Source organism: Pelobates fuscus, chromosome 3 (assembly GCF_036172605.1).
Source record: "Pelobates fuscus isolate aPelFus1 chromosome 3, aPelFus1.pri, whole genome shotgun sequence".
Classification (NCBI taxonomy): Eukaryota; Metazoa; Chordata; class Amphibia; order Anura; family Pelobatidae; genus Pelobates; species Pelobates fuscus.
In genome coordinates, this window is record NC_086319.1 from 138918386 (window position 1) to 138990474 (window position 72089).

Consider the following 72089-nt stretch of genomic DNA (forward strand, 5'->3'; position numbering starts at 1 on the left):
CTCTGCCAGTGCACAGTGCCACTCATACCTGGTGTCACAATAGCTTGCATTTAAAAACAAAAACAAATTTTTCACTGTTATAGATTGAATAGCAGTTAGTTGTCTTGAAGCGTGTGTGTAAGGCCTACAGCATCTACTCTGCCAACCTCTGCCAGTGCACAGTGCACCTCATATCTGGTGTCACAATAGCGTGCATTTAAAAACAAAAATTATTTTTTCCACTGTTATAGATTGAATAGCAGTTAGTTGTCTTCAAGCGGGTGTGTCAGGCCTACAGCGTCTACTCTGCCAACCTCTGCAAGTGCACAGTGCCACTCATATCTGGTGTCACAATAGCGTGCATTTAAAAATAAAAAAAGGTTTTGACTGTAATCTAATAGCAGTCAGTGTCCTTCATAAGTGTGTGTCAGGCCTACAGTGTGTACTCTGCCAACCTCTGCCAGTGCACAGTGCCACTCATATCTGGTGTCACAATAGCTTGCATTTAAAAACAAAAAAAAACGTTTTTGACTGTAATCTAATAGCAGTCAGTGTCCTTCAAGCGGGTGTCAGGCCTACAGCGTGTACTCTGCCAACCTCTGCCAGTGCACAGTGCCACTCATATCTGGTGTCACAATAGCTTGCATTTAAAAACCCAAAAACTTTTTTCACTGTTACAGATTGAATAGCAGTTAGTTGTCTGCAAGCGGGTGTCAGGCCTACAGCGTGTACTCTGCCAACCTCTACCAGTGCACAGTGCCACTCATATCTGGTGTCACAATAGCTTGCATTTAAAAACAAAAAACATTTTTGACTGTAATATAATAGCAGTCAGTGTCCTTCAAGCGGGTGTCAGGCCTACAGCGTGTACTCTGCCAACCTCTGCCAGTGCACAGTGCCACTCATATCTGGTGTCACAATAGTGTTCATTTAAAAACAAAAAAAGTTTTTGACTGTTATAGATTGAAAAGCAGTTAGTTGTCTTCAAGCGTGTGTGTCAGGCCTACAGCGTGTACTCTGCCAACCTCTGCCAGTGCACAGTGCCACTCATATCTGGTCTCACAATAGCGTGCATTTAAAAACAAAAAACTTTTTTCACTGTTATAGATTGAAAAGCAGTTAGTTGTCTTCAAGCGGGTGTGTCAGGCCTACAGCGTCTACTCTGCCAACCTCTGCCAGTGCACAGTGCCACTCATATCTGGTGTCACAATAGCGTGTATTTAAAAACCCCAAAACTTTTTTCACTGTTATAGATTGAATAGCAGTTAGTTGTCTTCAAGCCGGTGTGTCAGGCCTACAGCGTGTACTCTGCCAACCTCTGCCAGTGCACAGTGCCACTCATAACTGGTTTAACAATAGCTTGCATTTAAAAACAAAAAACATTTTTGACTGTAATATAATAGCAGTCAGTGTCCTTCAAGCGGGTGTCAGGCCTACAGCGTGTACTCTGCCAACCTCTGCCAGTGCACAGTGCCACTCATATCTGGTGTCACAATAGTGTGCATTTAAAAACAAAAAAAGTTTTTGACTGTAATATAATAGCAGTCAGTGTCCTTCATAAGTGTGTGTCAGGCCTACAGCGTGTACTCTGCCAACCTCTGCCAGTGCACAGTGCCACTCTTATCTGGTGTCGCAATAGATTACATTTAAAAACCAAAAAACTTTTTTCACTGTTATAGATTGAATAGCAGTTAGTTGTCTGCAAGCGGGTGTCAGGCCTACAGCGTGCAGTCTGCCAACATCTGCCAGTGCAAAGTGCCACTCATATCTGGTGTCACAATAGCGTGCATTTAAAAAAACCCAAACTTTTTTCACTGTTATAGATTGAATAGCAGTTAGTTGTCTTCAAGCCGGTGTGTCAGGCCTACAGCGTTTACTCTGCCAACCTTTGCCAGTGCACATTGTTACTCATATCTGGTGTCACAATAGCGTGCATTTAAAAACCCAAAAACTTTTTTCACTGCTATAGATTGAATAGCAGTTAGTTGTCTTCAAGCGGGTGTGTCAGGACTACAGCGTGTACTCTGCCAACCTCTGCCACTGCACAGTGCCACTCATATCTGGTCTCACAGTAGCTTGCACACATAGTACCACTAATCCAAAAAAAAATGACAGGCAGAGGCAGGCCACCCCGCAGGGGTCGTCGTGGTCGTGGTGCTGTGATTCCCTTTTGCCCTAGAATAATGCCCAGTTTTCAGAGGCCACGTACCCTGAACTTGAAAAGTTCTGAGGACATAGTTGACTGGCTAACACAGGACACCCAATCTTCTACAGCTTCCGCTCGGAACCTTGACGAACCATCCTCCTTCAGCTTAGCTTCGGGCACCTCTCAAGATACCACTCACCCGCCTGCCGCCACCACCAACAATAGCACCACAGCCGCTTCACTTTATCTGTCAGAGGAGTTATTTACACATCCGTTTGAAGAAATTAGTGATGCGCAACCATTATTGCCAGAGGGTGCCAGAGAGTTAACAGGGATATGTCTCAGTCAGGCAGCATTACACACATGGACGTACAGTGTGATGATGATGATGTTGTACCCGCTGCTGCTTCCTTTGCTGAGTTGTCAGATACAAGTGAAGCGGTTGATGATGACGTTACGTCCATGGATGTCACGTGGCTGCCCGCTCGTCAAGAAGAAGAACAGGGCGAAAGTTCAGATGGGGAAACAGAGAGGAGGAGGAGACGAGTTGGAAGCAGGGGCAGGTCGTCGCAAGGAGCTAGTGGCACAGTCAGACAGCATGCAGTGGCACCCGGGGTCAGGCCGACAGCACGCCAATCAACGCATGCTGTGTCCACCACCAGAATGCCGTCATTGCAGAGCTCAGCAGTGTGAAATTTTTTTGTGTGTCTGCCTCTGACAACAGCGATGCCATTTGCAACCTGTGCCAAAAGAAGTCGTGGGAAGTCCAACACCCACCTAAGTACAACTGCTTTGTGTAGGCACATGATCGCACATCACAAACGCCTATGGGATCAACACATGAGTACAAGCAGCACACAAACTCAAAGCCGCCATCCTCCTCCTGGTCCAGCATCTTCAGCCACATCAACCACTGCTGTCCTCCTTGCCCCCTCTGAACCATCCACCACTCCGTCTCTCGCCTTGAGCAGTTCCCGCTCATCTGCCCACAGTCAGGTGTCTGTCAAGGACATGTTTGAGTGTAAGAAGCCAATGTCAGAAAGTCACCCCCTTGCCCGGCGTCTGACAGCTGGCTTGTCTGAACTATTAGCCCGCCAGCATTTACCATACAAGCTGGTGGAGTCTGAGGTGTTCAAAAAATTTGTAGCTATTGGGACACCGCAGTGGAAGGTACCCGGATGAAATTTATTTTCACAAAAGGCAATCCCCAATCTGTACTCGATTGTGCAAAAGGAGGTAATGGCATGTCTGGCACACAGTATTGGGGCAAGGGTCCATCTGACCACTGATGCCATGTCTGCAAAGCATGGTCAGGGCAGGTATATCACCTACACTGTGCATTGGGTAAACCTGCTGACGGCTGCCAAGCATGGAATGCGCGGCTCTGCAGAGGAGTTGGTGACACCGCCACGACTTGCAGGCAGGCCTGCTGCTACCTCCTCTACTCCTCCTACTCCATCCTCTTCCATAACCTCCTCGGCTGAGTCCTCTTCTGCTGCTGCGTCTTGCTCCACATCAACGGCACCCCCCAGCTCCCCAGGTACTATTCCACATCCTGGATACGGCAGTGTCGGGCCGTCTTGGGTTTGACTTGCTTGAAAGCAGAGAGTCACACCGGACAAGCACTCCTATCCGCCCTGAACGCACAGGTGGAAAAGTGGCTGACTCCGCAGCAACTGGAGATTGGCAAAGTGGTTTGTGACAATGGAACAAATTTGTTTGCAGCATTGAAGTTGGGCAAGTTGACACATGTGCCGTGCATGGCACATGCGTGTAATCTGATCGTACAACGCTTTGTGCATAAGTACACATGCTTACAGGACGTCCTGAAGCAGGCCAGGAAGGTGTGTGGCCATTTCAGGCATTCCTACACGACCATGGCGCACTTTGCAGATATCCAGCGGCAAAACAACATGCCAGTGAGGCGCTTGATTTGCGACAGCCCGACACGTTGGAATTCAACACTCCTAATGTTCGACCGCCTGCTCCAACAAGAAAAAGCCATTGATGAATATTTGTACGAGCGGGGTGCTAGGACAGCCTCTGGGGAGCTGGGAATTTTTTTGCCACGTTACTGGATGCTCATGCGCAATGCCTGTAGGCTCATGCGTCCTTTTGAGGAGGTGACAAACCTAGTCAGTCGCACCGAAGGCACCATCAGCGACATCATACCATTTGTTTTCTTCCTGGAGCGTGCCCTGCAAAGAGTGCTGGATCAGGCCGTAGATGAGCGTGAAGAGGAAGAGGAAGAGTTGTGGTCACCATCACCAGCAGAAACAGCCTTATCAGCATCGCTTGCTGGACCTGCGGCAACGCTGGAAGAGGATTGTGAGGAAGAGGAGTCAGAGGAGGAATGTGGCTTTGAGGAGGAGGAGGAAGACCAACCACAACAGGCATCCCAGGGTGCTCGTTGTCACCTATCTGGTACCCATGGTGTTGTACGTGGCTGGGGGGAAGAACATACCTTCATTGAGATCACTGAGGAGGAGAAACGGGAAATGAGTAGCTCGGCATCCAACCTTGTGCAAATGGGGTCTTTCATGCTGTCGTGCCTGTTGAGGGACCCTCGTTTAAAAAAAGGCTGAAGGAGAACGACCTGTACTGGGTGTCCATGCTACAAGAGCCCTGGTATAAGCAGAAAGTGGCTGAAATGTTACCAAATTACAACAAGTCGGAAAGTATGCAGCATTTGCAAAGTAAATTAAAAAGGTATGCTTTACACAGCGTATAAGGGTGATGTCACAGCACAACGGGAATCTAACAGGGGAAGAGGTGAAAGTAATACTCCTTCTCCCACGACCACGCCGGCAAGGACAGGGCGCTTTACAGACGTGTTGTTGATGGAGGACATGCAGAGCTTTTTAAGTCCTACGCATCGCCACAGTCCTTCGGGATCCACCCTCAGAGAACGACTCGACCTACGGGTAGCAGACTACCTCACCTTAACTGCAGATATCGACACTCTGAGGAGCGATGAACCCCTTCACTACTGGGTGTGCAGGCTTGACCTGTGGCCTGAGCTATCCCAATTTGCGATAGAACTTCTGGCCTGCCCCGCTTCAAGTGTCCTGTCAGAAAGGACAGGAGGTATTGTCACTGAGAAGAGAAGTCACCTAGGTCAAAAAAGTCTAGATTACCTCACCTTTATTAAGATGAATGAGGGATGGATCCCGAAGGGACTGACAGTGGGCGATACATTCGACTAAAAAAGGCCTGGTTAGATGAGCAGCCTTTGTCTAAAAATGGTCCACATGCTGCTGTATTTTAGCTCTGAATGCCGCTTGACTTGCGTGCCACCAACTAGGGTTCAAGACGCAATATTTTATGGCACTTTCTGCCTGTGAAACAAACATCAATTTTTCTGGCCGCTGCTACAGCAGCGGCTGCAACAATACCTAATTTTTTCAGGCATGTGTACATGCCTAATTTTTCGGGCCTCTGGTGCTGCACTGTGGCTTCAAAAACCAAACCAAAAAAAAGGCACATAACAGGGAATAAACTGATAGTAATAGTACTACTTAACACACCACTCCTATCTGGTGGCACATTAGATTGCATGCGCAGTGCCCCAAATTTGAAGTAGGAGGACCGACCAAGCATCTTTTTCCATCTCCCGGTTCCTAAAATCGATGCCATATACACGTCCCCTGATAGGGCGCCAGCTCGTTATTCTCTTGGGCGCCAGCTCGTTATTCTCTTTTTCACTTTACTAGGGACACTTTACTGCACTATGGGCCCTTAGACCCACTCTTTGTCTTGCACAGTGTTACTCCTAGCCAGCATCTGTGATGGGAAATCAGGCAGTCATCTAAACGTTAAGATTGAGCTTTAGCTTAGAACACCCTTGAAGGTGTTTAAGGAGATTAGGGCTAGTTTAGAGGATTCTTCTTAGACCTCTCTGAGTCTTTATAGCCCTTCTACCTATCCAGCATTTCTGGAAACTAGCTAAGAGAAAGGGTGGCTGTGTGTCTATGATACATTTAACTTTGTATCACCTTATTGACACTTTTTATGACAGCATCACTCCGGTCTCCATACTCTCTGCCTATACCCATCTATTTAGAGGGAATTTCCTTGCCCCTGGCAATATTATATAATAGGTAATAGTATTACCATTATTACACAATTAGCCACTATAGGGGAATGAGTATAGTATCCCTTTGTTATTTATAAATGATACAATAAAGACTTTTGTCCATTACTCAATTTACTTTAACAAAGGGTACTAACCATGGTATTAGGAAGCATTACTCTGCTTTCCCTTTCTCCCTCTATTATACACCTATGCTCACTAGGATTTGTAGGTATCACTTTATTATAGTTGTCTAACCTTTTCCTATGCCAGTTTTAGATCTCCTTCTTGGGAGATTTTTTCTTTTTTCAGTTTATTAGCATCCCTGGGTACAAGCCCTCGGTGGGGCTGGCACCACCACCTGACCACATTTCCTTGTTACTTTCACTCATTCCATGCTTCCATGTGGGTCAGCCACCAGTTCAGTTCCTTCCCTGGATTCCACGTCCAGGGTGACTTGGGATTCGTAAGAGTGGCCACTTCGTAAGCAGGTCGCTTTCAGGCGCTGCAATGCTCGGTAGTGGAGCGGGCCTGGAAAAATCGCCTGGATGGAGGCCGCCAACAGGCCAATGACGTGCCAGTTGGCGTAGGGATATGTTTGGCCGATGCATAAGTCTCCTTATCTCTTTCTTGATGTTGGACATCTTTTCCGCCGGGACGCATAGGATCTGTAGAACGTAGTCGACTCGGAATCCTAAGAATTCCATTTGTTGTGAGGGAATTAGAACCGATTTCTTCCAGTTCACTAGGAAGCCCAGGTTCTGAATAAGATGTAGGGTCCACTTTAAATGAACTAGCAGTAGGGACCGTGTCCTGGAGAGCAAGAGGATGTTGTCCAAGTAAATGATAAGGCGGACTCCATGTAGTCTGAGAAAGGCCACCACTGGTTTGAGTATCTTTGTGAAGCACCAGGGGGCGGAGGACAGACCGAAGGGAAGGCATGTGAACCGCCACTTCTTTGTTCCCCAACGGAACTGGAGTATATCTCTGTGTATTGCCGCTAACGGGACTGTCAGGTATGCGTCCTGCAAGTCTAGTTTGTCTCTGAGGCAATGTATGCCCTCCATCTTGAAGTGCTGGTATTGGACAAAGGCATTTAGGGGTCGTAGGTTTATAACCGGGTGAACCCCGCCTCCCTTTTTTGGCACTAAAAACAGGTTGCTCACGAAACCTGGAGTATCTAGAGCGATTTCCTCTATGGCCTTCTTGGTCTGTAATTCTCTGATCTCCGCAGAGATGAGGTTGAGGTGTGAGTTTGGCATGTGGATTGCCCTCGGGGGAGTGCCCTGAATGGGAAAGGCCATCAGTTCTAGGTGATAACCCTCTACCGTCTGTAACACCCAACTGTCGGACGTGATCATAGCCCAAGCCTGATTGAACAGGGCCAGTTTGCCCCCCCACATTTATATGGGAAAAATGGGGAAAAAGGGTACTCACCATAAGGGCGTTTTCCCGTGGGTGTTCCTCGACTGCCGCGGGTATGCCAAGGCCGTCCTCGTGAAGGGAAGAACGGGGTGTAGGACTGCTCCTGATTCGGCCTCTGGGGGTTGAAGGAGCCTCTTCCCGGTCTGTAAAAACCCCAGGGGTTGCGGCCGGGTAGACGGCTCCTACTTCTACTGGCCCCGCCAAAAACCTTTGGGCTAAACACCCGTTTGATGGAAGATTGGAAGACCGTAAAGGTCTTGACGTAGGAGCCCAGGTCCTTCACGAAGGACTCTCCAAAAAGTAAGCCTTTCGCAGAGGCATCGGGTTCATTGGGGGCCATGCTCGCAAGCTTGGGCTCTATCTTTAGCAGGATGGCCTTCCTGCGCTCGGTAGACATTGCCGTGTTGGCGTTGCCAATCATGCATACTAGGTGTTGGAGCCATCCTAACGCCACCTCAAAATCCAGTTGTGTCTCGCCCGACTGAGCTGTTTCAAGCAATTCGTACAGCTTGGTGACCGGGCCCAGAGTGTCGAGGAACTTGTCCTGACAGTTGCGTAGTGAGTAATCTAGGCCCTTCTTGGGCTTCCAACCAGTCTTGGTCAGAAACTGCACAATTTACGGGTCAACTTCAGGGTTTTTTGCCACTGCATCAGGTATGATAGGTCGGGGGCACTCCCCTCTCAGTTTGTTACGACCCTCTTGTGAGAGGGATTTGCAGACTCTGAGAGCCAGGTATTGAGCGATGTGCTCAGCGGGCTCCCATTCAGCGGAGCAAGGGTGCCTGAGATTGTCTGAATTAAACGCAAGGGTATCCTTTGCGTCACGGGTTGACTCTGCCCCAGGAGTCCCCGACTGTACTTTGTCCTGAGCCGGTCTAGATGGGAATTGTGTTCCCGGGAGATCCTCATCTCCTGAGGTCTCCTCCCCGTAGGGATCTGAGTACTGGTCATCTGACCCTTCCTCCCCATCTTCGTCTGAATCAGACAGTAAATCATGGGCCCATGCCAGTTTGCACTCTCTGGCCGCCGTATGCCGGCCAGTAGCTCTATTGCGCGGTTGTTGCGCGCCATCACAGACAGCCTGAGACGTGTCAATCAAACTAGGCTTTACCTGGGTGTGGGGGTGGGGGGTCATGAGCGTGTTTGCGCTTGCCTAGCGCCTTGCGTCCTGAGGTAGTCCCTTCAGGAGTATGAGACTGTACTAACCCAGATTGAGCAGGGAGGGCTTGCCTAAGGGCCTGGGAGATGGACTGTGAAATACTGGAGGACATAGACCCCATGGCAGAGGAGATGGCCTTACTGATGGAATTGGACATAGTGGCGTCCAGGAGGTTTTGGAAATCCTCTGAGCCTATGAGGCTAGGGTCAGCCTGGGGATCAGAGCTTGTGGTGCCCCTAGGGGGGGTAGGGTGGTCAGTTAAATCCCCACTAGCAGACTGCATGATAGCAGAAACGGAGTAGGCAACAGGTATGAAAGAAGTAAATAAAGAAGGTGCTGGATTGCTTAATCCAAGCACAGGACAGAGTAGCAGACAAAATACCCGGGTCCTGTGTGGGTGGCCGGAGCAGTGTCGAGTGCAGCCTCCACAGAACCGAAACCGCAGTACAAGGTGACCTAAAATGGCCGCCGGCACGTGCGGCGACAGAAAAACCAAAAAGATAGCCGCCGCGAGTGATTCGCGCATGCGCGGAGCACGCGCGCGGCGAAAATGGAAACAAAAGTAACCACCAGGCTGTAGAGCCGGCGGGGCCTTGGGGGGGGGGGGGCGAAAAACAGTCCAGGAGGGGTGGGGGGAACACGGGATGGACCCGGTCGGTATAAGGAGGGAGCCAAGGCAACCCAGTAACGGAGGGGAATATAAACAGCCCGGGGCCCACTGCAGGGCCCAGGAACATACAGAATAGAAACACAGTATAAAGGACAAATCTACAAATGTAGGAAAAGAACAGCAACAAACCCTTATTAGCAAAAGGGTATAGAAACTGTAATTCCAAGTGACAAAATCTAGAACAAGCAAGAGAGTAAAATGTACTTAGCTGGTCTGAGGGAACAGCGAAGAAAGAGGAAGAGGAAGAGAGTGCTATACTGAAAGGGGGTGGTTCCTATTAGTAGCACTGTTGAATATGTATATATGTTAATGATATGCAAATTGTCTCTTTAACATTCATTTATCTCTTCGCTGCTGAGGAAAAATTAAAGAAAGAGAAGCATAATAGGAGCCTCTGTGTCTTTAATAAAATTCAATAACCATTTGTACATTAATTCAGTAACCCCCCATGTAGGTACAAAACCTGCAAATAGCCTTCACCAGATTTTACAGTTCTTTCAGTTTTATCCTTTTTGGTACTAATAACCTTTCTTTTATTCATCATCCTTCCTTCAGGCGAATTGTCATGAAGGGTTAACACTGGGATAATATTACCTAGATAACAAATTCCCACCCAATTACATGGAAGTTTTTTTTACCGCCCAACTACCACATAAATAGTATAACCCAAATGGAAGATTGTAGCGGAGGGCAATATTAAAATCCCCGATATCCGCTGGTTCCACAGGTACATCCACAGTCAGTGCTGAAAAGTAAGGCAAGTTCCCCAATCCTCCCAATAACCGGACGAAACACAGTCTGGGAGTCAACTAACTGGCTTTATTCACAGCTGGCATATTTATACAGTTCCCCATGCAAGGGGTTTCCAGACAGTAAATCCAGGGGATTTCTCCCATCATGCAATATAAGTTTCCCAACAGGCTGTGCTGCACGAGAAGGATACTCCCACTAAAATGGACGATTAAGTGGATTATCCCCTCGTGCAGCAGAACTGACAATTTATATTAAAATACGGTTTTCACATTCCATTCGGTAGATTGGTATGACCGAACGTTCGGCAGATAGCTGGGACCTGAGCGCATCTTTTGGAAGAATACCGCTCAGCTCCCAGCTGAACTGACCGAACGCCGCATAAAATACATTTAACCATCGAGTTCGGTTTAAAACTACCGAACACCGATGGGGAACACAATGTGCTAAGAGCGAAACTCCCGAACGCTCGGGAAGTCCAGCGGTGTTCGTCTCATCGAGTAGCCGTTTTTAGTACCAGGCGCTCGACGACCGAACACCGCTGGAGAGACAAAGGATCCAAGATGGCCGACCGCCGCATGGTCGGTAGTCGAACGACGGCCACCTAGGAGAGCCTTTAATTACCGATTGCAACAATGTTGCAATCGGTTAACGAGCGCCACACGACTCCTAAGTGTGTGGTCCACCTGGGGAGCCCGTGTTCGGTTGGCGAACGGCCCGGATGGCCGCAATTCGTCAAACGAAGAGTTTGCATGCTGGTAGCTTAGGGCTGCCAGCATGCGAACGGTGCTATACAATACGCATATAATACAGAAGATACAGTCCCCCCCCCTGCATCCTATGGACAACCTTTACATATCATAGTCCAGAAGTGGCTAGGTTTGCCACAAAGATGGATATCAATAACACCAGAATCTGAGCAATCAAAAATAGGTTGATTAATATAGGGCAGTAGCATAAAAAGAAGGGAGGTTAAAGTTTGAGTATTTAAGTAGGCCCATCTCAAAATAGTGACATTTACATGTTCATTCTGATCATAATTATTATCCATGATTTCTGCCTCAGAAGTCAAATTTACCCATACATGCAGGGCCGGTGCAAGGATTTTTGGGTACATAGGCGAAGATGCATTTTTCCGCCCCCCCCCTTCTAAAATTCACATCTTCACCTATGTGCCTCCTAAACAGCCCCTCCCTCTTCCCTGTCCCTTAGTGTTCCTCTCCCCTCCCCCCTCTTTTCTGCCTCCTACCTGTCTTGTAGCGTTCCGGAGCAGATCCTCTACAGGAGCTTCAGTTTTCTGTACCTGGCTGGACTGACAGGAAGTGCTCTCTCAGTGAGCAATTCCTGTCAGTCTGGCCGAGTACAGGAAACAGAAGCTCCTGTACTGAGCTCCGCTCCGCCACGCTACACTCAGTGGTGTATACACAATAACAGCCATACACACTCAATGACAAATACACAGACGTCAAATGACAAATACACAGACTCACTGATCTGACACACACTCATTCATTGACAGACACACACTCAATCACAAACATACTCTCACTGATTTGACAGACACTCACAAACACAGACACACACACTCACACACACTCACAGACAAACACAGACACACACACTCACACACAAACACAGACACACACACTCACACACACTCACAGACAAACACATACACACACTCACACATACACTTTCAGACACACACAAATTATTAATAATATCCACCCATGACGTCATATTCCGGCTCCCATGGCATCAGCAAACATAGCGCGAGGGAGCAGAGCAGACAGGTTAGAGCTCCCTCGCCACCTCTCATTAGAACGCTGCCGCCCGCTGGGGGTCCAGGAGGTGACCTGGCAGGAGGAAGCGCTTCCCTCCTGCCGGTCACTGAAATCTGGCGCCCCCAGAGCCGGTGCGCCCTAAGGCGGCCGCCTGTGCCGCCTTATGGACGCGCCGGCCCTGCATACATGAGTAGTAATAACCGGGGTTCTATCCTTGATAGGACATTTTGTTAAAATATCTTCTAATAAGGGTTTCCAACAAAAAGCTTTCAATTTACAAGGGGCAGAATTAGTTTCAGACCCACATAGATTAACAAGGACATTGTTTTCAAAAATTACAATAGCAGTACTTACAGGCTTAACAATCTTATCAGGACTTTTCTGATCTCTATTAGAAATTACTACTGCTCCACTAGTAATGGGATATGTTAAATGAACCTTAGCAGGTTCCTCAGATTTGGATACTTAATTCTGAATAAACCCAACAAACCCCGTTTTATTTGCTCTTATTCTCTCATAGACCATGGCACCCCCACAAAAGGATAATCATGGAATGTTGAGAAAACCCACAAACCCAACAATGATTACTTTTGTTTCACAATTTATACAATTCAGTAGCTGTTTTAACAAAATGATTATCTATCTCCCAAGAAGAAAAATCACTTGGGTTCTCGGCCCAAACTACACGTGTATTAAAGAAAAAAGGAGCTATAGTAATGTAGAGGATAAAAAAAAAAAAAAATGTCAGAATGACAATCATTAAGGACAACATGAGTTTAACCAGTTCGAGATTCATGAGGAAAAACAGTAGAGTTGACTTTGAATTAGAAAGATACTCTCCTTAAAAAGTACCCCTTTTTATAAGGGAAAACAGCTTCCTTAGTCCTCCATTCTTCATCAGTGAAACAATTCTTTTCTTTTCAAGCGCTTGTCAGTTTACAATGGGAAACGTAGATCCAAGATTTAACTTCTGCGCCTTTAACAGCTGAATTAGTAATTAATAACACTTGACAAGGTCCTTTCCACCTTGGTTGCAACACATACTTTCGTGAACACTTGTGAACAACAATAAAAGAAAACCGCGCCCTTATTATGATACGGACATACGTACTAAAGTCCTTTTGGCCTTACAATTTCAACGGTATACCTCAAAAAAAAGAGAAATATACAAAATAATAGTGTAACCCTGTAATAATAGTGTAAATAGTGCAACACTTCTTGCCACACTTCTGAAGAAGCCTCCATAGGTGAAACGCGTAAAGTGGATTCTATATGGACTTTCTCATAGAGTATTTTATGCATCTTGCTTTTTATCTATATATATGTTAATAAATAGTTTTAATATACTTTTTATTACTTTTTATTACTCTGAGATCTCCATATTATATTTTGTTCCTGGTTTTCGTCTATATTCCTTGGTGGGGATCATACCACCTATGTGCTACTAACTAGAGCGAGGTACGCTCTGGTAAATGTGAGTACGATACCTTTTATTCACTTATCACCCATACTAATATTGGTACTTACTACACTATGTGGATATTCCTGTCTGTTTTTTCTATTTGAGACCATCAAGACGCTGACTACTTCACATATATCCTAGGACGGGGATTATTCCGTCTACGCGCTAAAACAGCAGAGCTCTGTATTTAGCTCTGCCAAATGTGAGTGTATAACCATATATTTCTTTTTCACTCTCAGATTACCCACAGGGTTACACTATTATTTTGTATATTTCTCTTTTTTTTGAGGTATACCGTTGAAATTGTAAGGTCAAAAGGACTTGAGTACGTATGTCCGTATCATAATAAGGGCGCAGTTTTCTTTTATTGTTGTTCACTATTGTTCTCTCATAAGGTGGGGAATCCTTGTGCTGATCACTGCTGCCCATCTAATATCACCTGTTACACTATAGTGAGCGCCTATATTCTGTTTGTTTTTCGTGAACACTTGTTCGCTGTACAGCCTTTTTACCTGCATACAGAGAGACTAATCATTGTTAATCATTGTTAGTCATCACCAAAATCATCATTTATCTCATGAGAATTACATTTTATAGGTACCCCTCCTATGAACATTGGTCTTCCCATTAGAATTTCATGAGGGGATAACCCATGCTTTCAAACTGGAGAGAATCTCATAGACATTAAGGCAAGAGGAAGTTCATTAAGTCACTTTAACTTTCTCTGCTGCAATTTTTGAAATTTTGTTTTTCAATGTTCCATTGACCCTTTCTACTGCTCCTGCTGACTGAGGATGATGAGAGCAATGTAAATGGTAAGGGATTTGCTAAATTTTTTATATCTGTTGCACTACTTTTCCTGTGAAATATGTTCCCTGATCTGAGTAAATGTGCTGAGGCAATCCATACCTGGGTACAGGGGCGGACTGACCACTCAGGCAGATCGGTCGCGGACTGACCACTCAGGCAGATCGGTCATGGACTGAGGGCCCAAGGCAGTCAGGGGCCCGGCTGGCTGCATAAACATGCCTTGGCTTGGGAGATCAGATCACAGATCTCCCCAGCCAGAAACAAACAGAATTGCACATATTCTATGGATAGGTTGCTCCTGCAACCTATCTCTTTCTGTTTCCCCCCTCTGCCCCCCTCCACCCCCACCTTCTGAGACCTGACAGTGATCCTGCTGCTCCTGCCAGGTCTCCTCAATGTCTGCGGAGCTCCGTGTGAGTGGAACAGGCGGGGCCGAAAGAGGGGAAGTTACATCACTTCCTGTCCTGCAGAATCTGCTGAACCCTGGCAGACAGTACCTGAGCCGCTTCACCCATCCCATTACATATGCCTCTTCACCCAGCCCAGTACCTGTGCCCCTTCACCCAGCCCAGCCCTGTGCCCCCTTCACCCATCCCATCCCAGCACCTGTACCCCCTTAACCCACCCCAGTGCCCCCTTTCACCCATCCCAGTCCCTGTGCCCCCTTTCACCCATCCCAGACCCTGTGCCCCCTTTCACCCATCTCAGCTCCAGTGCCCCCTTCACCCATCCCAGCCCCTGTGCCCCCTTTCACCAATCCCAGCCCATGTGCCCCCTTTCACCCATCCCAGCCCCTGTGCCCCCTTTACCCTTCCCAGTCCATGTGCCCCTTTACCCATCCCAGCCCCAGTGCCCCCCCACCCAGCCCAGCACCTGTGCCCCCTTCATCCATCCCAGCCCTTGTGCTCCCTTTACCCACCCCAGTCCCTGTGCCCCTTTCACCCAGCCCCTGTGCCCCTTTCACCCATCCCAGCCCCAGTGCCCCTTCACCCATTTCAGTGCCCCCTTCACCCATCTCAGCTCCAGTGCCCCCTTCATGCATCCCAGTACTTGTGCCGCTTCACCCATCCCATTACATGTGCCTCTTCACCCAGCCCAGTACCTGTGCCCCTTCACCCAGCCCAGTACCTGTGCCCCTTCACCCAGCCCAGTACCTGTGCCCCTTCACCTAGCCCAGTACCTGTGCTCCCTTTACGTATCTCAGCCCCAGAACCCCTTCACCCATACCGGGCCCTGTGCCTCTCTTTTCCTATCCCAGCCCCTGTACCCCTTCACCCATCCCAGCACCTGGGCCCCTGTACCCATCCCAGCCCCTGTGCCCCCTTCACCCATCCCAGCCCCTGTACCCCTTTATCCATCCCAGCCCCTGTACCCACGTTTTCCTATCCCAGCCCCTGTGCCCCCCTTTTCCTATCCCAGCCCCTGTGCCCCCTTTACCCATCCCAGGCCCTCTGCCCCCTTTACCCATCCCAGGCCCTCTGCCCCCTTCACCCATAACACCACCTGTGCCCCCTTCACCCATCCCAGTCACTATGCCCCTTTATACATCTGTGCCCCCTTTCACAGTCCCTCTGCCCTCTTTATCCATCTGAGCCCCTATGCCCCTTCACCCACCACAGCCCCTATGCCCCTTTACCATCCCAGATCCCACTCCCCCTTCACCCACTACAGCCCTATCACTCTCATCCCTATCCTTCCCTGTACCCACCACAGCCTCTGTGCCTTCTTGTACACTCCTCAGCCTCTCTCTCGCCCTGTACCCACCTTACCCCTATGCCTTCCTGCACCCACTACAGTCCTCATCACTCTCATCCCTATCCCTCCCTGCACTCACTACAGCCCCTATCCCTCACTGCTCCCACTGCAGCCGCTATCCCCCCACCGTCCATATGCCCCCTGCACCTACTATAGCCCATATCCCCCTTCATGCACTGCAGTCATTATCCACACACATACTGCAGCCTCTGTATCTCCCCCACACAGTAGAGCCTCTAGTATCATACAAACATACACTACAGTCCCAGTATCCCCCAGCTGCCTACTATAGCCCCTATCCCACACACACACACACACACACAACAGCCCCTATCCACACACTCTCTGCAACACCTCCAGCCCTCTCCACTAACATACGACACTGCAAACAGCTCCATACACTCACACAAACCCACAAGGAACCTCACTGTATGCACGTAATCCCACAAACAGCATTCCCACACATTCAATACAACATGCAGGCTCCCTACACAAACATCACAAGAGGCATCCTCAGCATGGTAATACTGCATACAGCCTCCTTATACATACAAACGCAATTATTACAATTACTTATATAGCACCAACATATTCTGCGCAGCACAGTACAATAGGTAAAACAAGTCAAACAATTAATTCTAATTCAACATGTTGACATACAGGAACAAAAGCAGCATCCCACACATGCAACCACACAAGTAGCCTCCAAACATGTGTTTGGAGGCTGCTTGTATGGTTGAACATGTGGGAGATGCGGCTTGTGATGTCACCAACAAACACAGAGGAAGTGTTTAATTAAATTTGCTTTATGTCTTTATTTTAATGGAGGGGGGGGAGCGTAAGGCAAGCTATTAAGGGGTACTCCACTCAAAAACAATGTTTTATTAAAACACTGTTTTTGGTTGGATTAACCCTTTAAAGTATATCTGGCCCTGTTTGGGGGACGCCATGACTCACACAGCCATGCTGGGTAGCGCGCACATATCTGTATGACAGCTGCACAGACCTTGCACCGGGAGGGGGGCCCTTGATCTCCTATTGACCGAGGGCCATATAAGTTGTCAGTCCACCCCTGCCTGGGTATAAATTCTTGTAACAATTTCTTAGACACTGTAGACATATCGGCATGGCAATAAGGATAAGCCTCAATCCAACCTGAGAATGTATCTAATATCACCAGCACATAACGATACTGCATTACCTTTGGTAATTAAATGAAGTCCATTTGTAAATTTACAAATGGGCTCCATGGACAGGGAGGGTGATTTAGCTGCTTAATCTTAGGTCCCTGGCCTGCATTGTATTGTAAACAAATAACACATGAAGAACACTCCTGTGCCAATACAGATTTTAGACCCAGCACCCACCATTCAGAATTAAACAACAATGATGGCAATGCTGGTCTCCCATTAAATCTACATTCTCCCCACCAAAATCACTTACTTCTTCTTCCCTCAGTATCACATACAATCCATTTACTTTCAAATGAACCATAGGTTCTGGACCTTGGGTAACAGGTACGCTAACAATACATATTCAGACCCCAATCTTCCTCTACATCTAGTCTGTCTTTTTCTTCTACTTGCTTTCTTGCCCCCTTTACCTCCTTGCAATCTCTTGCTATATGACCATATCCATCATAATTGAAACATTTGATACATTTTCTTACATTATTCTGTGGGAGTCTTCTGACTGAATTTTGTCTTGGCTGCTGTGCATAATATCTAACAGGCATTTGTTCAGCTTATCGCATCATGTGCTCAGCTTTTGCATTTTCCTTGATTTGAATAACTTGTCAAATTTCTGATGCTGCACTGATACCGGAGAAACTGACGGAAGCGAAGCACAGAGAGATGGACACAGGTTTCTTCAGGAAGGAAGAGATTCTTTATTGGATCACCGATCGGGACTCAGAGGGACTAGCGTCACCAAAATACCACAAGTTCTGAGCCCCGGACAATAGTGCAGGCTCCTTATATAGGCATATAACTCCTCCCATATTAAGCTCCACCCGCACATTCTCTTGACCAATCAATACAAATAAGAATTAACTTCCTGCTTGACCGCATGGCTTGTCCAGCACAATGGAGGAGGGGAATACTACATCCTGTATTCTTGCACATGCTCCGTACACTACTGATCGTATCTTGCCTCGTGCAACCAACTGATCGATATGTCAGCATATGCACGTACACATGCCACGTGGTAATCTCGGCCTACTAAATTTATTTTTACCGAGATTCCACCACATTCCCCCCTTTGATGCCTCTTGATATTTCACAATTACTTGAGGCATCACTTAACCTTAGTTTGCATACACCGCAAGTTACCTTGAACCAGACCAGACTTATCTTATGATGTGAATCTTCAACACTCATCTTCCTGCATTGGTTCTCCCTGATCTAGAGCCTTATACTTATAAATTGCCATTATCTGTGCAGCAGCCTTCCTTTCTGCTATATTTTCTATCAGGCTTTGCACAGACCTAACTACTAAGGGTATAAGACACGGCAGGAGTAGACACAACATTAAAATCAGTAGGACTCCACCTACCACTGCCTTAAGCCCTCCAAACCACTCATACCAGCTACCAAACCAACTACTTGGATTATACCCTTTCCATACCTGAGTAGGCACATGCGCTAGTTTAACCATATGGCTAGTAAGCTCAGCTATTGCTTGCCCTTCGTCATCTATTTGAAGACAGCAATTGCTCAGGTTAAACTTCCCACATACACCTCCCTCTACTGCCAACAGGTAATCCAAGGCTAATCTATTTTGGTAGACTGCTGTCCTCATCCTGGTATTATGCTTCGCTAGAAGATTGAGCGCTTGTGACGTTTCGTTAGTAATAATCTCAACCACCGCCTGTAATCTTATAATACGGTTGAGCATATAAATAGGGGTTCTATAACCAAAGGTACCATCCTCTGCCCACGTGGCTGGCCCATAATAATCTATGATACGCTGGGGAGGCCATTCATCATCTTCCCAGGCGCCTATCTCTATGGGTCCCCTTTTCTTCCTATGATTCACATCATACACTTTAACACCTAAAGTCTCACCTGTTTCAATCGGTAACAAGAAGAAGGATGGTTTGAGCATACCCAACACACATGCCCCTTCTCAGTCCTGTGGCAACTCCGAATAGGCTTTCTTACCACAGATCCAGTACAAATTTGCTGGGGCTCTCCAGGTAGATGTGATGGATAAATCAAACCACACATCCTTTAAATTGGCGTATCTAGCAAACGGGTTAGATGGTTCTGAGACATTTGAAGCCGACCACCAAGTTGTATTCTTTGTATCATCATCATAAGCTTTTTGCCCTAGACAAGTTAATTCTCCTACAGAAGTATTATACATAATTCATTTCCTTGCTATGCAAACATAACCTATGATGGAGGTCTTTAATCTCCACTCAGATTTACCTCTAACACTCATATTATAATCGGCTTGTGTAGATATTAGTTGGTCAACTGCCTCAGAACCGGACATTACCTCCTTTGCTTCCCAAGGCCATTGGTCTCCCATGTTAGTACCTCCACACACATAGCAGTTGGTAACATTAAGACTACCGGCAATACTTTCAGCTAAATCAATGAACAGGTTTTTAGCATTATGGGGGATCTTATTATCTATACTCATCTCTTCATAAAAGGAATGGTATACTTGATGAGTTTGGGAGGATACCGTATCAGTCTCTATCCCTATAAACAATACTGTCCCAGGATCTAAACCCGTCCCGTATATTTGAAACCCAAATAAATTGCCATACTTGTCTAAGAACTTATCGGGGTTATTTATAAGTATATGGATGGGATTGCATTCCATAGACTTACAATATGGGCTGGTAGGCAACTTAGTCACTATCATGTCTTTGTCTACTGTCTGTCCCCAAGTCGCCCACCCCACACAAGACCAATATGGGCAAAAGTTATAGTCTTTATTTGGGCATCTAGGACTCACATATTTATTTTTACTACTGGGACAAATATATTTATCATTAGACCCATACGTCCTCTCCCATCTAAGATCCCCACATACATTCCACGGCTTCCTACCACTTGATATCGCTTTACACGCATCAAATAGCAGAACACCCGAAGAATGTACGGATTCTAATATTGTCTTATTAATTAGGGTCCCCTGAGGATCTCCATTCCTGAGAGTCAACCAAATTGTACGGGGTTGATACTCTGGACTGAAGCACTTAGGTTCTCCTACTCCTAAATGGCACACACTATATTCTATATTTAGGTATCTACATCTTGATACATCTCCTTTACACTCGTATTGTGAATGCCAAATTAGGGTTTGGGAAATATGGTTACCTGTTCTTGTAGTCTTAATGCATACCTCACAGCTAGGAGTGTCGGTACCTCTACCTTCCTGAATATAAAAATACACATAAATGAACATTATCATCAACACATCTTTCGCCGTCATCCTCAGTCTTCGTCCGTGCGAAGGCACCTCAGCTTCCAGGTGTAAGGGCTGCAGGGAATGGAGTTCTGCTCGTCTTCACAGGAGTCCCTTCGAGACTTTCCCTGGCTTATAAACTATACGTCGGTGGGCGGACAGGCTTTATTATGGCCTTCTCACTCACGCACCAAATCCCAAAAATAATAAAATTTGTAATCCACAATAGTTCCTCGTTACTCCGACTGAGTCGTGCGTTTTAACCGGATCTTGCAGGGATTCTCTGGATCTGCTGTAACTTGCCAAGAATCGACTGCTGCTGGTTTAACCCTGGAGTGATGTATCCACGGAGTCACTTCGGCTACTTTTATTGCTGTAGGGGTAGACAAAAGAACAACATAAGGACCTCTCCACTTGGGCCCTAACGGTACATTATTCCACTCTTTAATCCACACTTGATCTCCTGGATGATAACTATGAACTGGGGGATAAATATTCACAGGTAATCTATCTTGTACCCATTTCTGTACCTCCTCCATAGTCTTACCCAACTCTACAACCTGCTGCCGGGTAATTCCTTCTCCCAACTGACTCAAGTCCCCCCTTAAGTTACCAAGTACGGGAGGTGGTCGCCCATACATGATTTCAAAAGGAGAGAGGCCCATCCTTCTGGTAGGGGTACTGCGGATTCGCAATAAAGCTATGGGTAAGAGAACGTTCCACTTAAGTTGGGTTTCCTGACACATTTTAGCCAACTGATTCTTAATAGTTCTATTCATTCTCTCTACCTTACCAGAACTCTGGGGTCTATATGCTGTATGAAGCCTCCACTTTATACCAAGCATATGAGTCAGTTGTTGTAGGCACTGATGAACAAAAGCTGGACCATTGTCCGATCCTATAGAACAGGGTAGTCCATATCGGGGTATTATTTCTCGTAGCAGGAATCTCACAACTTCTCCTGCTTTCTCTGTACGAGTAGGACATGCTTCTACCCAGCCTGAATAGGTGCACACAATTACCAGCAGGTAACGATGTCCACCCGATTTAGGCATCACTGTAAAGTCAATTTGTAAATCGGACATGGGGAGTCCCCCCATAAACTGGACTCCTGGTGGCTTTACTGGTCCTTGTCTTGCATTATTTTTAGCACACGTTACACATCTTCGTACAATGGCCTGAGTCAAGTTGGACAATCTTGGTATGTAGAAATGTTTTCTGAGAGATTCTTCTGTGCTGTCTCTCCCAGAATGTGTCCCGTTGTGATAATTTTGGACAATTTCTACCGCTAGTGATGCTGGTATGACTATTCTTCCATCTTCTAGCTGATACCACTTGTTCTCCAAATACTTTCCTGGTTCAGTCTTTAACCACTCCTCTTCTTGAGCTGTATAAACTGGAGTCCATTGGGACAGTGGAGTTGGTATAAGAGCAGCTATATGCCCCACATATTCCTGTCTTCCTGATTCAGCAGCACGCTTAGCTGCACTATCTGCCATCCGATTTCCCTTGGTTACATCACCATCTCCTCTCAGATGCGCTCGACAATGTATGATACCGACTTCTTTCGGCTCCCACACTGCTTCCAATAGTTGTAGGATTTCAGCTGCGTATTTGATTTCTTTGCCTTCTGAATTCAGTAGTCCTCTTTCTTTATACAAAGCTCCGTGGGCATGAGTAGTTAAAAACGCATACTTGGAGTCCGTGTAGATGTTCACTCTTAAACCTTCAGCCAATTGTAACGCTCGTGTCAGTGCTATCAATTCTGCCTTTTGTGCTGATGTTCCTTTCGCCAGTGGCCGAGCTTCTATCACCTTGTCTATTGTTGTCACTGCATATCCTGCATAGCGGATCCCTTCTTTCACATAACTACTGCCGTCGGTATAATATTGAACATCGGGGTTCTGGATGGGAAAATCACGAAGATCTGGTCTACTTGAGAATACTTCATCCATTACTTCCAAACAATCATGTTGACTTTCAGTAGGTTGTGGCAAAAGGGTAGCTGGTTTAAGGTGTTTACAGTCTCTAAATGCACTCTTGGGTTTTCACACAACATTGCTTGATACTTGGTCATACGGCTGTTACTAAACCAATGATTTCCTTTGTAATCCAACAACGTCTGTACTGCATGTGGGACTCGTACATAAAGTTCTTGACCCAGAGTGAGTTTATCGGCTTCAGCTACTAGCAGGGCGGCTGCAGCTACGGCTCTTAGACAAGGTGGAAGTCCGCTGGCCACTGCATCCAATTGCTTAGACATGTAGGCAACAGGTCTTTGCCATGATCCCAAGTACTGTGTCAATACTCCCACAGCCATTCTTCTTTGCTCATGTATGTAGCGGAGAGCCGATCTTGCACAGCTATTCTCCACTAGAGATCCCAGTGAGGCTCAGGAACAAGGTGATGTTAAGTCCACAGGCAAGGTTTCCAGCAGGTAAAGTAATACAGCAGTATCCCCATCGCAATCCCAATAACTGGACGACACACAGTTTCAGGAGTAGTCTGACAAGCTTTATTCCACAGTTCCTTATAAAGCCCTCTCCCATGCAAGGGAGGAGGTTCTATCACTTAAGACATTATCCAATCTCTAAGTAGTAACCTCCCACAGATCTCCTCCCCTCCTCTAGCATCATAATCCCCTTATCGTGTACACAGTTTTCCCCGAGTTTTGGATGTACCCTAAATACTTGGGGTACATCCACAAATCCAACATCCCCAGATAGCTCTATTCTGGGGGACCAACATACTTAAAAATTAGCCCATTCGGATGAAGCGTTCGGGAGTTATGGGACTTTGAAGTTTGGACCGACCGCAGAGGTAAAGTATCCGAAAACAGTTCCATGTATTCTGGCCCTGCGGTCGGTCACAAACAGGCGAATGCAAAGGGGTGAAATATTACTGCTAAGTGGCCTGACTGGGATTCGGATGAATCCCCTAGTTTGTGGGGTTCTTTCTACCGAACGGCGGGCCGTTCGGTAGTTTCCCCACAAAGTATTAGGAGTCTGGAGGTCTCAGCGGTGTTTGCCTAGTCAAGTGTCCGATTTTGGTTCCAGACACTCGACGGCAAAACACCGCTGTTCGGCAGTTTAAGATGGCCGCCGCCACGTGTTCGCATCCCGAATGGCGGCCACCCAGAGAACAAAGACCACACTGCAGGAATAGGTAATTACCCGTTTGCAACATTGTTGCAAACGGTAATTGAAGGCACACTTTACACGGGGTGGTCTGGTTGTTCGGTAGTTTCATTCCCTTGTTTTATTTGAATGATTCTACCGAACAACTAGAGGAATACAATTCTTTACATACATTTAACTGTCATTATAACCGGATACCATGATTTCTATACATGTACATACACATTAAACCAGCCATATGACCAAATACCCTTATTCTCATACATGTCGTGGGACAGCCCGGTACCAATCCGCTACACTGCTCCCCCTTGCCCACAAGCCGGCATACACAGTCTGATCCAACACGGATCGGCTTGGGGATGTCCGGGGGCTCACAGATCATTTCTCTAAGTCAGTTTGTCTTGACAACCCGTCAACATTTCCATTCTGCTTACCCGGCCGGTACTGGATATTAAAGTCAAAAGGCTGTAGCGCCAAACTCCAGCGCAGCAGCCTGGCGTTGTCTCCAGCCACCCGGTTCAGCCAGACTAACGGGTTGTGATCCGTGAGCAAGGAAAAGGGCTGTCCATATAAATAGGGTTGTAGCTTCTTTAGGGCCCACACCACAGCCAGGCATTCCTTTTCGATGGCGGCGTAGCTTACTTCTCGAGGTAACAGTTTGCGACTGATGTAAGCCACTGGATGTTCTCCGCCATCGGCCCCGACTTGGCTCAGTACTGCCCCCAATCCAAACATAGAAGCGTCTGTGTGAACAAGAAAACGTTTAGTTGGATTGGGAGCTGCCAAGACAGGGGCATTTATCAGTGCATTTTTCAATTGTTGGAATGCCTGCTCACACTCCGGGGTCCAGTTTACTTGGCGGGGAAGGTTCTTACGGGTCAGGTCAGTGAGGGGTTTGGCCAGGGCGCTATAATTGGGAACAAACTTCCTGTAATACCCTGCTGTCCCTAGAAACGCTAAAACCTGGGTCTTAGTCCTAGGGGTGGGCCACTGGGCTACAGCCTCTACTTTGGCGGGTTCGGGTTTCTGTTTACCGCACCCTACTCTATGTCCCAGGTATTGTACCTCAGCCATTCCGATACTACACTTGGCCGGCTTCAAGGTCAAACCTGCTTCCCTTATCCTATCTAGTACAGCTCCGATGTGAGCTAAGTGTTCCTGCCACGTATTGCTAAAAATAGCAATATCGTCCAGGTAGGCACATGTATAGTCCTGGAATCCATCTAGGAGTCGATCCACCATCCTTTGGAAGGTGGCTGGGGCGTTTTTCATCCCAAATGGCATGACCTTAAACTGGTACAAGCCAAATGGGGTGACAAAGGCCGACTTCGGGATGGCGTCTGGGGCCAGGGGGATTTGCCAATACCCTTTACACAAGTCAATAGTGGTGAGGTATTGGCCCCTGGCCATTCTGTCCAGTAACTCGTCTATCCGGGGCATCGGATAGGCGTCAGATACAGTCTTCTCGTTCAATCTCCTATAGTCCACGCAGAAGCGGGTCGTACCGTCTCGCTTTGGTACGAGGACTACAGGAGATGCCCAAGGACTGTCTGAGGGTTCAATCACCCCCAGTTGGAGCATTTCGTCGATCTCCTTACGCATGTTTGCCCGCACCGCTTCTGGGATGCGGTAGGGAGTCTGGCGCATGGGTAGTTGCCCTGGGGTCTCGACCCGGTGAGTTGCCAGAGGCGTGTATCCAGGTACATTAGAGAACGTGTCGCGTTTCTCTTCCAATAGTTGCTGTACCTCGATCCGCTCCTGTGGGCTCAGCCGATCTCCCAGCGCAACCTCCCCTAAATCTCCGGACAGCTGCCCATCCCCCAGCAAATCGGGGAGGGGTAAGCTGTCAAACTCTTCCGTGTTAGGGGCACAGATGGCGGTTACCTCCTCAGTACGCTCGTGGTAGGGCTTCAGCATGTTCACATGGAGCATGCGTCGCCCCCCAGTCCCTGTGCAGGGGCCGATAATATAGGTGGTATCGCATCTTTGCTCCACCACCTTATATGGGCCCTGCCAGGCGGCCTGTAACTTATCATGTCGGACAGGTTTTAAAATTAGTACCTTCTGCCCGACCTGAAAGCTACGGTCCCTGGCTCCCCGATCATACCATGTACGCTGGCGGGTCTGGGCCTCCTGAAGGTTTTCCCTTACCGTCTTGGTCAACGCTTCTAGGCGGTCCCGAAAGGCCAACACATATGGTAGGATGGGAGTGCCATCTGTGCTCCGGTCTCCCTCCCAATGCTCTCTAATAAGATCTAATGGGCCTCGGACCCTCCTTCCAAACAATAATTCAAACGGGGAGAACCCTGTGGATTCCTGCGGCACCTCCCGGTATGCGAATAGGAGGTGCGGCAGGAATCGTTCCCAGTCCTTGTGGGTCTCTGCGAAGGTTCGGAGCATCTGCTTCAAGGTACCATTGAATCGTTCGCAGAGCCCGTTCGTCTGGGGGTGGTAAGGGGCACTGATAATAGGCTTAATGCCACAGATCCTCCAGAGGTGTTGGGTGAATTCTGCGGTAAACTGGGTACCCTGATCCGAGATAATCTCCCTGGGTAATCCCATCCGGGAGAATATCCGCATGAGGGCATCCGCGACCGTCTCAGCGTGGATGTTGGTCAGAGCCACTGCTTCTGGATACCTGGTGGCATAATCTACGACCGTTAAAATATACAGTTTTCCTGACGGGCTAACTTTATTGAGGGGGCCTATCAGATCCACCGCTATTCGGCTAAAAGGTTCCTCTATTATGGGTAAGGGGTGAAGTTTAGCCTTCCTGCGATCCCCCCTTTTTCCCACTCTCTGGCAGGTATCGCAAGTCGTGCAATATCTGCGTACTTCCTGGCTAATCCCTGGCCAGAAGAAACTCTGGGTTAGTCTGTATCTGGTGCGACTAACCCCTAGATGTCCGGATAGCGGAATATCATGCGCTATCCGGAGTAATTCCGCCCGGTACCGCTGTGGTACCACTAATTGTCTCCTCGCTATCGGGTCTAACCCCGTAATCTGTTTGGTTGTTTCCCTGTACAAAAGTTGTTTATCCCAGATAAACTTCTCTCCCTCCGCCCCGGGGGAACCCGTGCCAACCTTGTCCCTATACACCTGAAGCGTGGGGTCTGTTGCGACTTCAGCTACAAATTCGTTAGGTGGAGCCCAGGGGACACATTCTAGAGGGGGGGTAGGGTTGCTTACCTGGACCTCCGGCAGTGTGTTGTGGTCCTGGGTGCGGGCCTGTTGTCGGGTGACTACAGGGTTGACCTCTCCTGTGGTGGGCGACTGGGGCTCAAAAGCAGAAGTGAGCCTCCCCAGATCGTTCCCCAATAAAACCTCCGCCGGTAAATGTGGCATCAACCCCACCTCCACTTCCCCTGCCCCCGCTCCCCAATGTAAATGTACCCTTGCTGTAGGTAGCCGGTACACTGCTCCCCCAGCTACCCGGACGGCAACAGTTTTGTTCAGTTTTGCCTGATCTGAAATCAGGTGGCTCTGTACCAAAGTGATGGTGGCTCCCGAATCTCGTAATCCCCGGACTGCTGTACCATTCAGATATACCATCTGTCGATGGTGCCGTAGATTATCCACATTGGCCTGGACCGGATCTGCCTCGTGCAGTACCTCCCATTGTTCCACAGTAGTAATGGGGACTGCGGAACCATATGGGGTGGTGACTAGGTCCTGGTAGTGGTGGGCTGCGGCCGCCCTGGGTGGAGGTGGGCCTGGACGAATCCAGGTGGAACGGTCCCGTAGCTGTGGGCATTCCCTTTTATAATGTCCCCACTTCTGGCAGTGACGACAGGGGCCAGCGGTGGGTTGTCGGAACCGGGGCTGTGCAGCGGGTGGTGGTGGTGGTGGTAGCGGTCTCGGTGGAGCTGGGGTGTAGGTGTTTCCCCCGAATGTTTTGAAGGTTGCTTTTGGAGCTGCAGGTTTTTGTGACTTGCGTGCATCCAGGTAGTCATCCGCTTTCCTAGCAGCCTCGGTAAGGGAAGTAGGGTTTCTGTCCCTTACCCATTCCTGGACCTCATTGGTTACTCCCGCATAGAACTGCTCCATCAGCAACATCTGTATTACATCCTCCATAGAACGTGCCTTGCTAGCTTGCACCCACCCGAGCGCTGCCCCCTGTAATCGGCATGCCCACTCTGCGTGCGAGTCCTTCTCTGTTTTCTTTAGATCCCGGAACCTCCGCCGGTATGCCTCGGGTGTTATAGCATACCTGGCGAGTATAATTTCTTTCACTTTATTGTAATTCCTTATTTCGTCATTAGGTACAGTCCGATATGCCTCTGCTGCCCTCCCGGTTAACCTTCCGGCCAAAATAGGTACCCAGTCCTCTGCGTTAATTTTATGCAGTGCACACAGTCTTTCAAAGTCTTGCAGGAAAGCGTCTATATCTTCCTCTGCCTCCACATATGTTTTAAAAGCCTGGTATGGTATTTTAGGCTTACCTTCCAGTGGCACATTAATTGCAGAGCTTTGTTCTGGTGCTTGGGTCCTTAGGATGAATTCTTGTACCTCGGCCATTGTCCTGGTAACAATTTCTGTTGGGGGGTTTTCCCCATAAAAGGATAGCCTGAACTGAACTTGCCTCTGGAATTCCGATCCTTGTGGTGTTCCTCCCGGCTCCCTCTGTGCCGGAACTGAATCGCCCTCCATTCTGTACTCTGCCATGAGTTCTGTAACAAGTACTGCTTTCTTCTTATTGCTGGCTTGTATACCCCTTGCCTCTAGGAGGTCCTTTAGCGTGGAGCGTTTTAGCGCAGAAAAATCAATCTCCATCCGTACTCCATTTACGCTTGTTCCTCTGTGAGTCTGGATCCCAGCGCTGCCAACCAATGTAGCGGAGAGCCGATCTTGCACAGCTATTCTCCACTAGAGATCCCAGTGAGGCTCAGGAACAAGGTGATGTTAAGTCCACAGGCAAGGTTTCCAGCAGGTAAAGTAATACAGCAGTATCCCCATCGCAATCCCAATAACTGGACGACACACAGTTTCAGGAGTAGTCTGACAAGCTTTATTCCACAGTTCCTTATAAAGCCCTCTCCCATGCAAGGGAGGAGGTTCTATCACTTAAGACATTATCCAATCTCTAAGTAGTAACCTCCCACAGATCTCCTCCCCTCCTCTAGCATCATAATCCCCTTATCGTGTACACAGTTTTCCCCGAGTTTTGGATGTACCCTAAATACTTGGGGTACATCCACAAATCCAACATCCCCAGATAGCTCTATTCTGGGGGACCAACATACTTAAAAATTAGCCCATTCGGATGAAGCGTTCGGGAGTTATGGGACTTTGAAGTTTGGACCGACCGCAGAGGTAAAGTATCCGAAAACAGTTCCATGTATTCTGGCCCTGCGGTCGGTCACAAACAGGCGAATGCAAAGGGGTGAAATATTACTGCTAAGTGGCCTGACTGGGATTCGGATGAATCCCCTAGTTTGTGGGGTTCTTTCTACCGAACGGCGGGCCGTTCGGTAGTTTCCCCACGAAGTATTAGGAGTCTGGAGGTCTCAGCGGTGTTTGCCTAGTCAAGTGTCCGATTTTGGTTCCAGACACTCGACGGCAAAACACCGCTGTTCGGCAGTTTAAGATGGCCGCCGCCACGTGTTCGCATCCCGAATGGCGGCCACCCAGAGAACAAAGACCACACTGCAGGAATAGGTAATTACCCGTTTGCAACATTGTTGCAAACGGTAATTGAAGGCACACTTTACACGGGGTGGTCTGGTTGTTCGGTAGTTTCATTCCCTTGTTTTATTTGAATGATTCTACCGAACAACTAGAGGAATACAATTCTTTACATACATTTAACTGTCATTATAACCGGATACCATGATTTCTATACATGTACATACACATTAAACCAGCCATATGACCAAATACCCTTATTCTCATACATGTCGTGGGACAGCCCGGTACCAATCCGCTACAATGTACATACAGGTAGAATGGTCGTGTGTGATCAGGTAGACCTAATGCTGGGGCACTCATCAAAGCCTTCTTCACATCTTCAAATGCCGTTTGCTGTTCTTGGGTCCATAAGAAGGGGTCGTGCTCTGTACCTTTGATAGCTGCGTACAGAGGTTTTGCCAGTATCGCGTAGCTGGGAATCCATATCCTACAGAAGCCTGCTGCCCCCAAGAATTCTCGCACTTGTCTTCTATTCTTGGGTATCGGTATTTGGCACACAGCTTCTTTTCTCTCTGGCCCCATAATTCTTTGACCTTCAGAGATATGGAATCCCAGATATTTGACAGTTGGCAAACACAACTGAGCCTTCTTTCTAGACACCTTGTATCCTGCCTTCCAGAGAATGTGTAGTAGATTGTTCGTTGCTTGCTGACAGATTTCTTTTGTAACTGCTGCTATCAACAAGTGATCTACATATTGTAACAATACACACTCTCCTGGGATGGACTTGAAATCCAGTAGATCTTGACTTAGAGCTGAACCAAATAGGGTAGGTGAATTTTTAAACCCTTGGGGCAGTCTTGTCCAGGTCATTTGGCGTTTCGAGCCCGTTACAGCGTTCTCCCATTGGAAAGCGAAAATACATTGACTTTCTGCGGCAATTCGGAGGCAAAAGAAGGCATCTTTGAGGTCTAAGACTGTAAAGTAAGTAGCCCCGCCCGGAATTAAAGCAAGCAGGTTATATGGATTGGGTACAACTGGATGTATACTAACAACCGCATCATTGACTGCTCTCAAGTCCTGCACAGGTCGATACTCATCTGTACCGGGCTTTTGAACAGGCAGCAATGGGGTGTTCCAGGGGGAAGTACAGAATTTTAGGATACCATACCGTATGAACTTATCCAGATAAGATTGGATGTTCTTCTTAGCCTTCTGCGGGATGTGGTATTGTCTTAGGCTCACTGGATAAACCCCAAGTTTTAGTTCAATTTTAATAGGTGGAATATTGCGGGCCAGTCCTGGTGGGTTGTTCTCTGCCCAAACTCCTGGTATGTTGAATAATGACTCATCACTCCTAGGGTTTTGGCTAGTCAACGCTGTATAAAGTCGCCACTCTTCTTCCTTTGGTACGGATAATGTCATAATACCTGAAGGTCCATTAAACGTTAAGGATGTTGTTCCATTTGGTAGGAACGTAATCTGCGCTTGTAATTTTGATAGCATATCACGTCCCAGCAATTGGACTGGACATTCAGGCATATAAAGGAATTGATGTTTTACTACGTGGCCTCCCAATGTACAGAGTCGACTTTTAAGAACCGGTTTTTCAGCACTTCTTCCAGTTGCTCCTATTACAGTAATAGTCCTTCCAGATGGAGGAGCAACTAGATTAGTCACCACTGAATGTTCAGCACCAGTGTCGATCATGAACGCACTCCTTTTTCCCCCTATTGATACATCGACCATAGGCTCCGCTTGACCAAGGGGGATGGAGCCCGGTCGGTATCAATAGTCCTCCATGACCGTGTCAGCCAATCCTACAAAGTCCCTGCCTTCCCTATCGCGGGACCTTTGCGCTGCTGGGAAATACCTATCTTCCCTAACACTTCCTCTGTTCCCATTGCTCCCTCTATTACCATTACTCCCCCCGGGGCCTCCTCTACCTCTCGCTCTGCCTCTAAAGTTTCCATAACCTGTCCTAGGTCTGTCTCTCTCACACTGTTCTTTTCGCGGACACTCATTTCTCCAATGCCCTTCTTCCTTACAGTATGCGCACTGATTTCTACTTAGAGGTTCCTCATTCCACTTACTATCGCCTCTATCTGGGCCCCGTCTGTAGCGGCACCCCGGTGTAGTAGGGGTTTACGCCGCTGAGAAGGTGTCCTTTCCCCCAAGCACGAAGTCAGCTAAAGCATAACAGGTTCCCCATAATTACGACATCCAAGTAATGGTCATCCCCTCCAAGCACGAGACGAGACTCTGTGTTGAGGGTCAAAGTAGGAATAATGTTTATTCTGCAACTCGGGCTTTTATGCCGTACAACAACTCCTCCCTGTATCCGTAGGAGATAATACATTTACAGTGGGAGTCACTCCCACTGTACCGAGCAGAATATTATACAAAAATTACAGGTTTAATAATACACACAATATATAACGAAAATACAATGTGCTACGTGTATTAGGGAACGGAGATCTAGGGGAACAATATACGTTAAAATCCCCTAGATCGGTTGGGCCGTTCGCTAGATACACGTTCGCACCATTTACTCAGGAACCATATAACATAAACAAAAACTCTCTCTTGGATCCGGTGTCTCTATTTCGGTACTTTGGATCTGTCGACCAGTATGGGCGTACGTTACCGGTAAGGTTGACATTCGTCGTGTGGAAAGTTCGTGATTGTTCGGTCATTAGTCCATGCGGTCAAAATGGCCGCGACCCATTGTTCTTTCCACGTGGCGGCGTGTACCGTACGGATCCGCAAGTACCCGAAATCCACAATAATCCAAATACAACGACAATTCTCCGAGATGGTATCTGTCACTCCCAAAAGGGGTCTGTCACACCGTTTATCTACGCCTGCGATCGCTACCGCTAGCATGTCTGCCTTTCTACGCATCTTGCGCTCTTCCTCCTTCTTACTTTCTGTTTCCCTGTTCATGTATACCTTATTCGCTACCTCCATTAGTTGGGTGATGGACATACCTGCAAACCCTTCTAACTTCTGTAGCTTGCGCTTAATATCTCCGTAAGCTTGGCTGACAAAGGCGGAGTTCACCATTCGGGAATTATCTGCGTCTTCCGGATTAAAGGGGGTATACAAGCGGTATGCCTCCAATAATCGGTCATAAAAGACACTGGGCGCTTCATCACTTTTCTGAATCACCTCAACTGTCTTCGACATATTAATGGCTTTCTTTCCTCCGGCTTTCATGCCAGCAATTATAGCGTCTCTATAGGCTCTGAGTTGAACCATATCAGCACCATTTACATTCCAATCGGGATCGGTGTTGGGATAATGTGTTGCTTGATTCAAAGTACGGGCTTTATCCTCTAGTGCTTTAATGGCCGCTTGATTAATTCTTGTCCTTTCCTCATTGTTGAATAAAGTCATTAATAACTGCTGGCAATCAGCCCATATCGGGTTATGTGTCTGTACTATTGAGGTGAACAGATCAGTCATAGCTTGTGGTTTCTCAGTATACGAGGAATTGTGGGTCTTCCAATTTAAGAGATCGGTTGTCGTGAACGGGACATATACAAAGACCGGGTCAGCATGTGCCATTTGGCCTGCGGCATCGATATAGGCTGACCCAGGATTCAGACGAAGAGGCATCTGATAGTGTTTTAATTGTTGGGCACCGGTCAATTGTCGGGTTTGTATGGGGCTACGTGGAGGGGTGTCAGTCATAGGTTCCAGTCGGGGAGAAATAGGGTATGGGGATGTGGGAGCTTGGTTTTGGGAAAAGGTTGTAAATAAAACACTTCGAGTCGAGCTAGAAGAAGCTTGACCGGAAGTCTGATCAAATGCCCCCTCTGTCGGAGGGAAGGAGCGAAGGCTCAATCAGGATATTCGGATCTAATGGGGGTTGGCTCTGATTCCGGAAGGGGAGATTTAGTACGAGAGGGGGTGGATTCTGTACTGGAGGAGGAAGCGGAAGTGGATGAGGGTAATGAGGGAAGGGTTGCAGGACTTCCTGCATTTGCGTCACTTCCTCTTAACGGAAAGTAAGGGGGCGGCAAAGGGATCTCGGACTCAGGGGGCGTGTCCAAAATGGGCCTAACACCAGTCCTAGTGGACAAACAAGTCCTAGCTACCATGAGGCGACATTGCTCCTCGTGGCATGTCTGAAGCCATTTTGGCGAGTCATTTACGGCCTGTCTCCAACAATCAATATAAGGAAACTGGCCGTAAAGTTCAGGCCTACCCGATACAGCCACGTGTAAGCGCTGTACCAGAGTTGGATCCAAACTGCCACGTGGCGGCCATGCCGCAACCAAAGTAGGCCACTCCCTAGTACACAAAGTGACCAAACGTACAGGAGACATTTTAACCCCAAAATCACAAGTTTTGAATCCCTTTTTAAAATTCTTCACCATACAACCTAAGGGATCCGGAATCGTTGACTGCGACGCGCCCATACTTATCAATAGAACGTCGCTGACAACGAATACTATGCACGCGTACTATTCAACAGTCACACCCGTTTCCTCTGGCAACAGCACCACGTGGTACAGTTACCAAGTGAAACGTATACTATAACACAATAAACACTCAGGGAATTCCCGTACACACACAGCTGTTACACCAGTCACTAGATAATCAATATTATGCCCTTTGGCGAAACTATACAGTCACCCACGCTATAATTCTCTATATACGAATTACCCGTCTATAACACACCCCAGTAACATCGTCTTTTACAAATAGCGGTTACAGTACGGTTAGCATAGGTCAAAGCACAAGTTAAGGTCACAATACAATTATTAGTGGTTATGGTGTTAAACATGCAATGGACGACAATGATTAGTACTTATATACAGTGTCAGTAAATATACAGGGTTATGGTACCGTGCACTATAATACAGCAACACACTATTAACACTCTCGCTAGACGACTGAGCTTGCGCTATCTAACAAGATATACACTTTACTAAACAATCTTTATCACATTTACAATTCCCAACTAAACTATTGGCCAGTACCTTGATGGACTACCTAAAACTATATACACCCGTTTTGGTTAGCCACACTGCCCAAGCACCACATATAGCGAGCTAGAGGACCGAATTTACACAGACGCCTCTTAGTCGATTACTATCAAAAATCTAGTGGGTTCCAAATTTACACGCCTTCCCACTTAGCCAAGATAGGTTGAGAGCTAGCGAACCGAATTTACACAGACGCCGCTTAGTCTCCCGGTCCCTCCGACCTAGCGAACAAAATATACACCCTAGAACGCTAGTCTAGACAAGACACCGGTGTCCGGCTAGGGCTATTTACACCAGAGCCCCGCCTGACTAACAAAATCAAACGGTCTGACTAAAGAGCGTTCGATCGAGCGGTGCGCCTTCGCTCCTTCCCTCCGACAGAGGGGGCAGATTCCATACACAAATAACCCCTTATGGGCCTACCGCACAATCGGTATACCCCTAGTGGGTCTGCCGTCTAAAACAGCAGTTGTCTTACCTCCTCGTTCCTGAACCTGAGTTCACACTCATCGACGGGGACACCCCAGCACTTCTCACGTAGAGGCCGATGATCTCCTGGACAACAGACCAGTGGCGCCGAGACGAAGGGAGGTCCACGCAGAAGTTCAGGGGTGCAGCCGTAGAGAACATGGGCAAAGATAGACCGTCTCACGCCTCTGCCTCTCAGCTACAGTTGAACGATGAGCTTCCCGGCCAATGCACCAAATGATACCGGAGAAACTGACGGAAGCGAAGCACAGAGAGATGGACACAGGTTTCTTCAGGAAGGAAGAGATTCTTTATTGGATCACCGATCGGGACTCAGAGGGACTAGCGTCACCAAAATACCACAAGTTCTGAGCCCCGGACAATAGTGCAGGCTCCTTATATAGGCATATAACTCCTCCCATATTAAGCTCCACCCGCACATTCTCTTGACCAATCAATACAAATAAGAATTAACTTCCTGCTTGACCGCATGGCTTGTCCAGCACAATGGAGGAGGGGAATACTACATCCTGTATTCTTGCACATGCTCCGTACACTACTGATCGTATCTTGCCTCGTGCAACCAACTGATCGATACGTCAGCATATGCACGTACACATGCCACGTGGTAATCTCGGCCTACTAAATTTATTTTTACCGAGATTCCACCACAGCACCTCATACATCATTAAGTGATTTAACACACCATCCCAGTAAGGATAACATCAATAGTTTTTTTACTTTGGCATCCAAACCATTTTCTAAGGTATTCACTATGAACGGCTTAATTGATTCAATCATGATATCTTCAAAACCTCCAAAAACCTTAATTTTATAACATGACAGGAGGCTTCGTATTTGCTTAAGTCTCTCTTTACTAGAACTCCACAGCAGCACAGAAATCAGAAAAAAACAATCAGAAAAAAGTTAGGTACTATAAAACTCCCCTCCTCATGCATCATTTCCTCTTTCTTTGCTGCTCCGCATCAGTACAGGTCAGAGTACCACTGCCTCCTGCTAATATTAGTGGGTGGCCTTGGGATTTATTTGTTTATTGCTGTAATTTGAATTTATCTATCTGGGAGCTTATAATTTTTTCTGTAGCTTTATTCCTACATAGCATGCCTCTCTGTAAGGTGTTCTTGTCCTTTCATGGCAGATGCCCTATTATCATCTGCCTGCATTCTTATCTGATAGCCATCTTTGTATTCGTTTTGTCAGCTATCTATGGCTTCTATTATATATATATATTCCTTATATGTTTGTGCATGGATTCGGGGGTCTTGGTAGGCTTTTTCACCCTTACTGTAACCGTGTTTCTCCCCCTCTGCTACCCCCCAGATACTATATTTTCGTATTCCCTGTTGCCTCTGCCCCGCTTGGCGGGCTGTAGTTTCCCCCCGGGGTCGGCTGGGGGATGACTGTCTCACCCCCTCCGACCTCCCGGGCTTTGCCTTCCCTCAGATGTGGGCTTACCGCCTCTGACCCCCTGGGCTCCGAGACCGCGGAGTCTCCTCCGACAGTCCCGTGCCTTTCAGGCCGGTCCCTGGGGCACTCGTGATCGAGCGCGAGTACCCGACGGCCGGATCTTCTTCCTCACTTGGCCCCATGTCGCGGCCGCCTCCGCACCGCTTAGATCGCGACACCCCCCCCCCCCGGCTGTGCATGCTTCTATGGAGATCTGCCTTCTGGTTTGTTACCCTAATGGAAGTCGGGCTGCTGCCTGACTTTGTGTTCTATCCTGCCTCAAAGGCATTCGGTTTTGTTGTTTATACCTGCAATAAATAAAACTTAGTAGACTCTCAACCTTGCCTTTTAGTACACATCTATGTATATATCCTCATACTTGGCTGTCTAGGTTTACAGCTTAGACTTTCTTTTTTCTTATAGTGTGTTTTCGTTTTTTATGTACTTGCTCTTCCTTTGTGTTTAACCCCTTAAGGACACATGACATGTGTGACATGTCATGATTCCCTTTTATTCCAGAAGTTTGGACCTTAAGGGGTTAAAGCACCCAGTTACTTATGTCACCATTGTTTACATTAATCACTACTTCATTCTATTGGGGCAATTTTCAGGTGCCCATATCAGGCAGTTATATATTTTCCTTGACCCTGCGTCAGATTTTACCCAGACAGTCATTACTGCGAGTTCTGCTATCAGGATACATCACAGCTTACTGTGTGTTACAGGTATATTGGAACTGTTATACAGGCTCTGTACAGGGCGTATTCAGCGCCAGCTATTCTAGGATTCATGTGCTTCTCAGTATTTATTTTTCTGGCCCACCTTTGAGGCCTCAGATGAGACTACTCTCGTATGGCTTCTCTGTCCATGGGATATATATGTTACCAGACCCGGCTCTGACTCTAACTGGTATGGGGGATCAGTCTACGCTGATAATATACAATTTTATCGGGTTCTTGGGGAGAGTCATTGAGTTGGCTTTTGTTTAATCCTACTCCTGGAAGAGTCCATGGTTACAGTACCCTTCAGGTGGTATGGTGATGGTAATCCATAAAGATGCTAAGAAATTTCAAACGGATCTGTGAGCAAGTGCATACCAACTCACAGTTTAAGGTGAGTATTGTTCAGTGGATCTTACACTCATGGACATGATGGTAACTGGAACAATTTCCGCTTATACCCGATACAGCTGGAATACCACTATTTTCCTGCTGGGCATTTAGGGACTGCCAGTCCCGGTCCAGGCTATTCACACGGCATTACGCTGTCTAAAAGGGTTGATTGTCTAAGAGTCCTATGTCACAAGATGCCCTGTGGATCTACAATTTTTAGGGACCTCTACCCGAACTCAGAGGTCCCCGTTACTCATTCAAGACCCACCGTAAGCGCTACGGAATTGGAAGGCGATATATAAATACGTGTTAATAATGATATTATGTTAATACACAACCCATGGATAGGCCCGCTTTGTCTGTGCCCATAAGAACGGCCTGCTATGTCTGTGCCTATAAGAACGGCCTGCTATGTCTGTGCCCATAAGAACGTCCTGCTATGTCTGTGCCCATAAGAACGGCCTGCTATGTCTGTGCCCATAAGAACGGCCTGCTATGTCTGTGCCCATAAGAACGGCCTGCTATGTCTGTACCCATAAGATTGGCCTGCTATGTCTGTGCCCATAAGATTGGCCTGCTATGTCTGTGCCCATAAGATTGGCCTGCTGTGTCTGTGCCCATAAGATTGGCCTGCTGTGTCTGTGCCCATAAGATTGGCCTGCTGTGTCTGTGCCCATAAGATTGACCTGCTGTGTCTGTGCCCATAAGTATGGCCTGCTATGCCCGTGCCCATAAGAACGGCCTGCTATGCCTGTGCCCCATTGAATAGCCTGCTAGGTCGGTGCCTACTTCAATGGCCGGCTACGTCTGTGAAGATTTGCTTGGCTAACCTTTCTGTGTCCATTCGTTTGGCCTGCTGGGCCTATGCCTTCTGACGGGCTGACGGGTAATATCACTGTGGAAAACCCAGTGCGCACCAGTGACATGGAGATAGGCAGGTGTCCAGACAAAACACCATTGCCATAGTGTTCAAGAGGGCACCAGTATACGGCCATCCGAATATGGTGGGAAGGGTGAAGGCCCTAAACCTCAGGCCTGAAGGGCAAAGTTTCTTATGAAGACCCCGGACACATCCACGGTTTTACTCCAGACCGGCGACGGCACATCTCCAAGGAAAACTTCACACAGACGAGGACCGGTACTCGGACTCCTCCAGTAGAAAGCGGTGTTTTTTCCTTGTCTTTACCAGCTACTCCGTATCTGCTTCCCGGAATCCTTATAGGTTCGGTAGCTTTTTCCTGCGTTAGGTTAGCTCCTGGCCCTGTCCAGTGGGACTTACTTTTCTTACCTTCCGGCCTGCTGCTTGCCTTCTATCCGAGATAGAATGGGTTTATTTTCTCTTATCTACGCTTATTGTTGCTTTTTGTTTTTTCATGACTTTCTTTTTCCTTTTCGCTCGGGTCGTCGTGAGGCCTGACTTGGCCTCCTCCGACCTCCCGGGCACTCGTGGATTGCGGAGAACGTCTCCAGCTTTCGTTGGACTACCAACGGTCTACCTGGACCCCGCGCGCGCACGCACGGGATCCGGATAGTCGGTTGATAGTTTTTCCATCGTTGTTTCCCAGATTGCCCTCAGCCTTATGCTGACATTTATAATTGGTGCGCCCTACAGTTTGGTCACCCTGAATCTCTGGGGACTCTAGTTTGCACCACAGGAGGGTGCGGCCCTCCATCACCTAGGTCCGAGTATATTTATTTTCAGGAACAGAGGGCGAACCCTCTCATACAGAACCGGATACTGATTTGTTATTAGAGGGCGCAGCCCCTCACTCGTCCTCAACCAGATACTGGGCTGGATTCAGAGGACAGGTTGGGTGGACCCATTCTCATAGAGAGAATCGATCACGGATGTAGACTCTGTTGTTGGTTACTAACAAGTGCGGCCCACTCAGGCTAACAGCCGGACGCTCTCACGATATGCGATCACAGTAGTAGAGAGCGCGGCTCTCTCATACACTCGACGCTCTACAGTACCGGCCATTTGTTCATCTCACAGGCTTGTGCCTGTGCGAGACATTGATGTCTACATAGAGGGGTGTCCCTCCTGCATTCAATTAGGGCTGACATCCACGCTATTAACTTCGTTCTAGAGGACAACCTTGTCATGCAGGAATTACATGTTTAGACTAGATCCCTCTATTTTATCTCCTGTGATGGATCTACTGGAGCCGGACCGCTATAAAACACGCAAGAAATACTCGGAGGTATAACGGGGGGAGTTATATGGAGATGGTACGGCTACCGGATGGTCCTCCGGTATTATGCGTGCAGGTTTTTTGGCATATTCTGCACCATATAATACAGAGATTGCTTTCTGTTTTGGATATCCAGACCATTACGTACAAACTGCGCAGACGGTTTCTCCCATGTCAAGATGTCAGGAGATACGGAGACCTTCATGGAGCACACGGGCACTGCTTTGCTCGGGTAACAAGATTAAGGAAGGCCTATTATCCGGTCTGAAGGCAAACCGTACGTAGGGGTCACAGGATAAGACCGGAAACCCCAGTCGTCTTGACCTCCCCGGTCATTACGATCTTGGGATAAGAGGGCAGGACTGCCCCGTCTCCTCAGAGCGCATACCTGGTGAACAGGGTTCGGAGATGGTGGGTCCTCCGTCTATACTTTATTTATCCCTCACGGGAGCCGTTTTGTTTTTTGGATTTGCGCCGACCTACTTCTTAACTACAGTCGAGGAGACCTACGAGACCTTATGGGGATACCTGGTGTACCCCGAATCCTACACAGACATCTTTCACGCTTAGACGAGGACATATATGGATGGAAATCTGCACTCCGGTTTGCACTTCCCATCCCTTTGACTATTTCTGGGATTCACTATTCCCAGAATAGTCGACCACCATTCCTCCTCACGAGTTCAATTCGGAACCCTGAATGGACGTCCTTTTGGAGTCTTTGCCATACCGCATCCGAGGATTACACAGTCCACTTGGAATATTGGAATCACTTAGGATACGGCCAGTTTGACCACACTCTGGCGTGCATTAGAAATGTATTCTCGGATGAGACATCTCACCGGGTAGGCCAGGAGGGAACGAAAGATCCTACTTGGTTCTATTGCGATTTGGTGGTGGACTTAGGCGCATTCCTTGAGATTGAAGATCTACCTGCAAGGCCGCGTTGCCGGGTGACACTGGCACGATCGGTGGAGCAACCTTACACATCAAGAGTTGAGACATGGTGGCAGTGTCTTATCGCGGCCCTAAGTCCGCATATGACTTTCAAAAAATTTTCACTGCAGGGAAATGGCTAATAGGGCGGCTTGTCAGCTCATGGACCAGCTGGTAGGCAACAGGTTGCATCCCCACGTACAATGGATCTGTCAACGGACGTTGTTTTTTGGGATACTTCTTCAGCTGGCGTCTCCATCGATCGATGTATTGTCATCTATCGCAGTTGGAAAGTCCATTTAGGATTGCTCGGGTAGCTCCGAGCATAGGTACCAGCGAAACAAACAGCGTTGGTTTTGTTGTCTGAGCGTTGAAACAGCAAATACGAAGCCTCCTGTCATGTTATAAAATTGTAGATTATGCTAGCTTTAGTGTACCTATAATCTTAATTTTATTAATGACAGGAGGCGAGTATTTCCCACCCATTCTTTTCCCACCCTTGTTTTATGTTAAAAAATTGGATTAATCAGGTACGTATGCAACTCTGTTTGTTGTCTCTGCTACCTGTCGCCTTATATCTATGTTTATTTTCATAAGTAGGGTTGGGTTATTTTCGTTTTAAGGTAATTTTGGTTGTTACATTGGGTGCACACATGTTTATTCAGAGTACTTTTCATTGGATAATCAACTTGTTTGGTTCTGTTTTTTCTCTCGTTTCAGTTTACAGTCCATCAACACTATCTGGTTTGGCAGTTCTTCTCGGATGGTGGACATCGTTGTATTCATCGTATCTAGGACTTCGTTTCTCCCCATTATGTTTTCTGCTTTTTGTTCTGTTTTTGTCGCAGCTTGAAAGAGGAAATGATGCATGAGGAGGGGAGTTTTATAGTACCTAACTTTTTTCTGATTGGTTGTTTTTCTGTGCTGCTGTGGAGTTCTAGTAAAGAGAGACTTAAGCAAATACTCGCCTCCTGTCATTAATAAAATTAAGATTATAGGTACACTAAAGCTAGCATAATCTACAATTTTATCACATGACAGGAGGCTTCATATTTTGCATAATCTTTCTTTAACCCCTTAAGGACCAAACTTCTGGAATAAAAGGGAATCATGACATGTCACACATGTCATGTGTCCTTAAGGGGTTAAAGAAAAGAGTGACAAAACTGAGAACCAATCACAATGCTGTATAGAGTATAAGATGCGTGACATATGACATAATTTCCTCTTTCTTTGCTGCTCCATCACAAGCTAAGTCCAAAAAAATTTAGTCTCTCTGTCCTTCATTTTTTAGCTTATATATCATATATATTATCATTATTTTCATAGCTGTGACATTGTACTTATATACTATATTCATTCCTATTTATTTATTTAACAATCTGCACGTTTCGGTAAATTTTTGTGTATGTAGTGTAAAAACTGTGGGAGGAGTTAGGGTGGCAAATTTAGCTATAATAATAATAATAATAATATATATGTGAGATAACATTAAGTGGTCTTGCTATGCAAGAACACTTAATAACTAGAAAAGCTACAATTTCTGGGGAAATTGTGTGAAGTGTTCTTGCCTCCACCAGTAGTCTACAACTGGAGTGGGCGGAGTAACTGTTATTATTTATTTATATAGCACATTTAATTGCAACGTTGTTGCCCAAAGTGCTTCAGTGTTACATTAAAACATACAGTTATAAAAACATTAGCAGGTGCAAAAGACCCTGTCTATGACATCACTTGCTGCTGCAGCCTGGCACAGGTCAGAGTATTTTGGCAGTTGCCATCTTCAAACGGTCGTATTTTAAAAACTATAAATCCTACAGTGAAGAGCTTTATATTGTGAGAATCACAAGACCCAGACCTACATTTTGATGCATAGTATGTCTCTGAGATATTAACAATGAAGGCACAGTCGCAGTTTAGAAATTGCCCTTCAAATGTGAGCTTTGCAGAGTGGAGTTTCAATGAATGTCAATGGACTGCGTGAGTTGCAAACAAATGGTCATAATGCGAAAAATATAAGGACTATGGCTTAGCCGTGGACATTTCTAGTGGCAGCAGGAATAGCTGAATGTTTCGATATAAGATTTGTGTAGGTGGGCCTGAAAATGAGGGAGTGGTGGCAGTTTAGAAATCATGTCCTGATTTTTCAGCTTTTGCCAGCTCCCACTTTAGCTTTGCCATTCATTCCTATGGGACAAATTTCGCCACAAGAACGACGATATTCCGAGAACCATTCGGCGAAACGTTCTACAAAGTAATAGCAATCCGATCGGGAACAATCTGCACGTTTTGGTATATTTTTGTCTATGTAGTGTAAAAACTGTGGGAGGAGTTAGGGTGGCAAATTTGGCTATAATAAGAATAATAATAACTAGAAAAGCTACAATTTCTGGGGAAATTGTGTGAAGTGTTCTTGCATCCACCAGTAGTCTACAACTGGAGTGGGCGGAGTAACTGTTATCATTTATATAGCACATTTAATTGCAACGTTGTTGCCCAAAGTGCTTCACAGTTACATTAAAACATACAGTCATAAAAACATTAGCAGGTGCAAAAGGCCCTGTCTATGACATCACGTGCTGCTGCAGCCTTGCACAGGTCAGAGTATTTTTGCGGTTGCCATCTTCAAACGGTCGTATTTTAAAAACTATAAATCCTACAGTGAAGAGCTTTATATTGTGAGAATCACAAGACCCAGACCTACATTTTGATGTATAGTATGTCTCTGCAATATTAACAATGAAGGCACAGTCGCAGTTTAGAAATTGCCCTTCAAATGTGAGCTTTGCAGAGTGGAGTTTCAATGAATGCCAATGGACAGCGTGAGATGCAAACAAATGGTCATATTGTGAAAACTATCAGGACTATGGCTTAGCTGTGGACATTTTTAGTGGCAGCAGGGATAGCTGAACGTTTTGATATAAGATTTGTGTATGTGGGCCTGAAAATGAGGGAGTGGTGGCAGTTTAGAAATCATGTCCGGATTTTTCAGCTTTTGCCAGCTCCCACTCTAGATTTGCCATTCATTCCTATGGGACAAATTTCGCCACAAGAACGACGCTATTCCGAGAACCATTCGCCGAAACGTTCCACAAAGTAATAGCAATCCGATCGGGAACAATCTGCACGTTTTGGTATATTTTTGTCTATGTAGTGTAAAAACTGTGGGAGAAGTTAGGGTGGCAAATTTGGCTATAATAATAATAACTAGAAAACGTAAAATTTCTGGGGAAATTGTGTGAAGTGTTCTTGCCTCCACCAGCAGTCTACAACTGGAGTGGGCGGAGTAACTGTTATTATTTATTTATATAGCACATTTAATTGCAACGTTGTTGCCCAAAGTGCTTCACAGTTACATTAAAACATACAGTTATAAAAACATTAGCAGGTGTAAAAGGCTTTGTCTATGACATCACTTGCTGCTGCAGCCTTGCACAGGTCAGAGTATTTTTGCGGTTGCCATCTTCAAACGGTCGTATGCTAAAAACTATAAATCCTACAGTGAAGAGCTTTATACTGTGAGAATCACAAGACCCAGACCTACATTTTGATGTATAGTATGTCTCTGAGATATTAACAATGAAGGCACAGTCACAGTTTAGAAATTGCCCTTCAAGTTTGAGCTGGCTAGAGTGAAGTTTCAATGAATGTCAATGGACGGCGTGAGTTGCAAACAAATGGTCATATTGTGAAAACTATCAGGACTATGGCTTAGCTGTGGACATTTTTAGTGGCAGCAGGGATAGCTGTACGTTTTGATATAAGATTTGTGTAGGTGGGCCTGAAAATGAGGGAGTGGTGGCAGTTTAGAAATCATGTCCTGATTTTTCAGCTTTTGCCAGCTCCCACTCTAGCTTTGCCATTCATTCCTATGGGACAAATTTCGCCACAAGAACGACGATATTCCGTGAACCATTCGGCAAAACGTTCCACAAAGTAATAGCAATCCAATCGGGAACAATCTGCACGTTTTGGTAAATTTTTGTTTATGTAGTGTAAAAATTGTGGGAGGAGTTAGGGTGGCAAATTTGGCTATAATAATAATAATAACTAGAAAAGCTACAATTTCTGGGAAAATTGTGTGAAGTATTCTTGCCTCCACCAGTAGTCTACAACTGGAGTGGGCGGAGTAACTGTTATTATTTATTTATATAGCACATTTAATTGCAACGTTGTTGCCCAAAGTGCTTAACAAATACATTAAAACATACAGTTATAAAAACATTAGCAGGTGAAAAGGCCCTGTCTATGACATCACTTGCTGCTGCAGCCTGGCACAGGTTAGAGTATTTTTGCGGTTGCCATCTTCAAACGGTCGTATTTTAAAAACAATAAATCCTACAGCGAAGAGCTTTATATTGTGAGAATCACAAGACCCAGACCTACATTTTGATGTATAGTATGTCTCTGAGATTTTAACAATGAAGGCACAGTCGCAGTTTAGAAATTGCCCTTCAAATGTGAGCTTTGCAGAGTGGAGTTTCAATGAATGTCAATGGGTGGCGCGAGTTGCAAACAAATGGTCATATTGTAAAAACTATCAGGACTATGGCTTAGCCGTGGATATTTTTAGTGGCAGCAGGGATAGCTGAACGTTTTGATATAAGATTTGTGTAGGTGGGCTTAAAAATGAGGGAGTAGTGGCAGTTTAGAAATCATGTCCTGATTTTTCAGCTTTTGCCAGCTCCCACTCTAGCTTTGCCATTCATTCCTATGGGACAAATTTCGCCACAAGAACGACGATATTCCGAGAACCATTCGCCGAAACGTTCCACAAAGTAATAGCAATCCGATCGGGAACAATCTGCACGTTTTGGTATATTTTTGTCTATGTAGTGTAAAAACTGTGGGAGGAGTTAGGGTGGCAAATTTGGCTATAACAATAATAACTAGAAAAGCTACAATTTCTGGGGAAATTGTGTGAAGTGTTCTTGCCTCCACCAGTAGTCTACAACTGGAGTGGGCGCAGTAACTGTTATCATTTATATAGCACATTTAATTGCATCTTTGTTGCACAGTTACATTAAACCATACATTTATAAAAACTCTAGCAAGTGTACAAAAGGCTTTGTCTATGACATCACTTGCTGCTGCAGCCTTGCACAGGTCAGAGTATTTTGGCGGTTGCCATCTTCAAACGGTCGTATTTTAAAAACTATAAATCCTACAGTGAAGAGCTTTATATTGTGAGAATCACAAGACTCAGACCTACATTTTGATGTATAGTATGTCTCTGAGATATTAACAATGAAGGCACAGTCGCAGTTTAGAAATTGCCCTTCAAATGTGAGCTTTGCAGAGTGGAGTTTCAATGAATGTCAATGGACTGCGTGAGTTGCAAACAAATGGTCATATTGCGAAAACTATCAGGACTATGGCTTAGCCGTGGACATTTCTAGTGGCAGCAGGGATAGCTGAACGTTTTGATATTAGATTTGTGTAGGTGGGCCTGAAAATGAGGGAGTGGTGGCAGTTTAGAAATCATGTCCTGATTTTTCAGCTTTTGCCAGCTCCCACTCTAGCTTTGCCATTCATTCCTATGGGACAAATTTCGCCACAAGAACGACGATATTCCGTGAACCATTCGGCGAAACGTTCCACAAAGTAATAGCAATCCGATCGGGAACAATCTGCACGTCTTGGTATATTTTTGTCTATGTAGTGTAAAAACTGTGGGAGGAGTTAGGGTGGCAAATTTGGCTATAATAAGAATAATAAGAATAATAATAATAATATATATGTGAGATAACATTAAGTGGTCTTGCTATGCAAGAACACTTAATAATATATTCGTGAGATAACAGTAAGTGGTCTTCCTATGCAAGAACACTTAATAACTAGAAAAGCTACAATTTCTGGGGAAATTGTGAAGTGTTCTTGCCTCCACCAGTAGTCTACAACTGGAGTGGGCGGAGTAACTGTTATTATTTATTTATATAGCACATTTAATTGCAACGTTGTTGCCCAAATTGCTTCACAGTTACATTAAAACATACACTTATAAAACATTAGCAGGTGTTCAAAAGGCCCTGTCTATGACATCACTTGCTGCTGCAGACTGGCACAGGTCAGAGTATTTTGGCGGTTGCCATCTTCAAACGGTCGTATTTTAAAAACAATAAATCCTACAGCGAAGAGCTTTATATTGTGAGAATCACAAGACCCAGACCTACATTTTGATGTATAGTATGTCTCTGAGATATTAACAAGGAAGGCACAGTCGCAGTTTAGAAATTGCCCTTCAAATGTGAGCTTTGCAGAGTGGCGTTTCAATGAATGTCAATGGACTGCGTGAGTTGCAAACAAATGGTCATATTGCGAAAACAATCAGGACTATGGCTTAGCCGTGGTCATTTTTAGTGGCAGCAGGGATAGCTGAACGTTTTGATATAAGATTTGTGTAGGTGGGCTTGAAAATGAGGGAGTAGTGGCAGTTTAGAAATCATGTCCTGATTTTTCAGCTTTTGCCAGCTCCCACTCTAGCTTTGACATTCATTCCTATGGGACAAATTTCGCCACAAGAACGACGATATTCCGAGAACCATTCAGCGAAACGTTCCACAAAGTAATAGCAACGCGATCGGGAACAATCTGCACGTTTTGGTAAATTTTTGTCTATGTAGTGTAAAAACTGTGGGAGGAGTTAGGGTGGCAAATTTGGCTATAATAAGAATAAGAATAACTAGAAAAGCTACAATTTCTGGGGAAATTGTGTGAAGTGTTCTTGCCTCCATCAGTAGTCTACAACTAGAGTGGGCGGAGTAACTGTTAGTATTTATTTATATAGCACATTTAATTGCAATGTTGTTGCCCAAAGTGCTTCACAGTTACATTAAAACATACAGTTATAAAAAATTAGCAGGTGTAAAAGGCTTTGTCTATGACATCACTTGCTGCTGCAGCCTTGCACAGGTCAGAGTATTTTGGCGGTTGCCATCTTCAAACGGTCGTATTTTAAAAACTATAAATCCTACAGTGAAGAGCTTTATATTGTGAGAATCACAAGACCCAGACCTACATTTTGATGTATAGTATGTCTCTGAGATATTAACAAGGAAGGCACAGTCGCAGTTTAGAAATTGCCCTTCAAATGTGAGCTTTGCAGAGTGGCGTTTCAATGAATGTCAATGGACTGCGTGAGTTGCAAACAAATGGTCATATTGCGAAAACAATCAGGACTATGGCTTAGCCGTGGTCATTTTTAGTGGCAGCAGGGATAGCTGAACGTTTTGATATAAGATTTGTGTAGGTGGGCTTGAAAATGAGGGAGTAGTGGCAGTTTAGAAATCATGTCCTGATTTTTCAGCTTTTGCCAGCTCCCACTCTAGCTTTGCCATTCATTCCTATGGGACAAATTTCGCCACAAGAACGACGATATTCCGTGAACCATTCGGCGAAACGTTCCACAAAGTAATAGCAATCCGATCGGGAACAATCTGCACGTTTTGGTATATTTTTATCTATGTAGTGTAAAAACTGTGGGAGGAGTTAGGGTGGCAAATTTGGCTATAATAAGAATAATAAGAATAATAATAATAATATATATGTGAGATAACATTAAGTGGTCTTGCTATGCAAGAACACTTAATAATATATTCGTGAGATAACAGTAAGTGGTCTTCCTATGCAAGAACACTTAATAACTAGAAAAGCTACAATTTCTGGGGAAATTGTGAAGTGTTCTTGCCTCCACCAGTAGTCTACAACTGGAGTGGGCGGAGTAACTGTTATTATTTATTTATATAGCACATTTAATTGCAACGTTGTTGCCCAAATTGCTTCACAGTTACATTAAAACATACACTTATAAAACATTAGCAGGTGTTCAAAAGGCCCTGTCTATGACATCACTTGCTGCTGCAGACTGTCACAGGTCAGAGTATTTTGGCGGTTGCCATCTTCAAACGGTCGTATTTTAAAAACAATAAATCCTACAGCGAAGAGCTTTATATTGTGAGAATCACAAGACCCAGACCTACATTTTGATGTATAGTATGTCTCTGAGATATTAACAAGGAAGGCACAGTCGCAGTTTAGAAATTGCCCTTCAAATGTGAGCTTTGCAGAGTGGCGTTTCAATGAATGTCAATGGACTGCGTGAGTTGCAAACAAATGGTCATATTGCGAAAACAATCAGGACTATGGCTTAGCCGTGGTCATTTTTAGTGGCAGCAGGGATAGCTGAACGTTTTGATATAAGATTTGTGTAGGTGGGCTTGAAAATGAGGGAGTAGTGGCAGTTTAGAAATCATGTCCTGATTTTTCAGCTTTTGCCAGCTCCCACTCTAGCTTTGCCATTCATTCCTATGGGACAAATTTCACCACAAGAACGACGATATTCCGAGAACCATTTGGAGAAACGTTCCACAAAGTAATAGCAATCCGATCGGGAACAATCTGCACGTTTTGGTATATTTTTATCTATGTAGTGTAAAAACTGTGGGAGGAGTTAGGGTGGCAAATTTGGCTATAATAAGAATAAGAATAAGAATAATATATATGTGAGATAACATTAAGTGGTCTTGCTATGCAAGAACACTTAATAATAATAATATATATGTGAGATAACATTAAGTGGTCTTGCTATGCAAGAACACTTAACTAGAAAAGCTACAATTTCTGGGGAAATTGTGTGAAGTGTTCTTGCCTCCACCAGTAGTCTACAACTGGAGTGGGCGGAGTAACTGTTATTATTTATTTATATAGCACATTAAATTGCAACGTTGTTGCCCAAAGTGCTTCACAGTAACATTAAAACATACAGTTATAAAAACATTAGCAGGTGCAAATGGCCCTGTCTATGACATCACTTGCTGCTGCAGCCTTGCACAGGTCAGAGTATTTTTGCAGTTGCCATCTTCAAACGGTCGTATTTTAAAAACTATAAATCCTACAGCGAAGAGCTTTATATTGTGAGAATCACAAGACCCAGACCTACATTTTGATGTATAGTATGTCTCTGAGATATTAACAATGAAGGCACAGTCGCAGTTTAGAAATTGCCCTTCAAATGTGAGATTTGCAGAGTGGAGTTTCAATGAATGTCAATGGACTGCGTGAGTTGCAAACAAATGGTCATATTGTAAAAACTATCAGGACTATGGCTTAGCCGTGGACATTTTTAGTGGCAGCAGGGATAGCTGAACGTTTTGATATAAGATTTGTGTAGGTGGGCCTGAAAATGAGGGAGTGGTGGCAGTTTAGAAATCATGTCCTGATTTTTCAGCTTTTGCCAGCTCCCACTCTAGCTTTGCCATTCATTCCTATGGGACAAATTTTGCCACAAGAATGACGATATTCCGAGAACCATTCGCCAAAACGTTCCACAAAGTAATAGCAATCCGATCGGGAACAATCTGCACGTTTTGGTAAATTTTTGTCTATGTAGTGTAAAAACTGTGGGAGGAGTTAGGGTGGCAAATTTGGCTATAATAAGAATAAGAATAACTAGAAAAGCTACAATTTCTGGGGAAATTGTGTGAAGTGTTCTTGCCTCCATCAGTAGTCCACAACTAGAGTGGACGGAGTAACTGTTAGTATTTATTTATATAGCACATTTAATTGCAACGTTGTTGCCCAAAGTGCTTCACAGTTACATTAAAACATACAGTTATAAAAAATTAGCAGGTGTAAAAGGCTTTGTCTATGACATCACTTGCTGCTGCAGCCTTGCACAGGTCAGAGTATTTTGGCGGTTGCCATCTTCAAACGGTCGTATTTTAAAAACTATAATTCCTACAGTGAAGAGCTTTATATTGTGAGAATCACAAGACCCAGACCTACATTTTGATGTATAGTATGTCTCTGAGATATTAACAATGAAGGCACAGTCGCAGTTTAGAAATTGCCCTTCAAATGTGAGCTTTGCAGAGTGGAGTTTCAATGAATGTCAATGGAAGGCGTGAGTTGCAAACAAATGGTCATATTGTGAAAACTATCAGGAATATGGCTTAGCCGTGGACATTTCTAGTGGCAGCAGGGATAGCTGAACGTTTTGATATAAGATTTGTGTAGGTGGGCCTGAAAATGAGGGAGTGGTGGCAGTTTAGAAATCATGTCCTGATTTTTCAGCTTTTGCCAGCTCCCACTCTAGCTTTGCCATTCATTCCTATGGGACAAATTTCGCCACAAGAACGACGATATTCCGTGAACCATTCAGCGAAACGTTCTACAAAGTAATAGCAATCCGATCGGGAACAATCTGCACGTTTTGGTATATTTTTGTCAATGTAGTGTAAAAACTGTGGGAGGAGTTAGGGTGGCAAATTTGGCTATAATAAGAATAATAAGAATAACTAGAAAAGCTACAATTTCTGGGGAAATTGTGTGAAGTGTTCTTGCCTCCATCAGTAGTCTACAACTAGAGTGGGCGGAGTAACTGTTAGTATTTATTTATATAGCACATTTAATTGCAATGTTGTTGCCCAAAGTGCTTCACAGTTACATTAAAACATACAGTTATAAAAAATTAGCAGGTGTAAAAGGCTTTGTCTATGACATCACTTGCTGCTGCAGCCTGGCACAGGTCAGAGTATTTTGGCGGTTGCCATCTTCAAACGGTCGTATTTTAAAAACTATAAATCCTACAGTTTAGAGCTTTATATTGTGAGAATCACAAGACCCAGACCTACAATTTGATGTATAGTATGTCTCTGAGATATTAACAATGAAGGCACAGTCGCAGTTTAGAAATTGCCCTTCAAATGTGAGCTTTGCAGAGTGGAGTTTCAATGAATGTCAATGGAAGGCGTGAGTTGCAAACAAATGGTCATATTGTGAAAACTATCAGGACTATGGCTTAGCCGTGGACATTTCTAGTGGCAGCAGGGATAGCTGAACGTTTTGATATAAGATTTGTGTAGGTGGGCCTGAAAATGAGGGAGTGGTGGCAGTTTAGAAATCATGTCCTGATTTTTCAGCTTTTGCCAGCTCCCACTCTAGCTTTGCCATTCATTCCTATGGGACAAATTTCGCCACAAGAACGACGATATTCCGTGAACCATTCGGCGAAAAGTTCCACAAAGTAATAGCAATCCGATCGGGAACAATCTGCACGTTTTGGTATATTTTTGTCTATGTAGTGTAAAAACTGTGGGAGGAGTTAGGGTGGCAAATTTGGCTATAATAAGAATAATAAGAATAATAATAATAATATATATGTGAGATAACATTAAGTGGTCTTGCTATGCAAGAACACTTAATAATAATAATATATATGTGAGATAACATTAAGTGGTCTTGCTATGCAAGAACACTTAATAACTAGAAAAGGTACAATTTCTGGGGAAATTGTGTGAAGTGTTCTTGCCTCCACCAGTAGTCTACAACTGGAGTGGGCGGAGTAACTTATTATTTATTTATATAGCACATTAAATTGCAACGTTGTTGCCCAAAGTGCTTCACAGTAACATTAAAACATACAGTTATAAAAACATTAGCAGGTGCAAATGGCCCTGTCTATGACATCACTTGCTGCTGCAGCCTTGCACAGGTCAGAGTATTTTTGCAGTTGCCATCTTCAAACGGTCGTATTTTAAAAACATCCTGATTTTTCAGCTTTTGCCAGCTCCCACTCTAGCTTTGCCATTCATTCCTATGGGACAAATTTCGCCACAAGAACGACGATATTCCGTGAACCATTCGGCGAAACGTTCCACAAAGTAATAGCAATCCGATCGGGAACAATCTGCACGTTTTGGGAAATTTTTGTCTATGTAGTGTAAAAACTGTGGGAGGAGTTAGGGTGGCAAATTTGGCTATAATAAGAATAATAATAACTAGAAAAGCTACAATTTCTGGGGAAATTGTGAAGTGTTCTTGCCTCCACCAGTAGTATACAACTGGAGTGGGCGCAGTAACTGTTATCATTTATATAGCACATTTAATTGCATCTTTGTTGCACAGTTACATTAAAACATACAGTTATAAAAACATTAGCAGGTGCAAATGGCCCTGTCTATGACATCACTTGCTGCTGCAGCCTTGCACAGGTCAGAGTATTTTTGCGGTTGCCATCTTCATACGGTCGTATTTTAAAAACTATAAATCCTACAGTGAAGAGCTTTATATTGTGAGAATCACAAGACCCAGGCCTACATTTTGATGTATAGTATGTCTCTGAGATATTAACAAGGAAGGCACAGTCGCAGTTTAGAAATTGCCCTTCAAATGTGAGCTTTGCAGAGTGGCGTTTCAATGAATGTCAATGGACTGCATGAGTGTCAAACAAATGGTCATATTGCGAAAACAATCAGGACTATGGCTTAGCCGTGGACATTTTTAGTGGCAGCAGGGATAGCTGAACGTTTTGATATAAGATTTGTGTAGGTGGGCTTGAAAATGAGGGAGTAGTGGCAGTTTAGAAATCATGTCCTGATTTTTCAGCTTTTGCCAGCTCCCACTCTAGCTTTGCCATTCATTCCTATGGGACAAATTTCGCCACAAGAACGACGATATTCCGAGAACCATTCAGCGAAACGTTCCACAAAGTAATAGCAACGCGATCGGGAACAATCTGCACGTTTTGGTAAATTTTTGTCTATGTAGTGTAAAAACTGTGGGAGGAGTTAGGGTGGCAAATTTGGCTATAATAAGAATAATAATAATAATATATATGTGAGATAACATTAAGTGGTCTTGCTATGCAAGAACACTTAATAACTAGAAAAGCTACAATTTCTGGGGAAATTGTGTGAAGTGTTCTTGCCTCCACCAGAAGTCTACAACTGGAGTGGGCGGATGAACTGTTATCATTTATATAGCACATTTAATTGCAACGTTGTTGCCCAAAGTGCTTCACAGTTACATTAAAACATACAGTTATACAAACCTTTAGCAGGTGCAAAAGGCTTTGTCTATGACATCACTTGCTGCTGCAGCCTTGCACAGGTCAGAGTATTTTTGCGATTGCCATCTTCAAACGGTCGTATTTTAAAAACTATAAATCCTACCGTGAAGAGCTTTATATTGTGAGAATCACAAGACCCAGACCTACATTTTGATGTATAGTATGTCTCTGAGATATTAACAATGAAGGCACAGTCGCAGTTTAGAAATCGCCCTTCAAATGTGAGCTTTGCAGAGTGGAGTTTCAATGAATGTCAATGGACTGCATGAGTTGCAAACAAATGGTCATATTGTGAAAACTATCAGGACTATGGCTTAGCTGTGGACATTTTTAGTGGCAGCAGGGATAGCTGAATGTTTTGATATAAGATTTGTGTAGGTGGGCCTGAAAATGAGGGAGTGGTGGCAGTTTAGAAATCATGTCCTGATTTTCCAGCTTTTGCCTGCTCCCACTCTAGCTTTGCCATTCATTCCTATGGGACAAATTTCGCCACAAGAACGACGATATTCCGAGAACCATTCGCCGAAACGTTCCACAAAGTAATAGCAATCCGATCGGGAACAATCTGCACGTTTTGGTATATTTTTGTCTATGTAGTGTAAAAACTGTGGGAGGAGTTAGGGTGGCAAATTTGGCTATAATAAGAATAATAATAATAACTAGAAAAGCTACAATTTCTGGGGAAATTGTGTGAAGTGTTCTTGCCTCCACCAGTAGTCTACAACTGGAGTGGGCGGATGAACTGTTATCATTTATATAGCACATTTAATTGCAACGTTGTTGCCCAAAGTGCTTCACAGTTACATTAAAACATACAGTTATACAAACCTTTAGCAGGTGCAAAAGGCTTTGTCTATGACATCACTTGCTGCTGCAGCCTTGCACAGGTCAGAGTATTTTTGCGATTGCCATCTTCAAACGGTCGTATTTTAAAAACTATAAATCCTACCGTGAAGAGCTTTATATTGTGAGAATCACAAGACCCAGACCTACATTTTGATGTATAGTATGTCTCTGAGATATTAACAATGAAGGCACAGTCGCAGTTTAGAAATCGCCCTTCAAATGTGAGCTTTGCAGAGTGGAGTTTCAATGAATGTCAATGGACTGCATGAGTTGCAAACAAATGGTCATATTGTGAAAACTATCAGGACTATGGCTTAGCCGTGGACATTTCTAGTGGCAGCAGGGATAGCTGAACGTTTTGATATAAGATTTGTGTAGGTGGGCCTGAAAATGAGGGAGTGGTGGCAGTTTAGAAATCATGTCCTGATTTTTCAGCTTTTGCCAGCTCCCACTCTAGCTTTGCCATTCATTCCTATGGGACAAATTTCGCCACAAGAACGACAATATTCCGTGAACCATTCTGCGAAACGTTCCACAAAGTAATAGCAATCCGATCGGGAACAATCTGCACGTTTTGGTATATTTTTGTCTATGTAGTGTAAAAACTGTGGGAGGAGTTAGGGTGGCAAATTTGGCTATAATAAGAATAATAATAATAACTAGAAAAGCTACAATTTCTGGGGAAATTGTGAAGTGTTCTTGCCTCCACCAGTAGTCTACAACTGGAGTGGGCGGAGTAACTGTTATTTATTTTTATAGCACATTTAATTGCAATGTTGTTGCCCAAAGTGCTTCACAGTTACATTAAAACATACAGTTATAAAAACATTAGCAGGTGCAAATGGCCCTGTCTATGACATCACTTGCTGCTGCAGCCTTGCACAGGTCAGAGTATTTTTACGGTTGCCATCTTCAAACGGTCGTATTTTAAAAACTATAAATCCTACAGTGAAGAGCTTTATATTGTGAGAATCACAAGACACAGAACTACATTTTGATATATAGTATGTCTCTGAGATATTAACAAGGAAGGCACAGTCGCAGTTTAGAAATTGCCCGTCAAATGTGAGCTTTGCAGAGTGGCGTTTCAATGAATGTCAATGGACTGCGTGAGTTGCAAACAAATGGTCATATTGCGAAAACAATCAGGACTATGGCTTAGCCGTGGACATTTTTAGTGGCAGCAGGTAGCTGAACGTTTTGATATAAGATTTGTGTAGGTGGGCCTGAAAATGAGGGAGTGGTGGCAGTTTAGAAATCATGTCCTGATTTTTCAGCTTTTGCCAGCTCCCACTCTAGCTTTGCCATTCATTCCTATGGGACAAATTTCGCCACAAGAACGACGATATTCCGAGAACCATTCAGCGAAACGTTCCACAAAGTAATAGCAACGCGATCGGGAACAATCTGCACGTTTTGGTAAATTTTTGTCTATGTAGTGTAAAAACTGTGGGAGGAGTTAGGGTGGCAAATTTGGCTATAATAAGAATAATAATAATAATAATATATATGTGAGATAACATTAAGTGGTCTTGCTATGCAAGAACACTTAATAATATATATGTGAGATAACATTAAGTGGTCTTGCTATGCAAGAACACTTAACTAGAAAAGCTACAATTTCTGGGGAAATTGTGTGAAGTGTTCTTGCCTCCACCAGAAGTCTACAACTGGAGTGGGCGGATGAACTGTTATCATTTATATAGCACATTTAATTGCAACGTTGTTGCCCAAAGTGCTTCACAGTTACATTAAAACATACAGTTATACAAACCTTTAGCAGGTGCAAAAGGCTTTGTCTATGACATCACTTGCTGCTGCAGCCTTGCACAGGTCAGAGTATTTTTGCGATTGCCATCTTCAAACGGTCGTATTTTAAAAACTATAAATCCTACCGTGAAGAGCTTTATATTGTGAGAATCACAAGACCCAGACCTACATTTTGATGTATAGTATGTCTCTGAGATATTAACAATGAAGGCACAGTCGCAGTTTAGAAATCGCCCTTCAAATGTGAGCTTTGCAGAGTGGAGTTTCAATGAATGTCAATGGACTGCATGAGTTGCAAACAAATGGTCATATTGTGAAAACTATCAGGACTATGGCTTAGCTGTGGACATTTTTAGTGGCAGCAGGGATAGCTGAATGTTTTGATATAAGATTTGTGTAGGTGGGCCTGAAAATGAGGGAGTGGTGGCAGTTTAGAAATCATGTCCTGATTTTCCAGCTTTTGCCTGCTCCCACTCTAGCTTTGCCATTCATTCCTATGGGACAAATTTCGCCACAAGAACGACGATATTCCGAGAACCATTCGCCGAAACGTTCCACAAAGTAATAGCAATCCGATCGGGAACAATCTGCACGTTTTGGTATATTTTTGTCTATGTAGTGTAAAAACTGTGGGAGGAGTTAGGGTGGCAAATTTGGCTATAATAAGAATAATAATAATAACTAGAAAAGCTACAATTTCTGGGGAAATTGTGTGAAGTGTTCTTGCCTCCACCAGTAGTCTACAACTGGAGTGGGCGGATGAACTGTTATCATTTATATAGCACATTTAATTGCAACGTTGTTGCCCAAAGTGCTTCACAGTTACATTAAAACATACAGTTATACAAACCTTTAGCAGGTGCAAAAGGCTTTGTCTATGACATCACTTGCTGCTGCAGCCTTGCACAGGTCAGAGTATTTTTGCGATTGCCATCTTCAAACGGTCGTATTTTAAAAACTATAAATCCTACCGTGAAGAGCTTTATATTGTGAGAATCACAAGACCCAGACCTACATTTTGATGTATAGTATGTCTCTGAGATATTAACAATGAAGGCACAGTCGCAGTTTAGAAATCGCCCTTCAAATGTGAGCTTTGCAGAGTGGAGTTTCAATGAATGTCAATGGACTGCATGAGTTGCAAACAAATGGTCATATTGTGAAAACTATCAGGACTATGGCTTAGCCGTGGACATTTCTAGTGGCAGCAGGGATAGCTGAACGTTTTGATATAAGATTTGTGTAGGTGGGCCTGAAAATGAGGGAGTGGTGGCAGTTTAGAAATCATGTCCTGATTTTTCAGCTTTTGCCAGCTCCCACTCTAGCTTTGCCATTCATTCCTATGGGACAAATTTCGCCACAAGAACGACAATATTCCGTGAACCATTCTGCGAAACGTTCCACAAAGTAATAGCAATCCGATCGGGAACAATCTGCACGTTTTGGTATATTTTTGTCTATGTAGTGTAAAAACTGTGGGAGGAGTTAGGGTGGCAAATTTGGCTATAATAAGAATAATAATAATAACTAGAAAAGCTACAATTTCTGGGGAAATTGTGAAGTGTTCTTGCCTCCACCAGTAGTCTACAACTGGAGTGGGCGGAGTAACTGTTATTTATTTTTATAGCACATTTAATTGCAATGTTGTTGCCCAAAGTGCTTCACAGTTACATTAAAACATACAGTTATAAAAACATTAGCAGGTGCAAATGGCCCTGTCTATGACATCACTTGCTGCTGCAGCCTTGCACAGGTCAGAGTATTTTTACGGTTGCCATCTTCAAACGGTCGTATTTTAAAAACTATAAATCCTACAGTGAAGAGCTTTATATTGTGAGAATCACAAGACACAGAACTACATTTTGATATATAGTATGTCTCTGAGATATTAACAAGGAAGGCACAGTCGCAGTTTAGAAATTGCCCGTCAAATGTGAGCTTTGCAGAGTGGCGTTTCAATGAATGTCAATGGACTGCGTGAGTTGCAAACAAATGGTCATATTGCGAAAACAATCAGGACTATGGCTTAGCCGTGGACATTTTTAGTGGCAGCAGGTAGCTGAACGTTTTGATATAAGATTTGTGTAGGTGGGCCTGAAAATGAGGGAGTGGTGGCAGTTTAGAAATCATGTCCTGATTTTTCAGCTTTTGCCAGCTCCCACTCTAGCTTTGCCATTCATTCCTATGGGACAAATTTCGCCACAAGAACGACGATATTCCGAGAACCATTCAGCGAAACGTTCCACAAAGTAATAGCAACGCGATCGGGAACAATCTGCACGTTTTGGTAAATTTTTGTCTATGTAGTGTAAAAACTGTGGGAGGAGTTAGGGTGGCAAATTTGGCTATAATAAGAATAATAATAATAATAATATATATGTGAGATAACATTAAGTGGTCTTGCTATGCAAGAACACTTAATAATATATATGTGAGATAACATTAAGTGGTCTTGCTATGCAAGAACACTTAACTAGAAAAGCTACAATTTCTGGGGAAATTGTGTGAAGTGTTCTTGCCTCCACCAGAAGTCTACAACTGGAGTGGGCGGATGAACTGTTATCATTTATATAGCACATTTAATTGCAACGTTGTTGCCCAAAGTGCTTCACAGTTACATTAAAACATACAGTTATACAAACCTTTAGCAGGTGCAAAAGGCTTTGTCTATGACATCACTTGCTGCTGCAGCCTTGCACAGGTCAGAGTATTTTTGCGATTGCCATCTTCAAACGGTCGTATTTTAAAAACTATAAATCCTACCGTGAAGAGCTTTATATTGTGAGAATCACAAGACCCAGACCTACATTTTGATGTATAGTATGTCTCTGAGATATTAACAATGAAGGCACAGTCGCAGTTTAGAAATCGCCCTTCAAATGTGAGCTTTGCAGAGTGGAGTTTCAATGAATGTCAATGGACTGCATGAGTTGCAAACAAATGGTCATATTGTGAAAACTATCAGGACTATGGCTTAGCTGTGGACATTTTTAGTGGCAGCAGGGATAGCTGAATGTTTTGATATAAGATTTGTGTAGGTGGGCCTGAAAATGAGGGAGTGGTGGCAGTTTAGAAATCATGTCCTGATTTTCCAGCTTTTGCCTGCTCCCACTCTAGCTTTGCCATTCATTCCTATGGGACAAATTTCGCCACAAGAACGACGATATTCCGAGAACCATTCGCCGAAACGTTCCACAAAGTAATAGCAATCCGATCGGGAACAATCTGCACGTTTTGGTATATTTTTGTCTATGTAGTGTAAAAACTGTGGGAGGAGTTAGGGTGGCAAATTTGGCTATAATAAGAATAATAATAATAACTAGAAAAGCTACAATTTCTGGGGAAATTGTGTGAAGTGTTCTTGCCTCCACCAGTAGTCTACAACTGGAGTGGGCGGATGAACTGTTATCATTTATATAGCACATTTAATTGCAACGTTGTTGCCCAAAGTGCTTCACAGTTACATTAAAACATACAGTTATACAAACCTTTAGCAGGTGCAAAAGGCTTTGTCTATGACATCACTTGCTGCTGCAGCCTTGCACAGGTCAGAGTATTTTTGCGATTGCCATCTTCAAACGGTCGTATTTTAAAAACTATAAATCCTACCGTGAAGAGCTTTATATTGTGAGAATCACAAGACCCAGACCTACATTTTGATGTATAGTATGTCTCTGAGATATTAACAATGAAGGCACAGTCGCAGATTAGAAATCGCCCTTCAAATGTGAGCTTTGCAGAGTGGAGTTTCAATGAATGTCAATGGACTGCATGAGTTGCAAACAAATGGTCATATTGTGAAAACTATCAGGACTATGGCTTAGCCGTGGACATTTCTAGTGGCAGCAGGGATAGCTGAACGTTTTGATATAAGATTTGTGTAGGTGGGCCTGAAAATGAGGGAGTGGTGGCAGTTTAGAAATCATGTCCTGATTTTTCAGCTTTTGCCAGCTCCCACTCTAGCTTTGCCATTCATTCCTATGGGACAAATTTCGCCACAAGAACGACAATATTCCGTGAACCATTCTGCGAAACGTTCCACAAAGTAATAGCAATCCGATCGGGAACAATCTGCACGTTTTGGTATATTTTTGTCTATGTAGTGTAAAAACTGTGGGAGGAGTTAGGGTGGCAAATTTGGCTATAATAAGAATAATAATAATAACTAGAAAAGCTACAATTTCTGGGGAAATTGTGAAGTGTTCTTGCCTCCACCAGTAGTCTACAACTGGAGTGGGCGGAGTAACTGTTATTTATTTTTATAGCACATTTAATTGCAATGTTGTTGCCCAAAGTGCTTCACAGTTACATTAAAACATACAGTTATAAAAACATTAGCAGGTGCAAATGGCCCTGTCTATGACATCACTTGCTGCTGCAGCCTTGCACAGGTCAGAGTATTTTTACGGTTGCCATCTTCAAACGGTCGTATTTTAAAAACTATAAATCCTACAGTGAAGAGCTTTATATTGTGAGAATCACAAGACACAGAACTACATTTTGATATATAGTATGTCTCTGAGATATTAACAAGGAAGGCACAGTCGCAGTTTAGAAATTGCCCGTCAAATGTGAGCTTTGCAGAGTGGCGTTTCAATGAATGTCAATGGACTGCGTGAGTTGCAAACAAATGGTCATATTGCGAAAACAATCAGGACTATGGCTTAGCCGTGGACATTTTTAGTGGCAGCAGGTAGCTGAACGTTTTGATATAAGATTTGTGTAGGTGGGCCTGAAAATGAGGGAGTGGTGGCAGTTTAGAAATCATGTCCTGATTTTTCAGCTTTTGCCAGCTCCCACTCTAGCTTTGCCATTCATTCCTATGGGACAAATTTCGCCACAAGAACGACGATATTCCGAGAACCATTCAGCGAAACGTTCCACAAAGTAATAGCAACGCGATCGGGAACAATCTGCACGTTTTGGTAAATTTTTGTCTATGTAGTGTAAAAACTGTGGGAGGAGTTAGGGTGGCAAATTTGGCTATAATAAGAATAATAATAATAATAATATATATGTGAGATAACATTAAGTGGTCTTGCTATGCAAGAACACTTAATAATATATATGTGAGATAACATTAAGTGGTCTTGCTATGCAAGAACACTTAACTAGAAAAGCTACAATTTCTGGGGAAATTGTGTGAAGTGTTCTTGCCTCCACCAGTAGTCTACAACTGGAGTGGGCGGAGTAACTGTTATGATTTATATAGCACATTTAATTGCAACGTTGTTGCACAGTTACATTAAAACATACATTTATAAAAATATTAGCAGGTGTGAAAAAGGCTTTGTCTATGACATCACTTGCTGCTGCAGCCTTGCACAGGTCAGAGTATTTTTGCGGTTGCCATCTTCAAACGGTCATATTTTAAAAACTATGAATCCTACAGTGAAGAGCTTTATATTGTGAGAATCACAAGACCCAGACCTACATTTTGATGTATAGTATGTCTCTGAGATATTAACAAGGAAGGCACAGTCGCAGTTTAGAAATTGCCCTTCAAATGTGAGCTTTGCAGAGTGGCGTTTCAATGAATGTCAATGGACTGCGTGAGTTGCAAACAAATGGTCATATTGCGAAAACAATCAGGACTATGGCTTAGCCGTGGACATTTTTAGTGGCAGCAGGGATAGCTGAACGTTTTGATATAAGATTTGTGTAGGTGGGCTTGAAAATGAGGGAGTAGTGGCAGTTTAGAAATCATGTCCTGATTTTTCAGCTTTTGCCAGCTCCCACTCTAGCTTTGCCATTCATTCCTATGGGACAAATTTCGCCACAAGAACGACGATATTCCGAGAACCATTCAGCGAAATGTTCCACAAAGTAATAGCAACGCGATCGGGAACAATCTGCACGTTTTGGTAAATTTTTGTCTATGTAGTGTAAAAACTGTGGGAGGAGTTAGGGTGGCAAATTTGGCTATAATAAGAATAATAAGAATAATAATAATATATATGTGAGATAACATTAAGTGGTCTTGCTATGCAAGAACACTTAATAATAATATATATGTGAGATAACATTAAGTGGTCTTGCTATGCAAGAACACTTAATAATATATATGTGAGATAACATTAAGTGGTCTTGCTATGCAAGAACACTTAATAATAATATATATGTGAGATAACATTAAGTGGTCTTGCTATGCAAGAACACTTAACTAGAAAAGCTACAATTTCTGGGGAAATTGTGTGAAGTGTTCTTGCCTCCACCAGTAGTCTACAACTGGAGTGGGCGGAGTAACTGTTATTTATTTATTTATATAGCACATTTAATTGCAACGTTGTTGCCCAAATTGCTTCACAGTTACATTAAAACATACAGTTATAAAAACATTAGCAGGTGCAAAAGGCCCTGTCTATGACATCACTTGCTGCTGCAGCCTGGCACAGGTCAGAGTATTTTGGCGGTTGCCATCTTCAAACAGTCTTATTTTAAAAACTATACATCCTACAGCGAAGAGCTTTATATTGTGAGAATCACAAGACCCAGACCAACATTTTGATGCATAGTATGTCTCTGCAAAATTAACAATGAAGGCACAGTCGCAGTTTAGAAATTGTCCTTCAAATGTGAGCATTGCAGAGTGGAGTTTCAATGAATGTCAATGGACTGCGTGAGTTGCAAACAAATGGTCATATTGTGAAAACTATCAGAACTATGGCTTAGCTGTGGACATTTTTAGTGGCAGCAGGGATAGCTGAACGTTTTGATATAAGATTTGTGTAGGTGGTCCTGAAAATGAGGGAGTGGTGGCAGTTTAGAAATCATGTCCTGATTTTTCAGATTTTGCCAGCTCCCACTCTAGCTTTGCCATTCATTCCTATGGGACAAATTTCGCAACAAGAACGACGATATTCCGTGAACCATTCGGCAAAACGTTCCACAAAGTAATAGCAATCCGATCGGGAACAATCTGCACATTTTGGTAAATTTTCGTCTATGTAGTGTAAAAACTGTGGGAGGAGTTATGGTGGCAAATTTGGCTATAATAAGAATAATAATAATAACTAGAAAAGCTACAATTTCTGGGGAAATTGTGTGAAGTGTTCTTGCCTCCACCAGTAGTATACAACTGGAGTGGGCGGAGTAACTGTTATTTATTTATATAGCACATTTAATTGCAACGTGGTTGCACAGTTACATTAAAACATACAGTTATAAAAACATTAGCAGGTGCAAATGGCTTTGTCTATGACATCACTTGCTGCTGCAGCCTTGCACAGGTCAGAGTATTTTTGCGGTTGCCATCTTCAAACGGTCATATTTTAAAAACTATAAATCCTACAGTGAAGAGCTTTATATTGTGAGAATCACAAGACCCAGACCTACATTTTGATGTATAGTATGTCTCTGAGATATTAACAAGGAAGGCACAGTCGCAGTTTAGAAATTGCCCTTCAAATGTGAGCTTTGCAGAGTGGCGTTTCAATGAATGTCAATGGACTGCGTGAGTTGCAAACAAATGGTCATATTGCGAAAACAATCAGGACTATGGCTTAGCCGTGGACATTTTTAGTGGCAGCAGGGATAGCTGAACGTTTTGATATAAGATTTGTATAGGTGGGCTTGAAAATGAGGGAGTAGTGGCAGTTTAGAAATCATGTCCTGATTTTTCAGCTTTTGCCAGCTCCCACTCTAGCTTTGCCATTCATTCCTATGGGACAAATTTCGCCACAAGAACGACGATATTCCGAGAACCATTCAGCGAAATGTTCCACAAAGTAATAGCAACGCGATCGGGAACAATCTGCACATTTTGGTAAATTTTTGTCTATGTAGTGTAAAAACTGTGGGAGGAGTTAGGGTGGCAAATTTGGCTATAATAAGAATAATAATAATAATATATATGTGAGATAACATTAAGTGGTCTTGCTATGCAAGAACACTTAATAACTAGAAAAAGCTACAATTTCTGGGGAAATTGTGTGAAGTGTTCTTGCCTCCACCAGTAGTCTACAACTGGAGTGGGTGGAGTAACTGTCATCATTTATATAGCACATTTAATTGCAACGTTGTTGCCCAAAGTGCTTCACAGTTATACAAACCATTAGCAGGTGCAAAAGGCCCTGTCTATGACATCACTTGCTGCTGCAGCCTTGAACAGGTCAGAGTATTTTTGTGGTTTCCATCTTTAAACGGTCGTATTTTAAAAACTATAAATCCTACAGTGAAGAGCTTTATATTGTGAGAATCACAAGACCCAGACCTACATTTTGATGTATAGTATGTCTCTGAGATATTAACAATGAAGGCACAGTCGCAGTTTAGAAATTACCCTTCAAATGTGAGCTTTGCAGAGTGGAGTTTCAATGAATGTCAATGGACGGCGTGAGTTGCAAACAAATGGTCATATTGTGAAAACTATCAGGACTATGGCTTAGCTGTGGACATTTTTAGTGGCAGCAGGGATAGCTGAACGTTTTGATATAAGATTTGTGTAGGTGGGCCTGAAAATGAGGGAGTGGTGGCAGTTTAGAAATCATGTCCTCATTTTTCAGCTTTCGCCAGCTCCCACTCTAGCTTTGCCATTCATTCCTATGGGACAAATTTCGCCACAAGAACGACGATATTCCGAGAACCATTCGGCAAAACGTTCCACAAAGTAATAGCAATCCGATCGGGAACAATCTGCACGTTGTGGTAAATTTTTGTCTATGTAGTTTAAAAACTGTGGGAGGAGTTAGGGTGGAAAATTTGGCTATAATAAGAATAATAAGAATAATAATAATATATATGTGAGATAACATTAAGTGGTCTTGCTATGCAAGAACACTTAATAATAATATATATGTGAGATAACATTAAGTGGTCTTGCTATGCAAGAACACTTAATAATATATATGTGAGATAACATTAAGTGGTCTTGCTATGCAAGAACACTTAATAATAATATATATGTGAGATAACATTAAGTGGTCTTGCTATGCAAGAACACTTAACTAGAAAAGCTACAATTTCTGGGGAAATTGTGTGAAGTGTTCTTGCCTCCACCAGTAGTCTACAACTGGAGTGTGCGGAGTAACTGTTATTATTTATTTATATAGCACATTTAATTGCAACGTTGGTGCCCAAATTGCTTCACAGTTACATTAAAACATACAGTTATAAAAACATTAGCAGGTGCAAAAGGCCCTGTCTATGACATCACTTGCTGCTGCAGCCTGGCACAGGTCAGAGTATTTTGGCGGTTGCCATCTTCAAACAGTCTTATTTTAAAAACTATGCATCCTACAGCGAAGAGCTTTATATTGTGAGAATCACAAGACCCAGACCAACATTTTGATGCATAGTATGTCTCTGCAAAATTAACAATGAAGGCACAGTCGCAGTTTAGAAATTGTCCTTCAAATGTGAGCATTGCAGAGTGGAGTTTCAATGAATGTCAATGGACTGCGTGAGTTGCAAACAAATGGTCATATTGTGAAAACTATCAGAACTATGGCTTAGCTGTGGACATTTTTAGTGGCAGCAGGGATAGCTGAACGTTTTGATATAAGATTTGTGTAGGTGGTCCTGAAAATGAGGGAGTGGTGGCAGTTTAGAAATCATGTCCTGATTTTTCAGATTTTGCCAGCTCCCACTCTAGCTTTGCCATTCATTCCTATGGGACAAATTTCGCAACAAGAACGACGATATTCCGTGAACCATTCGGCAAAACGTTCCACAAAGTAATAGCAATCCGATCGGGAACAATCTGCACATTTTGGTAAATTTTCGTCTATGTAGTGTAAAAACTGTGGGAGGAGTTAGGGTGGCAAATTTGGCTATAATAATAATAATAATAATAACTAGAAAAGCTACAATTTCTGGGGAAATTGTGTGAAGTGTTCTTGCCTCCACCAGTAGTCTACAACTGGAGTGGGCGCAGTAACTGTTATCATTTATATAGCACATTTAATTGCATCTTTGCTGCACAGTTACATTAAACCATACATTTATAAAAACTCTAGCAGGTGTACAAAAGGCTTTGTCTATGACATCACTTGCTGCTGCAGCCTTGCACAGGTCAGAGTATTTTGGCGGTTGCCATCTTCAAACGGTCGTATTTTAAAAACTATAATTCCTACAGTGAAGAGCTTTATATTGTGAGAATCACAAGACCCAGACCTACATTTTGATGCATAGTATGTCTCTGAGATATTAACAATGAAGGCACAGTCGCAGTTTAGAAATTGCCCTTCAAATGTGAGCTTTGCAGAGTGGAGTTTCAATGAATGTCAATGGAAGGCGTGAGTTGCAAACAAATGGTCATATTGTGAAAACTATCAGGACTATGGCTTAGCCGTGGACATTTCTAGTGGCAGCAGGGATAGCTGAACGTTTTGATATAAGATTTGTGTAGGTGGGCCTGAAAATGAGGGAGTGGTGGCAGTTTAGAAATCATGTCCTGATTTTTCAGCTTTTGACAGCTCCCACTCTAGCTTTGCCATTCATTCCTATGGGACAAATTTCGCCAGAAGAACGACGATATTCCGTGAACCATTCGGGGAAACGTTCCACAAAGTAATAGCAATCCGATCGGGAACAATCTGCACGTTTTGGTATATTTTTGTCTATGTAGTGTAAAAACTGTGGGAGGAGTTAGGGTGGCAAATTTGGCTATAATAAGAATAATAAGAATAATAATAATAATACATATGTGAGATAACATTAAGTGGTCTTGCTATGCAAGAACACTTAACTAGAAAAGCTACAATTTCTGGGGAAATTGTGTGAAGTGTTCTTGCCTCCACCAGTAGTCTACAACTCGAGTGGGCGGAGTAACTGTTATTATTTATTTATATAGCACATTTAATTGCAACGTTGTTGCCCAAAGTGCTTCACAGTTACATTAAAACATACAGTTATAAAAACATTAGCAGGTGCAAAAGGCCCTGTCTATGACATCACTTGCTGCTGCAACCTGGCACAGGTCAGAGTATTTTTGTGGTTTCCATCTTCAAACGGTCGTATTTTAAAAACTATAAATCCTACAGCGAAGAGCTTTATATTGTGAGAATCACAAGACCCAGACCTACATTTTGATGCATTATATGTCTCTGCAATATTAACACAATGAAGGCACAGTCGCAGTTTAGAAATTGCCCTTCAAATGTGAGCTTTGCAGAGTGGAGTTTCAATGAATGTCAATGGACGGCGTGAGTTGCAAACAAATGGTCATATTGTGAAAACTATCAGGACTATGGCTTAGCTGTGGACATTTTTAGTGGCAGCAGGGATAGCTGAACGTTTTGATATAAGATTTGTGTAGGTGGGCCTGAAAATGAGGGAGTGGTGGCAGTTTAGAAATCATGTCCTGATTTTTCAGCTTTTGACAGCTCCCACTCTAGCTTTGCCATTCATTCCTATGGGACAAATTTCGCCAGAAGAACGACGATATTCCGTGAACCATTCGGCGAAACGTTCCACAAAGTAATAGCAATCCGATCGGGAACAATCTGCACGTTTTGGTATATTTTTGTCTATGTAGTGTAAAAACTGTGGGAGGAGTTAGGGTGGCAAATTTGGCTATAATAAGAATAATAATAATAATAATAATAATATATATGTGAGATAACATTAAGTGGTCTTGCTATGCAAGAACACTTAATAATAATAATAATAATAATAATAATACATGTGAGATAACATTAAGTGGTCTTGCTATGCAAGAACACTTAACTAGAAAAGCTACAATTTCTGGGGAAATTGTGTGAAGTGTTCTTGCCTCCACCAGTAGTCTACAACTCGAGTGGGCGGAGTAACTGTTATTATTTATTTATATAGCACATTTAATTGCAACGTTGTTGCCCAAAGTGCTTCACAGTTACATTAAAACATACAGTTATAAAAACATTAGCAGGTGCAAAAGGCCCTGTCTATGACATAACTTGCTGCTGCAACCTGGCACAGGTCAGAGTATTTTTGTGGTTGCCATCTTCAAACGGTCGTATTTTAAAAACTATAAATCCTACAGCGAAGAGCTTTATATTGTGAGAATCACAAGACCCAGACCTACATTTTGATGCATTATATGTCTCTGCAATATTAACACAATGAAGGCACAGTCGCAGTTTAGAAATTGCCCTTCAAATGTGAGCTTTGCAGAGTGGAGTTTCAATGAATGTCAATGGACGGCGTGAGTTGCAAACAAATGGTCATATTGTGAAAACTATCAGGACTATGGCTTAGCTGTGGACATTTTTAGTGGCAGCAGGGATAGCTGAACGTTTTGATATAAGATTTGTGTAGGTGGGCCTGAAAATGAGGGAGTGGTGGCAGTTTAGAAATCATGTCCTGATTTTTCAGCTTTTGCCAGCTCCCACTCTAGCTTTGCCATTCATTCCTAAGGGACAAATTTCGCCACAAGAACGACGATATTCCGTGAACCATTCGGCGAAATGTTCCACAAAGTAATAGCAATCCGATCGGGAACAATCTGCACGTTTTGGTATATTTTTGTCTATGTAGTGTAAAAACTGTGGGAGGAGTTAGGGTGGCAAATTTGGCTATAATAATAATAATAATAACTAGAAAAGCTACAATTTCTGGGGAAATTGTGTGAAGTGTTCTTGCCTCTACCAGTAGTCTACAACTGGAGTGGGCGGAGTAACTGTTATTATTTATATAGCACATTTAATTGCAACATTGTTGCCCAAAGTGCTTCACAGTTACATTAAAACATACAGTTATAAAAACATTAGCAGGTGTAAAAGGCTTTGTCTATGACATCACGTGCTGCTGCAGCCTTGCACAGGTCAGAGTATTTTTGCGGTTGCCATCTTCAAACGGTCGTATTTTAAAAATTATAAATCCTACAGTGAAGAGCTTTATATTGTGAGAATCACAAGACCCAGACCTACATTTTGATGTATAGTATGTCTCTGAGATATTAACAATGAAGGCACAGTCGCAGATTAGAAATTGCTCTTCAAATGTGAGCTTTGCAGAGTGGAGTTTCAATGAATGTCAATGGACTGCGTGAGTTGCAAACAAATGGTCATATTGCGAAAACAATCAGGACTATGGCTTAGCCATGGACATTTTTAGTGGCAGCAGGGATAGCTGAACGTTTTGATATAAGATTTGTGTAGGTGGGCCTGAAAATGAGGGAGTGGTGGCAGTTTAGAAATCATGTCCTGATTTTTCAGCTTTTGCCAGCTCCCACTCTAGCTTTGCCATTCATTCCTATGGGACAAATTTCGCCACAAGAACGACGATATTCCGAGAACCATACGGCGAAACGTTCCACAAAGTAATAGCAATCCGATCGGGAACAATCTGCACGTTTTGGTATATTTTTGTCTATGTAGTGTAAAAACTGTGGGAGGAGTTAGGGTGGCAAATTTGGCTATAATAATAATAATAATAATATATATGTGAGATAACAGTAAGTGGTCTTGCTATGCAAGAACACTTAACTAGAAAAGCTACTGGGGAAATTGTGTAAAGTGTTCTTGCCTCCACCAGTAGTCTACAACTGGAGTGGGCGGAGTAAGTGGTATTAGTAATTTATATAGCACATTTAATTGCAACGTTGTTAAAGTGCTTCACAGTTACATTAAAACATACAGTTATAAAAACATTAGCAGGTGTTCAAAAGGCCCTGTCTATGACATCACTTGCTGCTGCAGACTGGCACAGGTCAGAGTATTTTGGCGGTTGCCATCTTCAAACGGTCGTATTTTAAAAACTATAAATCCTACAGTGAAGAGCTTTATATTGTGAGAATCACAAGACCCAGACCTACATTTTGATGTATATTATGTCTGTGAGAAATTAACAATGAAGGCACAGTCGCAGTTTAGAAATTGCCCTTCAAATGTGAGCTCTGCAGAGTAAATTTTTAATGAATGTCAATGGACTGCGTGAGTTGCAAACAAATGGTCATATTGTGAAAACTATAAGGACTATGGCTTAGCTGTGGACATTTTTAGTGTCAGCAGGGATAGCTGAACGTTTTGATACAAGATTTGTGTAGGTGGGCCTGAAAATGAGGGAGTGGTGGCAGTTTAGAAATCATGTCCTGATTTTTCAGCTTTTGCCAGCTCCCACTCTAGCTTTGCCCTTCATTCCTATGGGACAAATTTCGCCACAAGAATGATGATATTCCGTGAACCATTTGGCGAAACGTTCCACAAAGTAATAGCAATCCGATCGGGATCAATCTGTACGTTTTAGTAAATTTTTGTCTATGTAGTGTAAAAACTGTGGGAGGAGTTAGGGTGGCAAATTTGGCTATAATAATAATAATAATAATAATGTATATGTGAGATAACAGTAAGTGGTCTTGCTATGCAAGAACACTTAACTAGAAAAGCTACTGGGGAAATTGTGTAAAGTGTTCTTGCCTCCACCAGTAGTCTACAACTGGAGTGGGCGGAGTAAGTGGTATTAGTAATTTATATAGCACATTTAATTGCAACGTTGTTAAAGTGCTTCACAGTTACATTAAAACATACAGTTATAAAAACATTAGCAGGTGTTCAAAAGGCCCTGTCTATGACATCACTTGCTGCTGCAGACTGGCACAGGTCAGAGTATTTTGGCGGTTGCCATCTTCAAACGGTCGTATTTTAAAAACTATAAATCCTACAGTGAAGAGCTTTATATTGTGAGAATCACAAGACCCAGACCTACATTTTGATGTATATTATGTCTGTGAGAAATTAACAATGAAGGCACAGTCGCAGTTTAGAAATTGCCCTTCAAATGTGAGCTCTGCAGAGTAAATTTTTAATGAATGTCAATGGACTGCGTGAGTTGCAAACAAATGGTCATATTGTGAAAACTATAAGGACTATGGCTTAGCTGTGGACATTTTTAGTGTCAGCAGGGATAGCTGAACGTTTTGATACAAGATTTGTGTAGGTGGGCCTGAAAATGAGGGAGTGGTGGCAGTTTAGAAATCATGTCCTGATTTTTCAGCTTTTGCCAGCTCCCACTCTAGCTTTGCCCTTCATTCCTATGGGACAAATTTCGCCACAAGAATGATGATATTCCGTGAACCATTTGGCGAAACGTTCCACAAAGTAATAGCAATCCGATCGGGATCAATCTGTACGTTTTAGTAAATTTTTGTCTATGTAGTGTAAAAACTGTGGGAGGAGTTAGGGTGGCAAATTTGGCTATAATAATAATAATAATAATAATGTATATGTGAGATAACAGTAAGTGGTCTTGCTATGCAAGAACACTTAATAATAATAATAATAATAATAATATATATGTGAGATAACAGTAAGTGGTCTTGCTATGCAAGAACACTTAATAATATATATGTGAGATAACAGTAAGTGGTCTTGCTATGCAAGAACACTTAATAATAATATATATGTGAGATAACAGTAAGTGGTCTTGCTATGCAAGAACACTTAATAATAATATATATGTGAGATAACAGTAAGTGGTCTTGCAAATGCAAGAACACTTAATAACTAGAAAAGCTACAATTTCTGGGGAAATTGTGTGAAGTGTTCTTGCCTCCACCAGTAGTCTACAACTGGAGTGGGCGGAGTAACTGTTATTATTTATTTATATAGCACATTTAATTGCAACGTTGTTGCCCAAATTGCTTCACAGTTACATTAAAACATACAGTTATACAAACCATTAGCAGGTGCAAAAGGCCCTGTCTATGACATCACTTGCTGCTGCAGCCTGGCACAGGTCAGAGTATATTTGCGGTTGCCATCTTCAAACAGTCATATTTTAAGAACTATAAATCCTACAGTGAAGAGCTTTATATTGTGAGAATCACAAGACCCAGAACTACATTTTGATGTATAGTATGTCTCTGAGATATTAACAATGAAGGCACAGTCGCAGTTTAGAAATTGCACTTCAAATGTGAGCTTTTCAGAGTGGAGTTTCAATGAATGTCAATGGAGTGTGTGAGTTGCAAACAAATGGTCATATTGTGAAACCTATAAGGACTATGGCTTAGCTGTGGACATTTTTAGTGTCAGCAGGGATAGCTGAACGTTTTGATACAAGATTTGTGTAGGTGGGCCTGAAAATGAGGGAGTGGTGGCAGTTTAGAAATCATGTCCTGATTTTTCAGCTTTTGCCAGCTCCCACTCTAGCTTTGCCCTTCATTCCTATGGGACAAATTTCGCCACAAGAATGATGATATTCCGTGAACCATTTGGCGAAACGTTCCACAAAGTAATAGCAATCCGATCGGGAACAATCTGTACGTTTTGGTAAATTTTTGTCTATGTAGTGTAAAAACTGTGGGAGGAGTTAGGGTGGCAAATTTGGCTAT